Source organism: Aythya ferina (assembly GCF_964211825.1).
Source record: "Aythya ferina genome assembly, chromosome: 3".
NCBI lineage: Eukaryota > Metazoa > Chordata > Aves > Anseriformes > Anatidae > Aythya > Aythya ferina.
This window is the reverse complement of record NC_140298.1, coordinates 70,435,591-70,500,538: the sequence shown is the minus strand read 5'-3', so window position 1 is coordinate 70,500,538 and position 64,948 is coordinate 70,435,591. Positions and strand designations below refer to the sequence as shown.

At 40.4% G+C, this 64,948-nt stretch overlaps 1 protein-coding gene across 1 annotated transcript; it reads right to left on the bottom strand.

Annotated features, from left to right (window-relative positions):
• Positions 1-51,278: 51,278 nt before the first annotated feature.
• On the bottom strand, positions 51,279-64,578 carry QRSL1 (glutaminyl-tRNA amidotransferase subunit QRSL1). Its single transcript, XM_084514556.1, has 11 exons — positions 64,112-64,578; positions 63,824-63,983; positions 62,483-62,581; positions 60,999-61,095; positions 59,347-59,523; positions 56,907-57,082; positions 56,691-56,803; positions 55,201-55,393; positions 54,687-54,804; positions 52,219-52,424; positions 51,279-51,804 (listed from the first exon to the last, which is right to left on the bottom strand). Exons 1-11 carry the CDS (start codon positions 64,436-64,438, stop codon positions 51,635-51,637), a joined length of 1,836 nt encoding a protein of 611 aa, XP_084370682.1. The 5' UTR covers positions 64,439-64,578; the 3' UTR covers positions 51,279-51,634.
• Between the last annotated feature and the right edge of the window lie 370 nt (positions 64,579-64,948).

Here is a 64,948-nt window from a genome sequence, read left to right as displayed (position 1 = left end):
CTGCTCGGCACCCTGTTTTGGCAGCCCCACAGTGGTGCCAGGAGATGGATTGCTGATATGGTCTGATGCTGAAGACGTCCTTGGGCTTTTTCATTTATGCCTTTCAAGTGTGGGGAGGCTTCTTAAGAGGAAATGTGAGGCCCATCATAAGCATCTCCCCTCTGAAGAAATCTTAACAGCTTATATACTTTCCCCCTTTACTGTTGGGATTCACTTTACCGGTAATGCTCCATTTCTGAAAGCTGAGCAGCTGTACAGCTACTTACAGTAAACAAAATCAGCTGGTTAGAAGCCTGCAGGTGATGCCTGTGGAGGGCATGATGCCCCGGGAAGGAGCACTCCCACCACCACGGCCAGGTTTCCTGCTACCACCACCAGCCACCATGGCCCCAGGGTCACTGCATGTCTCCTTCCCAAGCTCTCTGATGAGTTTCTCTCCTCCAAATGGCCTGCAGGTCGGGAATATAGCATAGAGGGATGAATTAGTGGTGAGGCAGAGAGACAGAGCATCTTCTATGTCTCTCTCTTGTCTGTATGGCATTTCCTCTGCTTCCTCACCTAGATCAGGCAATAAAGGAGAGAACTTACTAACAGCTTTGTTTTCCAGTACAGTTTTGTGTTTTCTACCTAGTCACACCACAGTAGTGTAACAGAACCTCTGTGGCCTAAGGTAAAGTTGCTTTTGTAATAAAAATAGTTTTAAAGAGACATTCAGAAATCAGGAAATTAGACTCCTGTCAATCAGCCCTTTCCTCCTCTTCCCGTTTCAGTAAAGCAGAACTTATTCTCGACTTCCTGGAAGTGTGTAGCTCAGTTTGTCAGTAAATGTTTTGACTTTTATCGGTGTTTATATTATAGGACTCTACCCTGAAATGCTCTTGGTGAAGTGGGGGCTTCAGCCCTAGTCGCATTGATGGCAGCACCTTCTCTCTTCTGCTCTATCAAGAACCATTTCGGGGAAGAAGTTGGGGGATTTGTTTCACTGGTCAAAAGCTAATCTATGATCTGCAAGAGTTCAGAATAAATATTGCTCTGCAGTTTTACAAATCTGGAATAGTGTCTCTTTAGGACCATTTGCATCCCCAAAAAGACAAAAAGAAGGTGTTCAAATCATGTGTGCCATAGTCCCAAACACCCTCATGAGAACAAGCTGATTCTTTTTTTTTTTTTTTCTTTTCAGGAAAAAAGTATTTATCTGTGTTTATTTTTACAATTAGATTGAAACCCTGATTTGTAAGACATCTCAATGGCGCAGTTATAAAATCCCTGCGAGCAAATACAAGCCACCCTTTGTCCAAGCACACTGTTAAAATGACAGCAGGGTAGCGTGAACACCTTTTTAAAGGCAGCAAGTTGGTGTGAATTTCCTATATTGTGTGAAGACCTTCTCTCTCCAGCTGTGGCAATGAAAGGAGAAAGCAGGGCAGAGGGGGCCCCATTAAAAAAATAAGCAAGAGTCCCATTAAAAGTATTTTCTCACTGTCTGTATAACTTATTTAAATGAAAACGACATTTCTTTTTATTTTGATGTAACAGATTCACTCAAACCCTCGGGTACATTGCTCCCAATTTACTAAAACTTGTGTGTGTGCCTAATGTAGTCTTTCAAGGATAACTTTTTCAAAATGTGGAAGACAGCTTAGTTGCCATCAAAGCAGTAAAATCCAGCTTTTCAATTTTCCTGTTAAGGTTTTATTAAGCCATTAAGTGTGCCGGTGCCAGCAGGGCATCCTTGCAAACTTAAAGAACAAAGGCAGTTATTTTGTAATATGCACATTCCAGGACATTTAAATTATTGACCAGGTATGTAAATAATTGATAGCTCACAAACGTATCAATGTAAGAGCCCTGGAAAGCGTCGCATACATTTGCCAGGGAGATGGTGAGGTCAGGCCTTCTGTAGAGAATAATGATTCATTCTTTCTTTCCTGACTTGAATGCCATTATCCTGCTCAGCTGCACGAACACATTTAGGCTCAAACCAAGGAACAAACTCTTGACATGTGTGCTAGGTACAAGGAACATTGTATAAAGGTGCAATTTAGCAAGAAACACGTGGGTCTGTTTTCATTTCTGCCCTGGCTCCGAGCTCAAATGGCCTTGGTGTTGGCACTTTTAAATTCAGTTGCAATCACCAAGCTTCGAGGCTGATGATTTGCCTCCCCTGGCTCTTGCCACAGGCTGTCTGACCATTTTTTCATATACCACGTTCAGCCCAATGCCCAAGACTTAAAAAGGGGGCATGGAAACATGAGAGGTGAGCATGGTGAGAGGTGACCTGAGCTTGGGGTGCCCCAGCAAAGAGGGTGAGAGGAGTGAAGAAAGGCCATTGGGAAGTCTAGAAGAAGGAACATCAAATGAGGCTAGAAACCCTTCTTTAGGAGGAAGATATTGTGTGTCTTTCATCACTAAATGAGAAAAAAAGAACATTTTAAGGGTAAGGAATGGTATGGGAAGGTGAAGTGTAAAGAAAGAGCCTGAGACCCTTCATGCTACTGATTCATCAGTAAGTTGGGGCCCAGTTTGACATCCTCCAACCCCTCTACCCCCTGGGCTTTTTGCCAGTCAGATAGTTCTCATTCTGTACTTGATTTTTTTTCTTCTTCTGCAGTGTAGCATTGGCATTTGCCTTTATTGAATTTCTTCATAATGATTTCATACCTTCCTTTCAAGCTACCATAGATCACTTTTAATTTTAACCCTGTCCTCCAAAACATTTACAGCTTACAGTTTGGTGTCATCCAGTCTGTGTACTTTCCCCCCATCATTTAGTTGTTAATGGAAATATTGAGCGAAGGAGAGCAGATACCACCAGGACTCCTCTTGACAGTCTCTCTCCCCATCTGACAGTGACTCATCAATAAACCTCTGTGCTAAAAGCAGTTTTTCAACTCCTTGTGCCGATACCTAAGGCTGGTTACAGATAGACTGTATTTCTAAAGCTTGTTTATGAGAATGTAATGTGAAATGATTGTAAGCTAGGTATATAGCTTCCCTCTTAGTCCACAAGGCTAATTACTGTGCCAGAAAAAGACATTATTTTCACATAAATTATTGACAAAAGCAAACTGTTTTGGCTCTTTGTTATCTTTTAGGTACATTCAAACTGGCTGTTCGCATTTTTCTGGGACATCAATTAATCTGTTCTGTAATTCCCACGTCTTTCTTCATAATGAATTCGTCTTCTACAAACCTCTCCCACCGTCCACGCAATATTGAAAATAACTGGTAGCAGTTTGAAGGTTACCTTGGCATGGCATTACTATAATGACATACAGCCATGCACACCCGCCTGACCTGAAGAACATCATGTGCCATGTCTCGGTCAGAATATTGTGAGAGACTCAACGAATGCCAAGTATTTCCCAACTTGGGGAAGGTCAGTGATTGCTCAGAGCAAGTAACCCAGTTATAGGTGAGGAATAACATCAGGCAGATAGATGTGAGAAATGGGGAGGAGAGAAGGGAGGCTTCTTAATGACAGCACTTTTTAATTAGCTGATTATAGCATGGTATATAGGTAAACAGTTAAACTGTTTTTGTGTGAAGGTTTTTGTTTGTTTGTTTGTTTGTTTTTCCTGACAACTATTTGCAGGCACAAAAAGAGATGTATGATTTTAACCTTCCTTTCCAGAGGTTCTTTGTTCTGGAGGCTGCTGCTCTCCAGTGGGTTGTTCTTCAGTGGGTCATTTTTTTTTCTCAGTCCTGGTTGTAGATGATGTCCAGAAACTCCTCAAAGTCAGGGAAAATGATGGCTTTTGTGTTCCCCCTGGAGCATCTGATTCAGCTGGGTGCAGACATCACTACAAGTGTACCAGGAGGGAAGATAATCATTTATTTAACGTATTTAAAGAGACAGAATAATAAACAAATTTGAAGCCAGCTACCTGTCTTATGCCTCTGAAGACATTTTCTTAACCTGAAGTGCTATAATATGTATATAATACATATTTTCAGAAGAAAAAAAGACAAACAGTTGTCACCAAATATATGTCTGAACTTTAGCACACTAAGTCTAAGCTAGTCACCTTGAGCTTTATTTACATCACGGGAGAGAAATAGCCCCAGTTAGAAGGTAATTCATCAGGCCTACTCTAGTTACATCTCTTTATATTTATCTCTTTCATTCTGTCAAGGTACCTGTTGCTCCCTATTCAGTATAAGCGAAGCCCAAGAGGACTTGGATATCTTCAAGATGTCTATGTTAGATCAGACAACTGTTCATCAAGCATGTCTGAACTTGTTTTCAGAAATAGAGTTTTGGGGCTACTTCAGTCCTTGCTTTTAAAGAAATACAGTACCAGCACTTATGGAAGAGCCATAGAAAGCGAGTTAATAGGCTTAAGCTGGAGGCCGTTGAGCCCAGGAGGATTCAGAAATATTCAAATTTCATTCTTCTGAAAGGCAAACTAATTACCATCATCAATTTTAGTGTTACAAAGCTTCAAGCAAATGCAAAAGCATTCAAAGACCAGTCATTTGTGCTTTGCTTTCAGTACAGAAGTAGCTGAACATTTGTTTTCCTAATCTTTTATGCCTACTTTATTGTCATATGTTGTTTGACATTCAGGAAATAACACACTCTTTTAATCAACAGTGTAGGATTGCATTAAAACTTGATGGCCCATGGCTTAATGGCAAAACTGACTAATTAAAGCTGTGGCGTAATATTTGGAGTCAAGTTCTGGTAAGCTCTGGGCTGTGTGGAGAGCCTACCACTAACTAGGCCTCCTCAGGACAGATGCACTACCATGCTCTTCTAGGGGTGGATATTGTCATGGTTTGGGCTGGGATGGAGTTGATTTCTTTGCAGAGGCTCACACAGTGCTGTGCTTCGGATTTGTGATGACAACAGGGGTGATAACGTGGGGATGTTCCAGCTGGTGCAGAGCAGTGCTCACACAGAACTGAGGCCTCTCCTGCTCCTGGTGCTGCCCGGCCAGCGAGGAGGCTGGGGGTGCCCCAGGAGCTGGGAGGGGACATGGCCAGGACAGCTGGCCCAGGCTGCCCAAAGGGATGTCCCACACCATGTGGTGCTGTGCTCAGCGACAGCAGGTGGGGGAAAGGAGGAGGCAAGGGGGATGTTGGGGTGATGGTGTTTGTCTTCCCAAGGAGCTGTGCTATGGGGGTGAGCCCTGCGCTCCTGGAGGTGGCTGAGCCCCTGCCTGCTGATGGGAAGCAGCGAGTGGATTCCTTGTTCTGCTGTGCTTGTGCGTGGCTTTCGCTTTGCCTAACGAGCTGTCTTGGTCTGAACCCATGAGGTCTGGCACTCTTACCTCTCCAGTTCTCTCCCCCATCCAACCAGGGGCAGTGAGTGAGCAGCTGTGTGGGGCTGAGCTGCCTAATGGGGTTAAACCACAAGTCCTTTCTGACACTCAGCATGGGACCAGAAGGGTTTGCAATGATGACAGATTTAATTGCAGCATGGAGTGTGCTACTCCAAATTGGACTAGGTGATCTTGGAGGTCTCTTCCAACCTAGATGATTCTGTGATTCTGTGAAATTTATAGATGCTATAGCTGTTTAGTTGCTAATTGGCAGGCTCCTGTGCTTGCCATGGGGCTTGCTTGCCTTACTGTATGTTAGAGTCCAGTGCTCGTTCATAGCTGCTTTTTCTTCTGTTGTTTTATTTTTCTACTGCTTATCATTTTGCTTTGCTATGCCTGGGAACATTTTGATAACAGCTGTGGCCATCCATGTGGGCTGGCAGGCACCCAGGGCATCGCTGCTGTTCCTGTGCTGCTGTACTGGACAGTAACCACAACACCGAGGTATAGCCTGTGGTGATGATAACAGGAGACTGTTGACTAGTTTTCCAGGCACAATACCTCTTTGGCCAATAGTCCTGTAACTGGAATAAACAACACCGAGAATACCATTACCACTAAATATCGAAGCCGCTTTTGGTGCAAGCCAAGGAGGAAAGCTCTGCACTGACCAGACCCACAGTAGACTGATGGGTATCTTGTGTCTCTGACAATTTAATAGGAGGATTTTGATTACAGCTGTGAAGAAAACCCATGCTGAAACAGCATAGTGTGAGATAGGTTTCCTATTGTGTCCCAGAGCCCTCTTCCTTCTCTCTCACTATCACAGATCACCTAATCCATCAGGGGTGAAAGAAGTCTTAAACTTTGGTTTCGCTGTCATATCTGATATGATGAATGTTTTAAAACTTGTGCATAGGGTGTCTGTTTTTTAGCATCTTCCTTTATTCTGCCAACTTATAGAATAAAGTAAAAAACAGTTCAGGTACCTTACAAGAAGATTACCTTCCTGGAAATGTTTGCAATCCACACAGTACAGTATGTACACTGCTCTTGGGTTTGCCTATTGGCATGTAGTACTTAGAAAAGGGAGTGTTTTGGGAAGGAAAAGGGCCATGCTATTTCAATTTTTCAATATTTCTATTTGCCAGCTCTGCTTTTTCTAATTCTATCATCTAATAGGTTTGGAAATTAAATATATAAGTTTGAACAAATGACCATGTGGCAAACTCCTTTGAAGAATCAGAATGGAAAATGATGTACACATCACTCTCTGGGGAGAGCATATCACAGAGCCATGAAACCTGTCTGCATCTTAAGAACACATAGAAATGAGACATAGAATGACAGACTTCCTGACATAGACTGAATTGTTGTGTTTTTGTTTTGTTTTGTTTGTTTGTTTTTAAAGGAATAATGTGATTGCACTCAGTATTATGGTAGGCAAAAATGTACATACAATCCATACCTCCTTTGTTGTTCAGCGTAGAGCAATTAGGTGCAGAGGGGCAAGCACTTACCACTGTACCCAAACCTCACCCTGCAGTACCTGTTTTGGGAATTAGAAAAACTTCCTTTAAGTCTTCTCTAAAACAGTATTCTTGGTCTAGGGATATATTAAGTAAATGTATGTCTTTCATGATACTTCTCCGCTGTCTTGTAAAAACACTATTTTTCTATGTTAAAGCATAATAACTATTCTAAGTAGTAATAATAATATAGGCCCCCTTCTTCCTACTTCTTTCTTTGCGGGATGTAGTTTTGTCCTCTGCCTATCTGTTTTTTTCTTCTGGTTAATAAATAGGGAAGGAAGAATCTCATCTCTGATCTTTCTGACCTTTCTCTGAGAGATTCAGCCCTTTTCAGAGGTCCTAGTATCCGTCAGAACAGGAAGCTTAATATGCACTAGGGATACTCTGCAGTCTGTCTTCAATGTCGGTATTTCAAGTCAGAGAGACAGAAGAGACCAGGTGGTGTGATAAAGTAATTATGCACAGGAATCTAAAGCACACTTCACCTCATCACTCTGTAGCAGCAGAGATGAAAAGAAGCCATGATAATGCCAACACTTACCTGAATGAAAAGATTGCTCTGGCTGTAATAGCATTCATTTGTTCATTCATATTGCTCCTTGTACAGGGAGTTCATCCAGGAAAGAGAAAAACTGATTTAGAATACAAAAAATATGTGCATTTACCTAGCAACTAACTGGATATATTCCAGTACTTGCTGAACCCCCTGTGGAGTAATTCTTATTGATTTGTCATGGAACCTATCAAGAGACCTATTCCTACTGTAGATGTGCTGTTTGTGAGACTGAAACTGGTGAACCGTATCGTGCTCTGTTCCTGGAAACCTTTCTGCCTCTGAGATCAAAAGAAAAATTAAAGTGTCTTATTCTTTTCCTGTCCTTTTTGTATGCTGGTATCTCTTAGCTCAAACAATTTAGATGCTTCTCAAATGAAGTTGGCAAAGGCTTCAGAGTGGGAGAAGTTTACTTGTGTATGCAGGTTTGTTACCAGGCAGTATTCCAAAAAAATAACCATGCTAACTATGGTCTGAGATAAGGTCTGCATAGTCTGGCCTAAGTTAATCATAAACTGGCTTCTTCTGGCTTGATTTCTGCCTTTCACCATACCATTTAATAAAAGCCAAATAGAAAATTTTGTAGCTGAGAACGAAGTTTCAACAGGAAAGGATTACAGGTCCTTGTCCTGAGAGTGGCTGCACAACTGACCACCTCTGTGAAAATGGAACTATGGCCAGACTTTACCTAATGATCTCAGGAACCTACCTTGTAATGGCCCGATAGCATCAGATTTTTCTCTGAGACCATTTAGACGCCCATGCTGATAAGTAAGCAGATTCCAGGAAAGGCAGCTTCCTCCCCTCCCCCATGGTAGTATTTGGAGAGTTATTCAACCAAGAATGGAAAAAACACACAGAGAGCACTGCTAGAAGAATATTGAATGATCTAATTGAGAGAGAGGGAATGAGCGGTAAAGCTGATGTAACAAAAATGATGGGAATAGACATGTCTGAAAATACTTGAAATTTATGGTGTTATCACATTTTTTTATACTCTAGAGCATCACAATTTACATTCAAACAGTCTGGTAGGTTTAAATTTTAAATGAAGCTGGCTTAGAATTATGAATAAGGCCATTAAGTATTGCCTTAATAACCTTTTATTGCATAGAACAACTTTTATAATTGCAGAGGGGAAAAGAACTTCAAGCATTTGCATTTGAGTAATTGATGGGCAATTTACAATGTTTGTTTTCTATTTTCCAGGGAGAAATGAAAGGGTTCTAATTCTGTTGTTGACATTTGCTTTTCTCTAATGGGATTTTCAGAATCCAGTCCTATTGATCTGGAGCAGTGTGCAGAGCTTATAGAAGCAGCTAGCCAGTTTGAACCTTGGAAGGGGGAGATCACATAAATTCAGGGGATGAGAAGTGTGGGTCTAGTTGGGGCCAACTAGTCTGTGCATGCTTTCTGCTGCTCTGTAGGGATGCCAGCTTCACTGGTCTTACTATAATTGCACATTGCACTTCAGTCCAAGGCTGCAACAACATCCATAAACCCAGAATACAAAGTATTCTCAGGGATTAGGAAATGAGAAATAGGTCTGAGAGAGAGTTCTTTAGAAAAAAGTGCTGCAAGCCTTTTACATGGGAAAATACATGGTCCCACTGATATGAGTGACTGCTGAATCAGAGCAAGTACTTACACAGAACGGGAGGTTCAGATTGATTGGCATGATCTTGGCATTGCAAAGCAGGATTCAAATACAGCAATGAAGATTAAAAGATTGCAGTGAAACAGAAACGCTGTTGGCTTGACTTATGTGAGAAGTTCGACTTGATCCTTACAGCGTTCCCTGCTGGCTTTAAAAATCTGTTGATGGATTTCACTTTACGCTCCAGGTTCCTTCAGGTCAAGGCTAAATTGTGCTTTACCGGTGCTGCCCATGCAGTTTTTGTTTTTGGATAAATATTATGAGTGTTCTTAGCCTGGCAGTTTTCACTAGCACTAAATGGTTCTTAATGTTTTAATTGACTTTGGCCAACAAATGAGAAAAGCAGAAAAGGAACTAGGGGCACGTGGCAGCACAAGACAGAAGTATCAGTGCTCAGGTATGTCTAATGTAGATGGATTTCTTAGAAAAAATACTTGAGTAGAATAAAAGCTTGCAAGGGTCCAACGTGGAAGTGGCAGAAGGTGAAGAACACCTAATTAATGGTAACTGCATTGACAGAAATGATATTTTATAAGGCACAAAGCAAAAACTTCAAATTCTTCTGAAATGTCCAAGTGTCAGGGGCTTGGAAACTTACTTTTATCATTAACTCATCGTGTTTTCTAAAGAAACTCAGAAATTAATGGCTTCCTATTTATAAACTCACTGGTATGTAAATAATGGAAGGTTATTATTATGACACCAGTTTTCAAATGCATTTCAGAGGAGATCTGGTAATCTATGGATAAATATATCTGCTATGTCTGTACCAAACAAATCACTAGGAACTGCACTAAGGAAAAGTCGGTATCTGCATGGGTAAATATGATATATAGGAGAGGAGCAAACACTGCAAATGTTTAATGCTTATTAATGCATCATAGTTTTATTTATTTTATTTTATTTTATTTTATTTTATTTTATTTTATTTTATTTTATTTTATTTTATTTTATTTTATTTTATTTTATTTTATTTTATTTTATTCTGAAGAGGTCAGCAGGGACATTGATACAGGAGATCCAGCTGACAAAGCCTGCTTCAGCTATCAAAAGGCATGCAACAAGGATCTTAAAGAAACTAGGCTGCTATGGATATTCATCCTCATAAATATGAAACTAGATAAATGAGGAGTGAAAAGTATTTAAGAGTCATGGAGAGCTCTCCCAGTGGAAGAATATTAGGCCTGCGGGGCCTAATATGACTTCATGTTGGGGAGGACTGGGGTTCAATGCCACCAAAGGGGTTGAACAGGCAGACAGTGGACAAACTGGTGGTAAGATATTCAGGATAATAAAGGCAGAGTGCAAAAAGTGAAGAATCTGCTAATACTGGGTGATAAAGCTGCAGGTGAAATTCAATATAGATAAATGTAAAATGAGGGCAAAATACAATTCTAATTTTACCATGTTGGATTGTAAACTGTAGAAATGAGATGTTGTTACATAGACATTGCTAGGAAACTTGGCAAAGGAGAACTAAACAGATTTTTGTTGTTGTTGTTATTATGATGTTGCATACTGCTCTGATGTTTCAGCATCATGAAACCTGTCCCAGCTCTCTGAAAAGGTATAACAGAACTGGAAAAGGCAGAGAAGAGGGAGTGAAAACCTGAACCAAATGAGAAATGACTAAATAGATGTGGCCCTCTCAGCCTGGAAATTACACATCTGAGGGAGGGTCTGAAAGCTGTCTATAATATTGCTAGAGGGTATGAGGAACAAGGTTAATGAAAAATTTCTTATTGTATCTCACAGCACAAAAGGTAGGAGTCCTCCAAAGAAACCAGTGTGCAACATATTCCAAACAAACAAAACAAATCATTCACATAAATGAGCTGTGAAACTTCTGACACAGGATATAATGAAAGTTAGAAATTTGTTCGAAATGCAGCTGTATAAACTCTAGAAGAAAAAAAGAATATGCAAAGATGAATTAAAAAAAAAAAAAGCAAGACTCCAGGGGCCCTTGAATGGGAGATCTAGGCATGCTGAAGGTAAGAATATACAGCATGTAAATTCAGGTGATAAATAGCTTCCTGAAAAGCATACAAGAAGGTAAGATGTGAAGTTGAATAATAAAAGAATTTAAGATGACAATAGTTTTTCCTCTTACAAGTCTGTGGTGAGTTGCTTTTTTGCATCTTCAAGTGTGGAAGAACAAAAGATTCAGTAATCTTCTAAAAAAAATAAACTCGTACCTGTGTTTTACACTGAAACAATTTGGAGCTCCAGTCACCAATACTTAAGCCTTCAAGATAGACTTATTATTTAATCATACCATCATATGACATGTCGGAATGCTTCCCATGGAGCAATCTGCTACTGCCAAGGTAAATTTTTTGAAGGTTCAGTCCTAAATATGATTTTCCTTTCACCAGATGCTAACTGAATGCAACAGCATGAAGTACTGCCTTCACTGACTTTGGCTTGTGCTTGCCACAATATACACTTGTCACTATACACACGTGCTACACACTACACAGAACTGTACACCTGGTTTAATACATAAAAAACACTCATTTAAAGCTTCCTTGGAAATTTCTGTTTCTTGGAAGCCTTAAACTTGGGTGTAAACTCAACTGAAAAAACAAAAAAAAGCAACTGGAAATGAAAGACATAATCTGGTGAAAACCACAGTTTTTCTCCATTGGTGTCTCTGTATAAAGGCAAAGTCTTCTCTAGGAATGTCTGCACAACTTTCAGCAATCCAGAAAGATTGCAGAAAACAACTGACAATGGGGATTTTGAAGCTTGATGCAGAGCTGTTATCTGCAAATAATAGTCAGAGCCTGTGCTGGAACATCAGCTTGTGTTACAGAGACCATTTGAGACATAATTTTGTCTATTTTCCTGTGCTTATTCAGTGGTTTATATTAGATCATTGCTGAAACTCTCTCCTAAGGTGCTTTCAAAGATCCTATGTAGATCTCTCATTTTTCTATAAAATCACATAAGAGGAGGTTTCTGGGTTGTTTGGTTGGGCAGGTGTTTGTTTGTTCATTTGTATGCAAAAAGATGCTGTGGCATAAAGGTTGAAGGTCTTGATCACACTAAGAAGTAGGAATGGGTCCAGGTCTGCTTGTTTCCCTGTACCTTGGCATCTTATCTGCTGACTTGCATTCTCTCTTACATAATAAACAGCATAGCCAATGCCAAATTTAGCTCTCCGCATCAGGGCTTATCATGGAGTGCTGCGCTCATCATAGCCACCAGCCACTTCATTCAGAGCTCCTACCCACCTGTCATTTCCTAGAGGTTAGTTCTTGTGTTTGCCACAGAAAGGCAGACATATTCCTCTTGATATTTAATTTCAGAGTTGCATATTTATGGCTTTGACAACTTATTCCAGTCACTTTCTGGATACCTGTTCAGGTAGTGTGAAGGAATCTTCTTCATTGTCATTGCCATCATCAGGACCACCAAAGACATCAGATGAGGATGTGGTGGGAGATACTGTAGGACAGTGCCTTTCTATTTTTCCTTTATGATAAGAGACACTGTGTTTTTTTTTTTTTTTTTTTCTCTATGTTGAAAAATTTCTATCAGCCCATCTCTTTGGAATAACAGTGAAAGCTCTCTCAGAGAGTGTGACCCATGTTGAGGTTGGTCAGGAGGATAGCTTTATGTGCACACGTGTACATGACTGTGAAAATCTCATCTGCCACCTCCCCTGCTCTTATCCCCCAGGTAATCTTAGTATAAATAAGTCACAAACCGAGCAGAGAAATATTCTGCTGTCATTTAACTCCCCTCTGTTCAAAAAAAATGCTACTCTATATACCTTACTCTATGCTCTCCCATGACTGCAGAAGGCTTTTTTCAATAAAATATTCTCAAACTTACAATAAAAGTCAATACATCATGTGTCTGAAAAAAATATATTTGTAACATTAATGGAAGCAAATTGCTTCCACCACTTACCATCACTTCCTACATTCTAAATCACATCTTATGAACACGCCATTGATGCTGCTCATTTTTCAGTTCAGCATTGGCATATGCCACTGGAATAAATGTCTTGACAAGCAGTTTTCATAACTTTTTTCCTTCTTCTTTATATAGTAACTCAATACAGAATTGTCAGTTTTCCCACACACTGTGTTATATGTTTAGAATGCATTATGTATTAAATTACGTTGAAATAGTTGGTGCAAACTAGCTGGCATCTCTCTGATTACTCCTGAGAAAGCTAAACATAATATGATTGCACTTTTAAATTATCTATAAGCAGTTCTGTTCCGTCTTCAAGGGTGAATGCTCAGCTGTATTTCACATCCAGTGCATTTTTGTTTAAAGCTTGCACTTAAATGGGAATATAGTAGTACATGAAAAACAAAAACAACAAAAAAACCCTAATGTATGTTGTTAAAATTTCCACAGATTTGAATAGTTTTAGTGTTTATACTTCAAGAGAATACAACATAGAGCATAATTAAAATAGCAACGACAAAATCATAAGGAATTGTAAATTGGAATCTAAAGTTTAAAGGCTATATTCTCTTGAAAGAGAATGTGATTTCCAATTTATAATGGCATTTTGCCACTTTGCCTCTCAGCATTGCTTTTTCTCTATCAACACCAAAAAGTCTTTTGTAAGAAAGGAGAAATGGAGAAACTGTCTCTGCAGTCAGATGTCTGCTTTCTAATCATGAATTGCCCCCAGGTCCATGAATTGTATTAATAAAAGTTGATAAGACCTTGAATTTGAAAATGACACTATGTACCAAATTGTTTTCTTATTAAAATGAAACTTTAAAAAGACCTAGCTGAATAGCTATGATAAAACTAATAGTAAAGTCGGGGAAATAATTTCACATGAAAGGAAGTTCATAACATGACTGCCAAGCCTGTTGAAAGTTGGTTGCATGGGGTTTTAGTGGAAAACATCTTTTTAGATGGCAGTATTAACTTGGAAATTTCTTTGCCGAGTGAGGAGACAAAGAAACCCTGCTAAAATCTAGGGAAATCTGTAGTCAGGACTTGCCTTGAAAATTATAATCATATGCTGTAAATAAACATTTGTGAAACTTTGTTTAGAGAAAGAAATAACCTGCTATGTCAGGACTTGATCTGAATCAAATTGTTTGGTAATATGAATAGACCTGAATATCACAATTCCATTTCCATCATACATAGAATAAAATAGGAAAATGATTGCTAATGGGTCTTGGGCACATGTGGTAAAATCCTGGTGCCTTTGAATAACTAGAGTAACACCATACTGTACTAAATCCTAACTCTAAAGACAGCTCACAGTCTATATAATATGGTAGATGATCTGGAGGATGATCCACAGCAACTCTGTCTGAGGACTACTTTCCATTCATTGCTCAGGTTACATTTGTAGAAGGAAAATGCGATTTTCCTCCACAGCCCAAACCTTTGACAACTGTTTGTATTCAAGGCTTTTTCCTCTCCTTGCTTCCAGTTTGCTATTTACTGGCCCATAGAAGTGCCCCAGCCTCCTTTCTCACCTATCACTGATTGCTGCCCAACAGCTCCAGGAGGGCTTGGTGTCCTTGAGTATAACCCAAACTCTAGGAGGAAATAGAAACACACACACACACCCTTTTCGTACTTGTTTATTTGCCCCTACAATGTGTGCACCTCTATTTTTAGTTTAAATTTTGTAGACAAGTACTTTTATTTGCTTTTAGTTTAACCTTGTTTACCTTGGAGTGATTTTAAAGTAATTACCTGAACTCTTATATTCCCTATGGCAATCCTAAAAAAAGAAAAAAAAAATCTGGCTGGTTTCCAGGTTGACAAGCTCTGTACTATATTTTACACGTTGTTTGAAGTCAAAGAGGCTGTGTCTCCACCTGTCTACAGAGGATAGTTTGAGGTTAGATTATAGAGGAGTTGGAAAAAGAAATGTCTCCTACTTATCATTATCAGCCAGGCAAGATCTCTTGCATGTAGCAAACAAGGAGAAGCACACCTCATCTCCAAGGGCACTTTAAACTTCTTATTAATAGATTGATTTTTCTTCTGCAGGGAACATCATGTGTGCTTTTAATATAGGACAACAGTTCCTCAATAAATATTGGCTGTGATTTAAAAGTGGACAGTTCCATTCTTTTAGTTCATCTTTTCTTCATTTAATCCATTTAAACCGGGAAAAAGAGATGAGAAGACTGTGATAGGAAGGCAGAAATTAGATAAATATAGCTTCAGGCTAGCTATTTGGGCCTAGCAGATAGTATAACTGTGGCAGCACAGTGTTGAATTAAGAGCATTTGTTCCTGGTCTAAGGAGGGTTTGCAGCCTGTGCTGTGCTCAGTACTACTTCAGGTACTTTGTATGTAGCACCTGAGCCAGCCAGCCTGATCACATCTAGTAAAGCTGCAACTCACACAGTCTTAGCACTCATTTAATGGGCAGTGTTTTGAAATATTCATGTGGAGCTAATTCTGCTTCCTGGAAAATAAATGGAGTGTGACTCTCAGGTCCAACGATGGACAACTACTTCCCTGCCTTCCCCCCTTTCAATATTCAGTAATCAGTAAGCTCGTATGGCTTGGAGTATCATGTATGAAAATTTTAATATCATTGTTGATATGTATGGATTTTTAACTGACAGTTAAGGAAGAAAAAAGCTATGGCAGTGCACTAAAATTAAGTGAAAATACAGTTGGTTAGATTAATTTTCATTAAGAGAGAAACTAAATGTATTTGGTAATATGAATTGAAATATCACTACATGACATAAATATATCACTGTGAAGCAGCCTCCTGCTTGGCCCATAGCAGATGAATGGGCACCAAGTTTATACTTAGAAACTAGTCACTCTTACAGCTGCATATCCCTTAATCAGACACTGTGGAAGAAGGGGAGGTCAGTGCTCTTGCCATACACATTTTGAATCTCATTGTCTAACTAACCATGGCTGGGAAACAATGAGCATTAGAAAAATGTATCTCCCTTTCTAAGTATCAGCTAAGAAGCCCTGATCCTAGTGTTGCACATCATAGAATCACAGAATCACAGGATGGTTTGAGTTGGAAAGGGCCTTAAGACCATCTTTTTACAACCCCCCTGCCATGGTGAGGGACACCTCCCACCACACCAGGTTGCCCAAAGCCCCATCCAGCCTGGCCTTGAGCACCTCCAGGGATGGGGCATCCACAGCTTCTCTGAGCAGCCTGTGCCACTCCCTCACCACCCTCTGAGTGAAGAATGTCTTCCTTATATCTAATCTAAATCTACCCTCTTTTAGTTTTAAACCATTATCCCTTGTCCTATCACTGCACTTCCTGACAAAGAGTCCCTGCCCAGCTTTCCTGTAGGCCCCCTTTAGGTACCGGATGGCTGCACTGAGGTCTCCCCAGAGCCTTCTCTTCTTCAAGATGAACAACCCCAGCTGTCTTCATGTATTGAATACAGGATAGCTCTTTCCAGCATTAAGTATAATATGTAAGAAGTATGTATTACATATAGCAGGTGACTAAACCCTAGTAAAAGGTAGAGGAGCATTTTTACGATTCACGGAAGCTAGGCTATTTGCTTTGAAGCACTCCCCACTGGTGCCTTTATGATATGTAGCCACTCCAGGTGGTGGGATCTTCTAGTAACCTTCCTCTCGTTCTTGTAAGGTGGACGGAAAGAATCCGAGGCCAGATGCTCATATGCTCATATGCTACTAACTGTCACTGCTCTGCTGATTCTCAGCTTCTCTAGGCCAGTCTTTGCTACCTGATTAGCAGACCTAAACTGATTTTGTAATTATCACAAATATGTAATTAGAGTGGATTCTCTTGTATCATGGATAGATTTAATTCTGAAATGGAGGTAATAAAAATCTGTTCCTTGCAATTGATAAAAGAAATCCTATGTTATGTCATGCCCTTGAAAGTCCTTTTTTAATGAGGCTATAAATCATGATGCCATAAAAGCAGCATGTATGGAAATTTGCTGATTATTCAAGATCCTGATCTTGCAGGTTAGTAAGCAAGTTTAAAATATTTATCTACTAAATGTAGATGTCTACATCTGAGCTACTCACCTTCAGCTGTCTTTATAGCTGACAGAGATAGAGTTGTAAATGAACAAAATTCATGATGTGTAAGATTCATGTCATCTTAGAGTAGATTTCTAAATTTAACTTAGAGGAACTGTTCCTTCAAACCACCCATTTTCCTCCATCAGATGCAAAGGAATCCCAGAGTGTCTAGACATCTGCAGTATAATTATCTACATCAGAACCAAAGTGAAATGTCTCTCATTATCAGTGATTTCACACTGCCTAGATGTTACTACGACTGAAAGAACCTGTGATGCTGTCCTTATTTGCACTGCAAAACCAAGAGAAGCAAAACCAGTTTATGAAACCCTGCACCTCCCCTTTTCCCTCAAAGACTGCTCTATTAGGGAGCTGTGTTGAGTTTTGCTTGTTTGGATATGACTTCTGCTTCCATACCACCCCTCTGAGAAACCTAAGAAACCACTGACCTGTGGCTGGAGGTGATGCTGAGACAGAATCACAAATTTCTTCTTAGTTTTGGTGCAGGTGAGAATCTGCTGGCTCACATAATCTAGATCATAGTGTCTTCATGCTCCAGAGAATGTCATCATCCTATAACTCTGAGCATCTGAGACAGTATAGTCTGCTTCTACCATGAGACTCTGCAAGGCCTGCAAGTGAGGCACTTACGGCTCTTTCTAGGAGGCAACAAATATTAAAATATTCTTCTGAAGACTCTAGCGGTCACTGAACTTTATTTAGTACCAGGGTTGGAAACGAGAGCAACTTTCAGGTTTGGAAGATGAATGCTGAAGAATTAATTTTATGACTGGGTCTTGCCAGATACTCATGTTTAGACATGATGTATGGTACCTGAAGAGACAGGTTAATAACGTAGAGTGCTCCGTGGAGTAGGGTTGACTTGGGATTTAGTTAAGGCTACTCTTTGGCTTCATTTACTGTTCAAATCAGTCAGAGCAACAAATGCTAGATGTTTGCAGATGGACAAACTGGCTTTTGGAGGGAGGCTAGTGTGGGGCTCCAACGACAGTTGCAGGGGTTATAGCTAAGTTTGGGAACAAGGTTTGGCTTCTCCTTAAGGCAATGGACAGCTGCAACAGTTAGGCATTTAGCTGTAGCAGAGATATCACTGGGTTACAGGCTGGTTTCGTAAGGCAAGCTGGTTTTCTGCCTTTCTGTGGCCTACAGCTAAGGTGGGGGCAATGGTTAGCAGGGCCTGATGGGAAGTAAGTGTCTATACAGCAGTTTAGGGTTGGAACTGGCGGACAGAAGGGAAAAGCTCATTCCTTCTAGCTGTGATAGTATCTCGGGGCTCCTAACTGTGGCCAGACATCAGGTTAGTGCAACAGAAGGCAGGGCCAGAAGAGTGGCATTTAAAGGTACCGTACAGAAGGCACTGTGGACAAAGACACAGGCTTGTGCCAGAAGGCAAGAATACTCTGTGCTTCTCCACAGCCTGCAAAAGAGTTTCAAAGATATAATCAGCTTTGGGGTTGGGAACAGCAGAGTTTGAAATACTGGTTTTACTATTTGAGTCCTTAAAGTGCTATGGTCTAGGGGTCAGGCAGGTATAGCTTTTGCAGTTGCATAACACAGTCTACAACTATTGCAGGTGGAGTCTGGGGGTTTGAGTGCCAGGCCCTGGAGAGCTTGGCTTATTACAAGTTCGTGCAGACTCTAAGTCTAAGATGAAGAGCTGTGCAAAAAGTGGAGCATGGTCTTCATATTACTTCAGCCTCTTCCAGAAGACTGTACACACACACATAAATTATGCACATGCATGTATACATGTGTACTTCGTGTATTTTCTCTGTTTGGTTAAGGGGATAATAACCCTCTTTGTGCTAGGGCTGGTAGAGGTATTAACAGCAGGACCTGAAGAGGTATACTCATTTTCTATAGAATTCAAGGCTTGATCACCTATAATGAAGAGAATTTCTAGAAGGGAACAATAACTTACAGATTTCTTTTTTCCAGCTTGTTCTCTCTGTGTTAAGACTGGTTCCTAAATTCATGGCTGGGAATAAAGTTGAACTTTTAGTATGTAGGACTATATATATTTAGTATATAGGACTAGCCTAAGCCAAAGTCTTGTCAACTCATTTTCTAAAACACTACTCTAGAATGAATGGCAGAGGAATTGTTTCCCCACCCCTGTTGTCCAGCAGCCACATGCTACCCACACCCCTAATGCCAAACATACCAAGAAACATCTCCCAGACGCAGACGCATTCATAAGGAGTTTGCTTCCTTTTGGCACCAGACCTCGTCCTAATCCATTAGACTTGCCAAGACCAAGTATAAACTGAGTCCTTCAGTCTCTATAACCCAACCCTAACTGTAACCATAACCTCAACCCTAGCCACAGGCTTAATAATAATAAACAGCTTATCCAAACAAGAAGAAAGGATATGCTTTCCTATTGGTAGCATTCCAGTCCACAGGCATTTCAGGATCTGTAAATCAAACTAACTCTTCAGTTGAATCTTGACTTAGTTATTATAGTCCAGAACTGCCTCTTCCCTTTAGTTCTCCCTCAAATTTAGATTAACAAAGAAACCATTCTCTCCCATGGCCCTATATCTCGTCCTCTGTCATTGAATCCTACACCACTGAGTTAGATCTTCAGTCCCTTTTCCATAACCCTCGTCCTCTCTCCAGTCTTATTCTTAGATGTAAAAATTATCCAAGAAATGTAAAAATCAGTCTAGCTTCCAGGAATGGACTTGCCATTTTTAGACTTAAAACAGTTTATTTTTTCTCTGCAAATGACATATCCATGAAAAAGCTGTTCCTGCTTTCAGTAATTGTAACCCTAACCACTACCCTAAACTTTCTTCACTAGCATTCACTAGTATTCCAGAAACTAGGTCCAAGTAGGACCTAGCAAATATCCTAGGAATTTGTTCTTTCCAGTCCAGAGCCTCACATCTAAGACCATCCTGAAGCTAGGCTTACCTGCAGCTGGAAAGATCTCTATCACAGCAAGAACAATTTAATTTCAGCACTGACCCTTGTTCCAGTTCAGAGGGTGTTGCATTTTACTTTGACCTTCATCTGTCTGTTCTTTGCAACCCTATCTCCAGCACCAGTTCTAACCATGGAACTAAATATATCCCAGAAATATCTACCTGCACTAGCAAAAAAACATACACATTTTTCCTTCCTTCTTCTGACCACATTTGCTTTCCACATCAGTGAACCATGCAGAAATGAGCCTCGCCTCCACTGCTGCAAATGTTCATGTCATACCTCTGTTCTGGCTCATTTTCTTCCTGCCCTACAATTGACACCAAGGTTGCTGTTCCACCTTTGAGTCTGGTCTTTGGCCAAAGACATCGTGTGGGAGAGCAGTAGGCTTAATCCTATAAATATAGCATCTGATCCAGGAAAACACCCCTGATGAATGGTTTCCAGACCTTCCGGATGTTGCTTTTGCTTCAGGAAGAAGACATGGATAGTGTGTTCCCACGAGTCTTTGTGGCTTTTCTGCTGGCCATATGGACAATCTGGGCCTAGCAGAGGAGCTTAGACTAGTGGAATCCCATTGTCCCGGAGACATAGTATGATCTGCAAGGGGTGCAAAACTTCTTTCTGCAAAGGCCACAGGCAAGGCTTCTTGCTGGCGTTACAATTGCACATTTACTGGATGAAATGTTGATGTGTCTGTGCTGCAGAGTTGCTATTTCCCCATGAAATCTCATAGCCACTGACTCTTACCGCGAGTGTCTGTTGAACCAGCAGGGGTAGGCAAATCCACTCTTGACAAAGTTGTGGTAAAAGTTTCTGAAGCTATTCCCCAGATTCTCTACCTCTGGGTAGTGAGAGTGGGAAACATATAGGAACTCATCAAAGCATTTCTTTTCCTTGAGTTGTCAGGAAGTACTGGTGCTTTTCACAAGATCTAGTCCCACCCACTGTCTGGCCTGGGGTAGGTAGAGCAGCAAGCACCAGCCTTGGTGAGTGCTGCAGCCTCCATGGCTCACCATCTGGGCCAGCCAGCCAAGGGAAGAGTTGCCAGCTATGTGGGGAGGTGACAAGTGTCCCTGCAGTGGAGGAGTAATTGTCATGGTCTACCATCACACGACAAAGTGCAAATACAGTGACACACTGCCACTGGTCAGCTAACGTGTAATTTCCTTATTGAGAACTATGAGATGTATTAGATTAACTTTGTGTCTGTTACAAATAAGCAAAACTATAGTTAAATGAGACTTGGTAAGATTTTACACATCATCATAGAGCATCCCAGATTCTTGTGTGGTTTCTCAGGTCCTGGCAATGCTCCTTGACATTTTTGGTCCTGATCTTCTCTCTTTAGTTTTCTTCTCCACTCAGTTCTCCCTATCAATCACTCTTTACGTGCTTCTATGTGCTATACTAAACTGCTTTTTTTGCATCCTGTCACAGGTTTTATCACATCTACTCCAGATATTTGACTCTCACTTGGCATTTCTTTTTACTTGTTACAGTCTCCAAACCGCCTCCATCCAGTTTAAGTTCTTACAGAGCTAGGTTAAACACAAGCAAGACTTTTTCTGTTACAAGGTCAGGTTTTTCCCAGGTCCTTGCATAACAGTTTATCTGGCCAGGTTGTTTTGAGACCCATAATACTATCTGAATAACAATGCCTCCCTTTGCAGCTTGTTATGTACTGCAAAGTCTTCTTTAGGAACCTCTAGGTACAGACTGTCCTGCAGATTTTGGTGTATTGGCCAGACAGGATAACAGACCCACATGTCCCCATGAAGGGTGGAAGGACACCTGATGTACACTGGCAGGGGATTTTTCAGATTTGTTTTGTCTGAAAGGAGTCTATTTACATGCACCAAAGCTGTGTGCAGAGGATTAATTTTCAAAGCATGTAAGGGCTCTGATTTAAAAAGTAGACTCTCACAGTCATATCCTCAGACCTACCCCAGTAACCCCCATCTGGACCAACACAAATGTAAGCCATTCTCCACCCTGATAATGCTGCTGTATTAGGCCAGCAGGCAATACACCTAGCTCCTCCACCTTCCATGCTCTACATTTGAACCTTCCCGAATTTATTAGCACGAGGGGAGCAGCAGCATCCCTCCTGTGAACAGTAAGTTTTCTCCTCGTCCTAGCTGTCCATGTCCCTGCTGTCCAGCCCCTCTTACTTACTTACTGCTACCCTGACAGGCAAATGAGCCCTACTCACACCTGAGCTAAGCTGTAGCCCTCACACACTGGTTTTTGAGTTTTCCAGGATCTGGCTGTAAACTTTGGACTCTGCTGTTGGTAACTCTAACCCTTTTTCAGCCTAAAAGCTGAAGTTAAACCTCCCACTCCATAGACCATTCGAATCAATTTCTCCTTAACATAAACGAAACTCTTCACTCCCTGCTTTCCTAACTGCTAACTCTAAACTTAGCCCTAATCCCACTGCAATCAGTCATCCTATTACCCCAGCCTGATCCGGTGCTGGCTTTATGCCAAATGACAGTGAATGTTTTTGGAGCCTGGTGCCTAATTTATTTATTTTTATTTTTTTTAAGTACACTGTAGCTCATTGTATTCAGTGCCGTTTCTTTTCTCATTTGTTGCCAATTCTCTTGTTGATGCTAATGAGAAAGTAAAAATCACACATGATCTGGGCTAGCAGTCAAGTTATGGTTGTGAAGGAACTAAGGTTTGGGGTGCATTACACTTCAAAGACAACAGAACCAGAATTTAGAGGCATGGTTAGGTGTCAAAAGTAGGGCTTCCACTACCTTGTGTCCGGATCCCATCCCATTTTGGAAGACAGTCAAACCTGGCTGATGTCCTGGAAGACAGCCCTTCCTCCTTTCCCAACTCCCTATTTCCTCCTGAGGAGGATGTCTGCGTATTGAACCACTCACTGAGAAGTGCCAAGGTGTGACCAGAACCATGGACCAGATGGGTTGAGGGGGATGTCTCTTGTTCCTTGTCACAGCCACAGCATGGTCACCACTGCAGCCCGCTACAAATCCCACTGTGCAGTGTTTTTATTGTAGAATCTTGTCTAAGAGCAGATGAGGTGAACACTCCCTCAAGAGACACAGTAGCCATAATTTTAATTTGCAGAGTAATAATCTTTATTCCATGGTAGTGTCACAAGTGAAACATGGGCCTGAACAGTCTTCTTTCCATGAGGCTGCAGAGAGTTAGGGTACAAGGACCTCCTTCATACTCCCTGTTAATTCAGCTAAGCACCTGAATCATGCATACCATGGGGCAGACATGAGCCAGCATAATGGGTGCTATTTAGCATTGCTGTGGCATATTGTTTAACCTAAAAAACAACAGAACCTGAAATTTTATTGATGTGGCAAGAGGCTTATTTTGCTGAGCCCAAAGGCAAATAGGTAGGGGTCCTGTGACAAAGAGAAGCTGGCATCTACAGTAACGGAAGTCCTTAAAAACAGTCCCTGTCTCTGCTGGTAATTGTATACAAAAAAAATATACAAACATATTAACATGATACCTTTTAAAACTGAATGCAAGCCTGTTGAGACGTGTCATGTTGGCAAGGCTAGAGAATTAATTCACCAGTTATGTACAGCTAGCAGTAATTTATTTACCACAGCTTACAATGCAGGCCTGTGTGAAGGCTGAATTCATCGTGGTGGGCTTAAAGGCAGCCTGCACACACCTCAGGAGCAGTTTGGTTTTTCTGAGTGATGACGAAACCGAGTATTTAAAAGGCAACTTCCATTCACGTTTTTATTTTTTCATATTTGCCCTTCAGAATCCCTCCGCTGTTGATGGAGAGGGGGCAGAAGGCCGTGCTGTGAGGCTGGGTTTCAGCCATGCACGGGGTGTGTGGCTCTGTCTCAGCCCGAGACATTACATACAGTGTCTAATCCCGTAAACCATAAAAATCTCACGTGAATAGTGCCATTGATGAAGCTTGCAGGTAAGGGGCTGCTTGTGTGAATGGCTGCTTGAAGGGCAAAGTCCTCTAATTTTGGTCTATAGGAAACTTTCTTAGCTGTGTTTTGTGTAAAAACACCTAAAAATCAGATCCTAATAACATTCCTGGCAGACTTGCACTGTGGCAAGGAGGTCTTGCTGATATATAGCTTATCATGAAAAACGATGAAGTGATAAAGGTCCTGGCCAGGCTCCTGTCAGAGCCGATCGTTTGCTCCTGGAGCAGAAGAAGGCTCCTAAATTTCACTGGGGCTGGACCCTGGGACTAGAAGTAGGAGATAGAGACCATGCCTGAAAACACTGTGAAACACAGCAAAGCTCACCTTCCAGTCCTAGTATTGTGCCCAAGGGAAAAGGTGGGAGGGGGGAGAAGGGAAAGACTGTTGTTAATGAGGTTGTCTGTTAATGACGTGAGTCATTCCTCCGGTGTCTGCAAAGAAGCACTTAATTCATCTGCCAAGAATAAATTAACACTGTAACTGCTTTGCCACTCTAATTACCTTGCGAGCTGAAAGGAAATGAGGGTTTGTTGTTCCTTAATAACCTTTTCTTCAATGAACTCCTTCAAACATTTTGCACCAAAATTAGCAGGGCTGTGGAGGTGTGCGTGGAGCAAGATCGGTGTTTTGCTGTGAGTAGCAAGGTTCGTTCATTCTTACAGAACATGGAGGAAGGAAAGTTTAATTCTCTGAACTAAACAGGTACATTGGATATACATTGCAAACAAGTGTCTCAGGATAAGATGCTGGGAGAAAATAATTCTCCTTGCCAAGACTGCTTTGTTACATACAAGGAAGATTTTGTTTTGTTTTCCTAAATATTTTAAAAGAATATGATACTGATCATTCAAGACCAAATATATAGATGATCTTTTACTACTACTAGTAATAGTAGTAGTAGTAGTAATAGTAGCATTCATTAACTTCTTTTGTGCAAGGCACAAGTACAGAGGTAATTCACGTAATCATTTGGACTCATATTCTGATATAGCAATAAAGTTTTTGTCATTGAAAACTTTTCCTAGCGGCCTGAAGAAGGGAATATGAAAAACCATATATTCCTAGGAAAGTGAATTTGAAGGATCCAGATATCCAAATCTCAAATTCTGTGTCTATTTGCTCTTCTCAGGAAGTTTCAAATGATGCCACAAGTGTGGCTGTGAACATTAACTACGGAGTAAGTCCCATAGTCTTGTCTGTCTGGCCATAGCATATGCAACTTGTTTTGAGGAAAGCTGAGAAGCAGTTGTTTTCATACAATAACCTTATTCCTATAGGGTTCTCTGGGCAGAATCAAGCTCTTTATTATGGTTATAAAGATCTAAGAATTCTCTACAGGCAAGTATTTGTGGGATTTCTTTTTCTAGGCTGAAAATGTCACAGAACTAAAATGCTACAGTGTACATAAAGGAGAGATGAGCTTATTTGGAGACAATAGTTGAAGAAGAAAGAATCAAGAAATGCCCTTTGGGAATATTTGTACCTGCAACTCCCCACTCAAAACTAGTATTTACTGTGAACAGGCTTTCAGAGTCTGCCTAATGTGACAGTTGGTTGGATTAAGTACCAATTATTCATTACTTAGTCACTGAAATGTCTGACAGTACATCAGTTTCTTAGCAATTGTACAGCTGGTTAAGAAAAAAAAAATCAATATAACACCTACTCAACAGAATTTATTGACTTTTGTCAAAATTAAAATGTTACGTGGAGATGCTTCTGATTCAGTGGAAGCTGCAAACAGATATTCTCTCCCAGGACCACTGTGCTTGATGAAAAGGTCTGTTGCAGCTCCTCTGCCATGTGCTGCCTCCCAGCTGAGCTCCTGGCCAAGTGCTCCCTGATACTCTTCCTGCAAAATCTATCCTGGCAAATTAAAAGTGTGGATGGGGATAATGAGCTTGATTGCTTAAATATGCTTTAAGTGAATGAGAAAACACTTGGGCAAGAAAGTCCTGGGAAACAGTGGCCTCTTCTACATCTATGGCTGGGTTTGGTGAGGACTCCCAGAGTCACGAATATGCCTGTGGTGCTTGGGTCCCCACGAACCAGATTTCCTCTCAACCCTCTTCTGACTCCAAACAGCTTGTTTTCCTGGTTCCTCTGGCAGGTACCCAGGGCTTGGAAGTTTCCAGCTCCAGGGAACCTGGCCAAGCAGGGGTTCTTTGGTGCTATTTGGTAGATATAAAATATTTCATTAGTAACAGTGAGTTTTAAATTCTGCTGGGGATGAAACTGTTTTGAAAGGCTGATGTTTTCTTCACAGAGTTTCATATTTTAAGATGTCTTTATTTAAGAAGTTAAATGACACTTTTGGACTGAAAGTATAGGAGAAGACAGGCTAAAAATGCTGAAGACAGATACAAATTTGGTTCCCATGCAAAATGGGTAATTCTATTAGTTGACATGGGGTTTTAGGAAACTGGAAGGATGGAGATTGGAAACTCTCTTCAGGGAGATATCATTTCAGTGGGCTTTTGAAAAACCTATAGGCATTTAGAGTAGTCTCTATCACCAACCTTCTTTACTTGTTATGTCTCCAAAGTAGAAATAGTAAGATAGAAGAATGCAGCAGTCTTCATAAACCCTAGATGAAGAATGTACTTAGGGTGAAGAGTTGGGTGGAAGCAACATAACCTAGCTGGTATCAGAATGGCTGGAAGTATAGTTGTGGTACTTCTCTGAACAGCCCTTTCACTGAAAAGCCTGTTTGAAATATGAGGCTTTCCTGTGTTATGACAGTAAGGTAATGAGTCTCATGCCCCAGGGTGGAATAGGCTGGGGATGATGCTCAGGAAAACTGCTCAGTGTCTCCTCTGTCTGTCTTGTGTGTGGTTTCTGTATGAAGACATACACATATCACATACACGTATATCACATATAAGGTGTTTTACAGACCTTAACCTTCTGTCAGAAAAGCAATAAGGCCAAGCAAGTATTTTTTTATAATCCTAAAATCTTTTATTTTTGACACTAATTAAGAAGGTTTGATATGCAAACTTTGTAATTCAGATTAAACCAATTTGAAATTTTGAATTTCAGGGTAAAATTACTGGAATCTTATTAAAAAATATACACAAGGAGCTATGTAACTGAGTATTTATTTAAGACTGTGCTTTCAATATACATTTTAAAACATTAAATGTTGTCACCAAAGAAAACATGTTAGTTTAATAATCGTATATTTTGAGTAAAATAGTGGTCTTGTTTAATATTCTTTGCTTTCACTAATTCTCTCTCCATTTGTTGATTCATGTTCCTATTTAATAGGTTTTTACGTACTTTCTAAAAAACTGTTTCTTGATTTCAAGACAGTTGACTGGAAAAGAGTAAAGAATCACTGGAAAAGTTTTTTGTTTGTTTGTTTTTTGTTTGTTTTTTTTTGTTTGTTTGTTTGTTTGTTTTTTATTTTTTTGATGGAGAAGAAATATTTTTGCTGGATTTTCTATAAGAGAGCCCAAATTGCCCAAGTGATGAGGGGATGAAAACTTTTCTTTGTAGTTAGAATTTCAATGACAATGTTTGTATGCATTGGTTTTATTTCCTAGCAAATTATATATTGGTCAGATATGAACCAAATTATCTCCTGTTGATACTGAATATGCTGGAGACTTTTAGTCATCCTTTCATTTTGAGGTGGGGAGAAGAAGGTAAAGTGCAAGAGAATTAAATTATAGTTGAGTATGATTGATTATGTCTGTATTTTTTTCCTTATTTATAATGTATTTTTCTCTTAGAATAGTTTGTCTTACGTGCTAAGATGTCAGGAAGATATTTGTACAGTAGTTATAAATCTTATTTTAAGCCTAGAGAAGGAGATGAATAAGTAATACCAAATCTGTCTTAACTTTTTATATATCCTCTCAGTTACTGAGGACTTCCATAAAAGATTAGATCTTCATATGCCTCAGAGATACATTGGTGTGTTATACTTTTAACCTTGTTACATGTATTTAGTTCAGGGGTAGATGCTCAGTAGTGCAACCCATGAACGAGCATTTTGAAGATTGCTCTGCAAGTGTCAGACCATTCTACTCAGCTGTGGAGCTGCTGTGTGTGTATGTTCAGGGCCTCATTTCTCAGAAGACAGGAACAATCACCGACTCCAGAGCATAAGGGAAGAACCACTGAACTGAGTGCTTATTATCACTGAAATCCGGGTCTCTTGATCAAAAACTTTACCTTTGCAGAATAGGCAGGAATAAAGGTATGTGTGTACTTATTTATTTTTTAATGACCAGAATCTGAAAATCTCTGGATAGATAAACTGGATTTATAAAGTGGTACATTTATGAGCGGAATAGTTAAACTTTGGATGCGGGAACAAATTATTTCCTCAGCTGCAGATTCGCATAAAATGAATATATAAGCTCAAATGAGGGCAGAGACTGACATGTAGGTCTTTCACTAGCTATGATGTAGAAACAACCAAAAAAAACCAACACAAAACCAGGGTAAGTTTCTGTGACTCCTTTGCAATGAGTCCTAAAAGGCTGTCACTATTTCCCACAGGAAGAGCTGTCTCACCAACATTTGCAGCTAAACCAGGGCCAGGCAACTCCAGAAAACCTCAACTGCATTTTGTGCTGGATGACAATGCCTTGCCCTCTTGGAAGAGGAGGTTGTCTTTTAGTCCACAGCAAAGGCTGTCCATGGGTTCCCTTTTGTCATGAAACACCTTTGTATCCACTCTAACATAAGGGCAAAGTTGTGTATCAACTGATCAGTGCTCCTGGGAGAACAGGGGGAGTGAAACAAGAATTGAATGAACAGAAAGAAAACATTAGTGAAGTTAGTTAAAGCTTGGTAATTCATTACTATTCTTTACAATATTGGTGGTATCGCACCTGGCGCACTGGTTATAGCAAGTGTGTTGTCCAGAACACCTCATTACCTCATGGAGAGAAACCTTCTTATAATAGAGAGTCCTTCAGCTTAGAAGGTGGTCATAGGAAAGTCTAGTGCTGAAACTAGAAGAATTATACCAGAAATAAAATGTGTAGGGCCATTGAAAATGCTTACATAAGCATGAGTGGTTATTCAGTTATAAAAAGTCTTTAATTTAGTAAAATACCTGCTGTTTAGGAAGGGCTGGAATTCATATAAAGGTTGCTCTGGGACTTAAACTCTATTAAAAAGACTTGTGAATAATTACTTGCAGTAAATGTTACTGACCTCAACTCATAAGGCCTGATGTACATTGGCTAAATGTTCCTAATAACAGGTCTTATAAATCCAGATACTTCTACTTTCAAATGTCCATAAAATCCTGAGAAATTAAGTTTTAGATTAAAACTTTGCTGGATTAAGATAATCCAATACAGGCTTTAGAATCTGCGTGATTCTTCTAATAAAAGGCCAGGTATTTCTCTTTCTTTCTTTCTTTCTTTCTTTCTTTCTTTCTTTCTTTCTTTCTTTCTTTCTTTCTTTCTAGAAATCACTCTAGAAATCTCATTAAAAATTTTGAAATTAATGCTGTGCTTTGGAAGACAGAAATAACCTGTTGTCTTGCTTTTCCATGACCTCTAAAAAATGGATTGGTTTATCTTCTTTGGGCTTTTCCTTTCTTCTTGTAGCATCATCCCCTCTTTGCTCACAGATCCAATATTGTTGTGTAAAGATGAGTGTGGGGTATTTGTTTTAACTCCTGTGTCTTTAGTGCATCATATAGACAGCAGTTCTTGCAGGGCATAGAGACAGCAGAGCAGGACAACCTGTCTGGAAGGGCTTAGACAGGGACAGAGGACTGCCACTGCCAGATGAGTTTCATGAGTATGTGGTGCTTTCTCTGTCACAGAGAGATGGCATGAAAGACAAACCTTGTAGCAAAAGAGATTGAGGAACAGCACAGTAAACAGAAGTCCTCAGCACAGTGAGCGCCGGGCAGGCCCCTCACATGCAGATGACAGGTGACAGATAGATGGGCAAGTTGTATTTCACCTCCTAGGCAAGTGGGTTGATCGGCCCTCTTACACGCAGCTGAACAAGAGTCAGAGCTGAGTGAAGGGAGGGCTTGCAGAAACTGCTAGCTCTGATCTGTGCTAGTGCTTCCCTACTACATACTGGGAGTGCGTGACCAGCCCCTGCTTATTTTCAGAGACATTCCTTGCTCCATTTGTGTGTGATGTTAAGTGGTAGGGGGCCAATTCTCACTGTGAGACTCCAGGTAAGGCATGCTCTAGTTACTGGTTAAGGATCTATCTTCAGTGTGAACTGTCTTCTATGAAGACACTCCTCATCAGCATGAGGAGTCAGTTTTTGGATAAAAAACAAGAAGAATCTGTCTTCTACAGAATAAGCTACTAAATCATGACTGAGGATGCCAAACTTTACCCATTAAATATTATATTATGCTATGCATCAAGTGTTGTACCTGCGTCCCCGGTAAAGAAATCTACTTTGAGGAAAACTTCTGAAAAGTTGTATTAATTACTATGTAAATGGCAAACATAATATGCTTTATTGCAAAAGTCAATTCAGTATTTCATGAAGGGTGTTGCACTGGAGTGTGATAGCATGCCAATTCTCTCTGGCATGACATGGAAACTTCTGTGCAGAAGTCATAACACGGCTCTCTGGAAATGTTCATTTCGCAGCCTATAAATAGCAGAGGCCTCCAGCCCATAAAGAGTTACTGTGTTGCTGGCACTTTCTGAGCTCCGAGGGAAGTTGTAAAAGGAGAGTTTAACAATTTAGTCATGGAACTGGAAGGAGAAAAACATTACTCTCAGAGCTCAGGAGAAGAAAGGAGCAAGAGTTCAGAAAAGACACGAGGGACAGGACACCTTCAGAAGACCTGGAGTGGGGGCTCCCTGGATGCTGTCCGAAGGCTTGTGTTTGAGCATGGAAGACCTGGATGGGCAAAGGTGAAAGTCTGGAAAAGATAGATAAGGTTTTACTGCTCTGGAAAAGTTTTCTTTCTGTCAGACAGTGCCAGAAGGCCAGGTACCCCTCCTTGTTGTGACACGAAGTTCCTTGAGATAGACTTTATTGCTCTCTACAACTACCTCAAAAAAGGTTGTAGTGGGGTGGGTGTCAGACACTTCTCCCAAGCAACAAGCAATAGAACAAGAAGAAATGGCCTCAAGTTGCACCAGGAGAGGTTTAGGTTAGATATTAGCAAAGATTTTTTAGCTAGAATGGTTGTGAGGCATTCAAACAGGCTGCCCAGGGAAATGGCTGAGTCACCATCCCCGAAGGTCTTCAAAAGACATGTAAATGTGGTGCTTAGGGACATATTTTAGTGGTAGGCTTGGCAGTGGTTAATGGCTAGATTAGGTTAACAGCTGGATCTGATCTTAGAGGTCTTTTCCAACCTAAATGGTTCTTGATTCTGTGATTCTATGAAAAAGATCTCAAACTTCATTGATCCCACACCAAAGTATGTTTTAATTTGACTTTTGTCTCCAACATAGCTATAGCCTATGTAAAAAACTAGAACTTGTGATTATATTCAAATGCTTGAACTTCCAGGATCGATGGGTGACTTTAATCCTATCTCTCAAGTCTTGTATATTGATCAAGTAGAGTATTTCTGCAGAGTGCAGGCTGTTTATGAAACAACACCGTTTTGAAAAATTAGTGATATGTCATTGGTTTCATGAGTCTCTGTGGATCATGCCCATGACTACCACAGTAGCATTTCCACTAGTATGTCCATTCATGTCTGTGTGGGAAGAGATGCTCTGCATTGCATGAGAAATGCTATCCACTCTTCCTGAGCAGAGAAATTACTTTGCAGTTCATGGAGGTAAGGCTTATCAGCACACACACAAAAAACATATATATATATATATATATATATATATATATATATAATTATTTTTTTGTGGCTGTTGGGGTCTTGTCAGATGTAAAAACACAGGAAAATGGAATAGATCAGAAAAAAAATAATGATTTTAATAGCTTCTACAAACAAAACTCAATAGGTTTTTAGAGAGAACAACAAAAAGAAGCACTGTAAAAGCAACAAGCAACAATAGTACTCTGCAGCCATTTGTATAAATCTCTTGATTATGACAGCAAATGCAATAACATTTTCTACCCATTTCTGAAGGAGACTAGCTTTTCAGAGTGAAAGCTTCATTTACTGTGAATAACATGATCTTCTTTCAATTTAGAAAACAATTAAATATTGTGACTGCTGATGCCTCAAAACCCTGGAAATATTCAAATGTTTGAAATGTTTATTGTTAGGTAGGTAGAAAAGAATAATCTGCTCTGTAATTGAGTGTTTTTGAGACCTCCATGAAACAGCATTATGAATATCTAAAAATTTAAAAAAGTGATACAAAAAAATTATATGAATTTTACTGATGTACTATTGCTTGCAGTTGCTACAGCTAATGTCTTATTTTGAAAACACCCTTTTCTCTATAAATTAGTGGTCAATAAGAAGCAATACTTTCTTCCAGCTACTTTTCTAGATCATAGGCAGCATAAATCAGGGGGCAAACTTACTCCTGAAATTGATATAGCTTTGATTGCATTTTGATTGCTTTTCTGGAGATCCTCAGAACAAAGTTTTAGAATCATTCTGTCAGCCTTCAATGCATGGAATCATTGAGGCACACCCTACTAAGATGTTTATCTCTCTAACCTGTAATGAGCATGATCTTAAAATATTTTACAGCTCCTGTAAGTTATTTCTGCACATTAAGTGAGGCTACAATAATTAAAGTTTGTTTATTAAGGATGATGAAGAGCCTCTTTCACTGATTGCATAATGCTTCTCTTTAACAGCACACCAAATGTTTTACGATAGCCTTAAAATTAAAATAATTGCATCTTGACTGTGATATGTTAGAAGAACTTCTATAAATACATTAGATCATTAAAGAACTGATGACAAATATTTTGAATATAAGTGTACCCATACAAAAACACATCATTGCCCAGTAAGATACAAACACATTTTATGTGATAGTCTACGCTACCTCTGAAATTTCTGACTTCCTTTCCATTTTAAGAAAGCACTGTCTTAGTTTAATTCAACCACTTTCTCTGGAAAAAACATGTAGAGTTCAGGCAATTCTGCTGGTCAGTAACGCATACAGACTTGACAGAAGGTTGGATGCTGTGTTTGTGTGATGAGTACGACATGCTGAGAGACTGGGGAGTTTGTGTTTACATGCTGTGGGAGCATTGATGTAGGAAATACAATAATTTCTTATCTGTTAAGCCTCATTTTCTTGGTTACTTAATAAAGTCTATAAAGACTACATTTGTATCTACTCCTGACCTGGTAGTTAAAAGAATATTTCCCCTGGGTAAACTAATTTGGACATAACCTGATAAATAATGATTGTACTAAGGTTAACTTTGAACTAATTTCTATTTCATGTGTATGGAATAGATTTAAAAAAAATCTAAAATGGATAACTGTTACTTTAAGTAATACATACTTGTATTTGAGAGCATAAAACATACACTTGCCAGAAAACTACCTGATCCGTTGAGACATATTTTCCTAAAATCCCTCTTAAATAGAACTTTGTCAATGAGAAAGACTTTTGCAAAGGGAAATGAATGGTTTATTCTGTCTGGGGGAGATATGACAAGAAATACTTCTCAGATTACTGCAAGGTTAGTCAATGGGAAAAGCTTTTCAATGGTAAAACTAGTGAAGTAGTGGAGCAGATTACCTGAGAGGTCTGTCAAAGTTTCTAGACTTCCAACTGTATAGAACAGATTAGACAAGTAGCAGGAATTAAATACATAAACCGGGGTTAACTCTGAAGGAGAACTGTAAATTATTTCCTGGGATCCTCTTGGCTTTTTCTTTTTTTTTCTTCTCACCCCTCATGTGGTTGGTCTTTACTCCTTTTCAGAAAAGACTGTCATCCTATACCACTTGCTTTCACAGAAAACCCTGTGAAAACCCTATGCCACTTTGGTTATAGCCTTGAGGTTTCTGCATCACTAGCAATGAGTCAACTATTTACCCATGAGCTAAAGCACCTCACAGAGCTGTACTTGTGGCCATTATTCATAGACATGCTTTCCTCTTGCTCGAAGACTGAGTGTGGAAATCCCCAAATGGGGGGTTTCCTCCACAGTCTTACTGCAGAGTCAAAACAGCTCTAAATGGGGCTTTTACCCTTTGGAGTAAGTAAACTGGGCAACTACTAGTAGTTTATTCCCAGGCAGTGCAGGTTCATAAAACCAGCCTTTATGGGCTATCTGGACTACAGATGGGTCCGAATAACCAGGATGAATTTAGCTGCCTCTTAAATACCAACATGTAATATATGAAACATGTATGCCACAGAGCTAAATGGAGTCTCGTGTGTTCTTCTTAAAGCAACTTGTCTTCATGTGATTGTAATTTCAAGTGGAGAAGGGCTTATGGCTGAAAATGAACGTCTTGTGTAGAGAATTTCACTGGTTTTGGCAATATGTCATTTTTAGAGTCATGGCCTCCTATCTCAGGATCAGATTTTAATCCATTTGTTTTTCTCTTTCAAAGTCCACCCCATTTGGGGAAAATCAGACAAGCACAGTAGTTTTAAAACATGTTCTAAATAATTTTTTTATTCATCAGTAAGAAGCCCTGTTCTTTGCCTGTGCTTCACCAGGTGGCATCTAGCTTTAGTGATGTTAACTTCTAGTTAGTTTGTGATTCGCTTTGACACTTAAAATTTTGAAATTATGTGGAATGACCTATAACTTTCTCAGGTCATACCTGACAACCTTCTTTAGTAACCAGACAATTAACTTGCTTTCTGTGTGCTTTCTGAAGACGTTGGGATTGCTTTATGCTTATCTAAACAGTGATATCTTGACATTCCTCAGAGTATGTTTTAGTGCTTTGTGCTTGTTGCTGTTGTTGTTGCTGTTCTTGCTGTTGCTTCTATTTATGTGGCATTTAACTAGTAGTAAATGCAAGCTTGTCTTTGCTCCATTATACTGAAAAAGGACAATCTCTTTGAAAAGACCAGAATAAGTGAGAATGAATGGAAGTTTACCAATTGATTTATAAGTGAGGAATTTATAGTTATTTTGTAAGGGCTTACTTAATTTCTAACTGAATATAGTTAGTAACTTTCTAATAACATCAAATATGTATATTAATGTAAAAGTTAACAAATGTAGTACAGATGTTTAGGGATTTGTTGGTTAACCAGTGTGTTTTTTCACTTTAGGCTCAAAACAAATAACAAAATAAATGTTTTATACAACGGCACTGCTGTAGGACTATTGATGATGGCAGCAGAGTGCTTAAAGAGATGAAGGGAGAAGACGGTTTTGCCTTCAGACTGGCTGCAGTCTGTGGTGTGGGTAATGCAAGGACTTTGGCAACTACTGCCAATGCAGTCTTAATGGGAGACTATACTGGAGCAGAAATTCAATTCAGTTTGAATTTGTATTGTATTTTTTCTCCCTCGTGAATATCCATACTGGAATCTGGCACTGTGTCTGAGAGGACAGACTCTGAAGGACTCAAGATACATAGTAGGGATCAATCAGATAAAATATAGGATGCAGATATAATTCACCGAAAATTAGTTATTTGAACTACAGCCACATCAAGCCTTTCCCCTTCTTATAGGCAACCATAAATCTATAAAAATTAAACTATCCTTCCTTTCTCGAGTTTTGCCAAGAACTTTGCCAAGAAATTACACTAAACTTCCTGATCAGCATTTTTTCTCAATGCTTTTCACAAGTCTTGGTGTTATAAGTCATCTTTATATAAGCCTGGAACAGTGCCAGAAATGGGACTGAAGAAGTGTACCTCAGTCATTTCAGGAGCCAATGCCTGACTCTCGTCCAGCGCAAAAGAAGGATTCCAAAAAAATTTATTTGCAATGATTAGATAAGTTCTTGTGACTGCAGACCTAACACTGGAGGGTATGGAGGCTGCTTCCTTTTAGTGCCTCCAGGAATGCAAACCACCCCAGATGTGCAGGGAGGAGGTAGAGATGGGGTTGCACTCTCTCCGTCTGTTAATCCAGAGTGTTGGCTGGCTTTTAGAAGCAGACGGCAAAGCCTGTCTTCTCCTGCTCCTCTCCTCTACTACCTCCTGCAGGTGTACCTGGATCCTTTGGTATCCTTAAAGTCAAAGGGAGCTTCTGAAGATTTTGCATAGGGCTTTCCACAGTCTTCAACAATGATTCATACAGGTTAAGATAGTTGAGACTGATAACTGGGTATTCCCTGGTTTCACCTTTTTTGATCAATGCAGTTGCATCAGAAACTTCTGGTGCAGGAGGCACGTAGCTGGGTGCAGTACCATGCCAAGCTTCTAACACTGAGCTGTGTGAAAAGAATACAGCAGCACGGTGTGTTTGGGGTACACAAACCCTTAGAAACAAAGGCTAATAGTGTTTAAAAGGATCTAATTGTTGAGAAGTGCAAGCCAAACAGTTCCACTGCTTTTTGGAGTTATGTTTTCAAGCCCTTATATTTTATGAGTGATGCTTAGGCATGGTAGAAGTGGCCAGGATGTGAAAAGAACAAACAGTTCAATGTCAAAAGCAAATCATGTGGCTGCAAGTCAGCCTGCTCGCTTGCTGCAGTAAAAGCGCAGCCAGCTTACAGCTGGAAATTCCCACTTGGGACATTAAATTGGAAACTGTTTTGTGCTGAAAACAGTGAGGCAGCAGGGGTACAGCCATCCATTACAGCACGGGAACTCTCACGTTCTTGAGAGGGCTTTGAGAAGACAAAAAGCCGGGTTTGGGGATGAAGTTGAAGCAGCGCAGGCACCTTGAGGCTTCGCTACAGTCCACTGAAAACCCTGAGTCTAAGCCAGCCATCGACTGCATGGCTGCACCATGCGGCTTGTGCCAGGGCCCATGCTCCTCTCCCATCCAGGCACCTCCAGACAGCTGCTGGCACACCAGGGATGGTCACCATGGGGCCTGGGTGTGCAAATTTAGTCGGGACTGGCTGCAGAGGCCTGGTTTACATGGGCTCATGGAGGCAGAAGAAAGCCACAAAGGCCCCGAGGGGGGTGGGGTTGGGGTTGCTGTAGATGTGCCCTCACTCTTCGTGCTGTTTTTTGGCAAAGGCGTCCCCTACGCTCCCTTTAGCAAAGGATTGATGACGTGTAGCGATCCCCTTCTGACGTTACACCATTCTCAGGGCAGCAGGACTCGTTTCTGCTTTCTCTCCCTCTTTAACAGTTAATGATCTGGAAAGAGAAACGAGGGGTAAGGTGACATTGGCAGCACCGCAGCTCCTGGGGCAGACGGGCTCTCTGCAGGAGGTCACACCTGGTCTGGACATGGGGGGCTGTTGGGGAGCCCCATAGGGAGCATCATGTTGTGAGGAAGGGGACAGCACCCCAGGGCACCTGGGGGGCTTGCAGCAGGATGCTTAACAGGCTGGGAGCTGCGTGGGGCTTTATTAGGCACAGCAGATTAATAAAGGCCTGGGCTACAGATCAGATCTTGCTGTTATTGTAATGCCATGTACAGCATGATTTAATGTCGATACTCCTTTGGCGAAATCCCTAACGTAAACACAGCTGTTCTAGCACAGTGTTGTGTATCTGTAGGGCTTGGCCTGATGTGCCAAGGCATCCACGGTGGCACTTTCCAGAAGTAGTCTGCAGTGCAGCCCCACCAGAGGAAGCTTCAGCCCATAGAGGGCTCAGTCTCTGGATTTTTGCCATCAGAAGAAATGATGGTAGCAGCAGTGACGAGGCAAGGCAGCAGCTCCCACAGACACAACCTCTTTTTGCTGTCCATACAGTGGCAAGTGTGTTGGGGGAACTGGAAGCAAGCAACAAATGGCAACTGTTGAACTTGCTGTGGCAGCAAATAGCAATCAATGACAGGCTAATTCTCATGAAATTAAGACACACTGGACACAGGTGCTTGATAAAGTTGCTAGCCACTTTATGGAGACTCGGAGCTGCTTCAGCACTTGCAGGAAGAGCTGCGAAAAAACAGTGAAAGTGAAAGACAACTCAGGACAGGTCTTGGGGTGTGAGAGGAAAGTCTCATGGTGAAGCATGAAATCTCAACACAGCATCTCTCTTGTCCAAAACAAATGTCAAAACTTTCAAATCCCAGATGTCCTGAATACATGCTCTGTCACGTAAAATGGAATTTGAATTTTAAGATCATGTTGGGTAGTCAATAACTCCTAATGAGTATATTTAATTACTCCTGCCTCACTTTTATGCATCTATGCTATCACTTTAAAGCAGCTGCTGGTGTTTCCAAAAAACAGCCAGTTCCCATTGCATTTTTTATCCCTGAGACTGGGACAGGAAAGCAATACTAGGAATTGTAGAGTATCCACTTTGAAAGCCATTACGGGACCAGGCTTGATTTTTTTGGCCAACCTGGACTTTCAGATGATGCATTTTCAGAGAAAAAAAACTACATATGCTTATGAGATATAAACAGACAGCTGTTGTTTTAAAATTGTCAAAACATCACAGCTGCTCAGGTATCAAGAATGTCAGCAATACAGCAGGATGATAGGAGCAAGGCACTCTATCTCCTGCCTTGGACAGAAACACCACATGAATACTTGTAATATTCTGATCCTTCACTTTGTAGCTGAGAGCAGAATTGGAGGTGGCAAGGAAGCATGTTTCAGTTTTACACTCTCAAATATATTTCCAGTGTATTTCTATTTTTGAGTTGGCTGAATTGCTGGAAGATTAAAGGCTTTATTTCTTCCCTGAATCCAAGTAAATGTGCAGTGTTAAGTTAAGATTACTATGATTAATAAGGATTAATCCCTTTAGTCATTGTCACTTTAAAACTCACAGTGGCAGTGCTGCTTGGAGAAAGTGAACTAAGTATTTTTACTGGCTTTTAAGCTATGCAGCAGGGAAGACAAAGCTCCTCCTACTCATATTCTTGATGGTGCCCTGCAAAATGATATGATAATTACATCACACCAAATGCACATTCACAAAGTCAGCAGATCAGTTCTGCTTAGCTTGCAGCCTGCTGTGGGCATTTAGGGATGCTTTTCTATTTGCAGGTGGGACAGGATGTTCTGCTTTGGGACTTTCTTCTGGAGATAACCAGAAGATAACTGCATGGCATTTTCAGTTAGATCTCTCTCTACTCCTTCAGCCATATCATACGTTTATGCTCTCAATACTAATAATTTTGTTTTGGTGTCAGTTTTTTTTTTGTTCTCAGCTCATTTCTGTGAAAAACAGTCCTACTGCATTTTTTCAGAGGGATGATCAAAAAATGCATGTCCCCAGGTTCCAGAAGAGTAAAAAATGTTGTTGGTTCAGGCGCTTCACTTCAGAAAGGTGAAACCATAGCAATTCAGGCTTCTCATTTTTCCTGAGTCCCATCATGTGAGACACCTTGGGTCATGTTATTTGATCTGGAAGGGCAAAATGCTTGCACAACTGATCACGTGCAGGAGAACACAGTGAGGACTGCCTGGGCACAAGGACACACGGACGGGTATGCTGGCTCCCTGCAGCCCTGGGGACGAGCCTGGGGCTCAGCAGCTCTTTCAAAACCATCAAAAGCTTCAGGAAATAAATCACCCTGTCTATGGGCTGGCCACGGAAGAGGCTGGCAGTAACTTTTGATTAAAATGCAGCTCAGAAATGCAGGAACCTGCTGTAGTTTCACCTTTCGTGCTCCTTAGAACATGCCTACGGTGCACAGTTTATTCTGTTATGGCATGTCATGGCAGATAAAATGGTACAAGGTCAGTGTGGGTACAATAAAACTAAAGCAAGGTAGACAGAAAAGTCACAATTCTTATTATAGCAATTGGTGCACTGGAGAAAACAGACGAGATTTCAAAAACTTTGTTTGTTTGTTTTGTTTTGTTTTGCTTTTATGACAGACCAGTTTACACATGACAAGCACACCTGGGTCCTTGGTGGCAAGCAGGATCTGAATGGTGCTTCAAGGCTCCTGGCTGCCATGACACCAGGTTGGGGTGGGCTGGAAAGTCCAAGCAGCCTTGCTGAAAATCAATGAGTTTCTACACAGCTGTAAACAATTCATTCATACATTTGCTACCCTGATGGCTCTCCAGATGCTTCTTGTATATTATGTGTTGTGTCTAGGTTTTGTGCTTTCAAAAATGTTCACGTTACCAGCTCATTCATATGCCATAGGAGTTGTGAGGGATGAACCTGGAGGGTTTTGACCACTGACCAGAAAGCAACTGGCATATAGAGAGGATACATTATCTCAATGATTTTAGTGTCATGACCAGTGATGAGACAGCTGGAAACCTCCTTATTCAAATGGTTGCCGGCAGTTATGAGACCAAGCAGTCCATTGAAATGCGTGAGGCAGTTCACGCTTTCGGAACACCATCGATTCAGCCACTCTGCCAACTTTGGGAATTAGCACTGTAGCGGTTTGCACTTGTTTCAGGTTTCCATAGCCATAGATCTGGAGACTTAGATCCAAACGCATAAAGAAGCCCTTAAATATTGGAGGATTTGGGAATCCTGAGCTCCATGGAGTACTGATGAAAGAGTGTAAAGTCCTGGATCTCATTCAGACACGCTTGTTAGTGCAGCCTGTACCTTTGTTCTTTGTGGCTATTTTCTAGTGCTTTTTGTTTTGCCTTTCTTTTTTCCCCTTTTTTTCTTTCTTCCAGCAGACTCGCAAGGAGATCTTTGAGACCTGCAATACCCTTGTGACAGTACTGGCTTTGAATTAAATCAAGTTTCTTGAGGCATTTGAAATAATAAGGAGGTCATTAAATGTGAGTTTGTATCGGGCTAAGCAAGCTGAGTAAGAAGTGGTTACAGAGAATGCAATAAACATCTCCTAAGTAAGAAAATGCTTCAGATGTGGGAGGAAAAAGAAGTCTCAGCTTTTAAAGCGACTGTATAGACAATGGTTCCTTTAGGACACTCATCTGAAAAGTTGCTTTTTTGATCTCCCAAGATGATGTAAGATCTCTCAACACAAAATGCTGAGCCATTAGAAGATTTTGATTAGGAAGGAATCATTTCTCCTCCGAGAGTAAGAGAATACTGCAGCTGAGATTTTTTTTCTGCGAAGACATATAAAGGGCTAGAAGGAGAACATTGTGCTACTGTATTGGCAGGACGACAAGACTTCAAAGTGGCAAACACATTAAATAAATAGGTGGAAGTGCAATTACTTTGAATAAATTGCTTTTTCTCTCTTTTTCTTTCACCATTTTTCTCACTTTCTTTTATTATTGCCGTTAAGTACTAATTACACTACGATTTGTATTACAATCTGCAAGAATAATTGGTCCTGTTTTAAAGCACATCCTGTAAAAGAACCATTTTACAAGGCATTGACAGAAGATTGCAAAAGCTGTTCTCGTTCAATGTCCAATACATCTCAGACCAGATGAGGTACTGATTCCAAGAAGCATGGGCTTCTGCAGCTTTGACTATTTGTGCAGGACAACCATCCTGATCAAATTTTGTATAATACTAAAAATCAGGGGACAAAACCACACTTATTAAAGACTGAATTTATGCAGAATAAAACACTTTTATCCTTTAACTGGCCTCCAGTATTTCTAGTGACACTTTTCCTATACAACAATGAAAACTAAGAGAAGCAGCCAGGATATGGAAACATACAAATAATGATTTTGGCTTCAGAGGGGCTCATTCCTGTCTACTCTCCTCTGAGGTGCAAAACTACTCGTGTGGCAGTGTAATTTATTTACTTATTTATTTATTATTTTTTAAGGGGGGTGGAAGAGGCAAAGCATCACATTGTCAAATATTAATCAGAGTAACAACAGAAACCACTTGTGCATGCCTAAGCAAGCCTGCAGGCACAAATTCATACCAGGCAGAAAGGAGCAGCTATAAAATGGCTTCAAAGAGAGAATTTTTCAGGCAGTACCAGCATGAACCCTGGGTGTAGTATTAGAGTTGTGTTTAATGTCTCCTGGCTTTGTTTGAGGAAGGAGGCTGTTCTCTTCTCTGAGCTTTCTGAATGAGCAGGCAGAGCCTGATCCAAGGGCTGGGGGAAAATCTGCTGCTTCTTCCCTTTGTGGGGAAGGGACCCACAGCTGCCAACATGGGATCTCTGACAGCTCCAGCACTTGTAAAAAGTAAAAAGGAGAAACAAATGAGTACCCCCTAAGCCCCTAAACCACGCTGGGGTGAATAACACCAACCCAAATGGCCAAGGACATGATGAGGAGAAATCATTTAGCTGCTTGAACTAATGTGAGGAGCCTAGATAATAAACAGAGGAACTGGAATTGCTCATTTATGAGCATAAATTCAATAGAGATGGCATTGCTGAAACTTGATGGGAAATTTTTTGTGACTGAAATCTCTAAATCACTAGTTATAACCTCTTTAGAAAGGTTTAGTGGGCAGAAGAAGATGAGAAATGGCATCCTATAACAGAAAAGAGAAAAAGCATGATTTATTTACTAGTGACAAATGACAAAGAAATGATCTCATGGATTGATTTCCCACCATGAAACACACAAAATGGAGTATTAGTTGCTGTCTGTGAGAGAACAGCAGTTTTTATGGAGGAACAGATGACTGGCTCCTTGAACTACCATCTATAATGTATAGTAGGAAAAAGAAACATGCATCTTCGTGGGAGATGTTAATCCAAATGATATATGCTGGCAGTCTCATGTGGCCAGGACTGAAGCATCTTCAGAATCACTAAATAGCACTCTTAATTTTCTTGTTAAAAAAGTATTGCACCAGAGACCAGTGAAACTCTAGGCTAGACTTTTGACTTAGCAGAGGGAATGAATCACAGTAAGACATAATGGTATAAAAAGCAAAAATGTTCATAATTTGATTACATCTGTTGAAGGCAAACACAATGCAAATAAGTAGCTTCAGCTGATGTAATTTCACAGTGCTGAAAACAATTCTGGGCTAAGTCAGCTGGGAAGGAAGAAGAATGTAAATGATACTTAGAAAATGTCAAAGAATATTTTACAGGTTGCCTAATAAGCTGTAATTGAGGGGGAAAACAGGGTATGCTAGTTTCAACAAAAACAACATCCTGGCTGAGAGGGAGCTGTTAAAACAATACTCCTTCTCTCTGTGAATGCATGATAAATAGAAGGATAGGGAAGCTGATACTGAAAAATATAAAACAGAAACTTGTAACTGAAAAAGCTGATCCAGGTCTTTCCATAAGGTAAGTTACAAAACATTTGAGATACGGTACAGCATTAAATACTTGAACCCTAAGCTTTCTTAAGAACAGAAATCAACCTTCCCTTCTCAGCCTAACAGAGCTCCTGGTTGCCTACCAGTGCCATTGGAAAAGTGGGAGTCAGTAACAGCAGGGTAAGCACTTAAATATACTTACAAATACAAACCAAGGATGCTATAAACCTGCCACGTGACTGTGCAGTATCTTCTCTTCCTGTAATAATTTGGGAGAACACTAAATAAGAGATAAACATTTAAAAATGTGCAGCTTCCAGAAAACAGAGAGGCTTTTGTGAGCGTTAGTGTGGTCACTGGGGAAGTTGCTAGGAAGGAAGGAAGGAGGGAAGGAAGGAGGGAAGGAAGGAGGGAGGGAGGGAAGGAAGGAAGGAAGGAAGGAAGGCAGGAAGGCAGGAAGGAAGGAAGGAAGGAAGGAAGGAAGGAAGGTAACATGTTATTTAAATAGGCACAGTCAGTCATAACCCTGTTGGGTCTTAGTCCCAGGAAAAATAGTAGAAAGCATGATGTGGGAGTAGATGGATATAATGCTTTAAAAATACTTAAAATTAGAAAAATGCTTCCTGTCCAAGTAATCTGAGACTTTTGTGCTCTTGTTATAAAAGGTGGGTAATAAAAGTAATGCTGCCACAATATATTTAGATTTGTAGAGGGATTTTTTTTTTCTTGGATGGTATTTGACATGCACTAAAGTAAACATGGCTAGCTGGCCCACTTCAGCAGGATGGTAAGAAAAATTATTTGTCATGAAGTGGTGCTGGTGTGGCTTCTGAGTGTTGTCCTTGTCTTTGTAACATTTTCATCAGGCTCCTGGGAGGCAACCTGAAGTCTGACAGCTGATCAAGCTTTCAGAAGGGTGCAGAGAGGAGGAGAACTGCTGATTGAAAGCAATTTGGATGACTTGGGGAAGTTGCAATCAAGCAGATGCTTTTGTTTGCCTTCTGCTTTGATCTGAATAAACATGGGTAGAAATTCACTGGGAGGAAACTTGGTTTCCATAGGCAGAGGAGGAGGTGGCAATGGTGAAGGATCTGCTGGATACGCTGTGCTGTGAGTGTCACAGGCACCGTGTGTCCCCCAGCAGGTGAACAGGGGGAGATGGGGGTGGCCATGCAAGGCTGTCACTGATTCCCTCTGTGGTGGCTTGGCACAAGAAGGGCTTGGAAGATCCTCCGGAGCCAAGCTATGAGAGTGACTGCAAAAGAAGAACACACCTGCTGTGTTAAGGCAGATTTTGTCACAAGTCTAGGAGGTTATTGGGTATGACAGCAAATTGCTCTCTTCTCCCGGGAAAGGACTGAAAGAGTAATGAATAGAGATCAGCTCCCAATTTGGGACACCAGATTCAGTGCTTGGCTCTGCCACAAGCTGTGCAATTAATTGGAGTAAATCACATACCCATTCTTAAAACTCCTGCTGTAAGTACAGAGCTAAGTCACTTCTGAAAAAGATCACTTTGAAAATGGCATCTTTAGTTTCCCTGTGCAGCTGCTCTTCCTCTATAAAGCTGAGAAAAATTAGTGCCTCCCACCTATCCGTATATTGAATAGAGGTATCCAGGTGTTATAAAAGTGGTATATAGGTAGGGACCTGACAGCATTGGCCTTATTGAAATAGGTGGATATCTCCAAAGGCTATTCATGAATAATTAAACTCTTTTTCAGATTTCATTTTCATGTCCTGAGTTTATAATTTTTCAATATTATTTAATGCCAGTGCTCCTTAATGGTAATTACAGATAAAGGTTACAGCTTGCAGCAGGTTTTAGAAAAAGACTTAAAAATGGAATAGATAAAAAGAGTAGTCAAGCAGTATTTAGTTTTCCTGTTTCCCACCCGTCCACTGGCCTGATACTTAAGGCAATGGCAGCAATTTCTGATTGTGAGAAATGGAGTCTGAGATGGGTTAAATTCTTATATCTTAAATAATATGAAAATACTTTCTAAAATGGCTCCAAAGAGGTGTTAATTCATTAGCGCATTTACATTAGTAATACCAGGTAGTGTAGAAATATTATGTTCATTTAGTGAGTTCGGTCCTAAAAGCCAGAAGTGATGGTTTAGGGAATGTCTGTGCTTTCTGTGCTTTCAGGGAGAATGGCAGGAGGAGATTTTTGGACACCTGTGTTAGGCGAGCACATACATTACTATGGTTACTGACTGTGAGATGTTTTGTCTTGTCAACAGCACATCCAGTTTATTGACAGTAAGTAGAACAAGTTTTCTTCTCACTTTTCCTCCACCATCTTGTCTGTCAGTGAAATCCATGTTTATTGGCCAAATTCATTAGGAAATCTTATTTTTAAAAGGAATACATTTATTGGCAGTGAAGTGTCAGAGGGGAAGAGCAGTAATCAGAGATGGTCTACTTGTAAAGTGCAGCTGTCACCCGGAGCAAAGCAATAGCTCCATGAAGATCCTTGATGCTGTCATTTGTCAAAGGGTCTCAGTTTTAAAGAAGAAGAGCAAATTATTTAATCTGTAATATTGACTTCATTTTCAGTTAGGGTGCTAGTTCAGTGCAGGTTCAGCTCAGCTTGCATTTAGCAGTTCATCTTAGCAACAAGGCTTCATTTTGTCTATAGGAGGTTTGGTTTTAGTGCTTCAGCATTTCCATTGTTCACAGCTGAGCATACATCATTCAGGCTCTTACGTTTCCAGTGCTGTGGATACAAAGCAAACAGGCAGCTCTTGTTCAGAATAGTTTATTATCCTGGGTGTTTTACTGCTGTTGTTATGGGTGGGGTGGGAGAAAGAGGGGTTGGACAGATGCACAAAAGATGGAAGATCTTTCAAAAGGCAGGTTCTCAATATTCTTGAACAATGTTCATCACGGAGGGGCTCTGTTTGCTTGTAGCCTTCAAAGCAAGTCACAATGAAGTAGAGAGGGGACCAAAACTCAAGTTTTTGTTACGGGTGGTTGGAGCTCCTCAGCCTATAGCTAGCTGTTACCAATAGGCAGTGCGTTGTCCCAGTCCATCAGGGCACAGGTGACACTTACAGAGGAGAAGCTGAATTCCATTGTCCTCTGAGTCCATCGGCAACAACGGCTTGGAAAGTTATTGCAGTGAGGTTAAGTTTATGGTGATAAGTAAAAGTGATTTGAAGGACGTGTTCTTTGTTTCTGATGACATGAAGGTGGGAGTTGCTGTCAAAACAGTGAAGATTTGGACTCTACAGGAAAAACTGGACAACACTGATAATATGAACAGCATTAAGGAGAAGGAGTGTGGGGTTGCGAACCTGGAGGTTTAATAATGAGCTTTCAGCTCATACCAGAAATGCTTAGCCCCTGAAAGCTGTGGACACAGAGAAAGCCCTGAGTGCACTGGTTAATCATGAACTCGCTTTGGGCTACTGGTCCGGTGTAAAGCATCTGAGCAAAACATGAGTGCAATTCCAGTTTTCTGGGGAGGAACTTTTCAAGAGAGATGAAGAAATATTAAGGCCATTGTGCTTGTAAAACTGCACCTGGAATCGTCTTTACAGTACTAGTCACCCATGTCAGACACAGATGAATTCAGCTGGAGCAGGTGCAGTGAGCAGCTATGGGGATTAGCAGTGGGCAGTCAAACACGCAGGAGTAAACTGGAAGAGCTTGACTTATTCGTCCTCGCAGAATAAAGGCTAAGGAAGAACACCACTGCGTTCTATAAATACAATAGTGAATTAAACACAAGGAGTGAGAAGGCACATTTAAACAAAAGAACAATATTGCCTCGGGCAAACAGGTGTGTGTGGCTTGGCTGCAATCAAAGTTTTTAACAGAAGGTTCTGGATGGGAGAAATAAACCAGAATATCCTTTAGATTAGACAAATTTTGATGAATTTATGGAGATGACTGCAGAAAATAGTTACCTATAAATGGAAATTTGGTCCACAGGTCCTTTTTCAGTGTGTTCCTAGGCTCCCTGCTGTTAGCAATGTTTTCATTTTGATTTCTGTTAAGCAGATATTGTGTCTACCTTTCTCAGACAGTAGCACGCCCTTTTGGACCAAACACTTGCAATGCATGTCCTAAATGCTCTGATCTTGGAGCAAATCAAGCAGACTGTCTAGTTCAGAGAGGTACGATTCAAAAATGTACCCAACTTCAAAGGTTCCAACTTCAGAACATGAAGCCAGGGAACCTCCTTTACCAGAACAGTTCTGCTTCCTCATGCCCATGTCCTTCATCTCCTCAATCTTCTTGTCCTGGGTCTCCAGCTTTGTCTCCTCTTCCACGTGTTTTCTATCTCTTTGTTTCACAGCGTGCCTAGACAACTTTCTGTATTTCTCTGTCTCCTCCTGAGCTGAAACGTCACATTTTGGGTGGCACAATGAAGTGCCTAATGCTTTTTACTTAAGCTCATGTCCCTGTTGGGATTAGCATTGTCCAGCAGCAGTCACATCCCATCAGCTGTAGCAACCACAACACAGCACAGGAGGTGCCAGCAGGTACTCACCACCTTCCCACCACTGCTCCTGCTCCTCACTGCTGCACCTTCTGCACCTGCCTGCTGCAGAGCAGTGCGGCGAGGCAGGATACACCAATCCCACCACCAACCAACGTGCTGATGTACAAGGACAGCCCTCCTGGCTATACAGCCCCTGTTCCCACTGCTTTGAAGGCCATTTCAGCACATACTATGCCACATTCGACAGTCATACTGTAGACAGAGCTGTAAAACCACTCGCAGGATAAGTCAAAGCCCCTTGGCTGGGTTCCTGCTTGCTCCTCTGAGTGCCCTGCATGGCTGAGCTGAAAAATCTGTTTACCACTGTTCAACAGGAAGCATGGGAGGATGCCCATGCTGGGCGGGTGAAAAAAAAAAAAAATCCTGTTTCAAAAAAAAAATTAGCTTGGAATCCCTTAATTGCATCTGGACATAAATCAGCCAAAGGTGTGGTAAGCTAATTAAGATGATTATGAGTGTTTTTCATTTCCTGCTTCTTTCTAACATTCATGTAATTGGATACCTTCCTCTTTATTTGAGAGACTTAATGAAAAATAACAAATGTAGATAACCTTTTTTGCTCCTCTGACTTTTTCGCTTCTTTTGCATAGCCTCTCTGGTAGCATTCTGGTCACTAGTTTAAAAGGAAGTATGACTGTCATATAACCCTATCAGGGTCTCACATTTTTAGACATGCTGTGCACACCTCTTCATCCTTTTTCAGTGGCCCATATCCTGTGTGAACCCAGTGTTACTGCTCTCAAATGGAATAGTATTCTGGGGGGCCAGAGCAGAAGGGGGAGGCCCTGGGATGCCCCAGGCATTGGTGCTGGCAGGCTGCAAAGCCCATTTCTCACTGTAGTTTTCCAGACCATGTGAGTTCTTAGGTGAACAGTAAAAGTGGAAAAATGATTAACAGCATGTAAGGGGAAGCAACAATGAAGTTGCAGTAACTGTTAAGTGACCTGCATCTCAAAACTGAGAAACGTAGTAATAGCGAAATAGCTGCAATCATCAGCTTGTTTTGAATTTGCCCTTACTGCGAGCCTATTAAGCAGAGTGAGGAGAAAAACAGGTATATGGAAATGGCATGAACTGCAACACCACACTGCAGTTGTATTTAAAAACACCTTACAGGGAAAGGTCTTAATTTTCTTCTCAAAATAACTTCTCCACTATATAATGCCCTTATAATTTCCCATCGCCTGGAGGAAAAAAAAAAAAAATCACACTCCAAACATTTGAGTGCTTTGACAAAATTGAGCTTTAACAAAACTTGTTTGTTAAAGCTCCAGCTTTTGTTTCCTTCAGGAAGCACTGGAATTATCCTCTAGCTACAAATCCTTCACAGTGCTCCCTGTGTGATAGGGTTACACCTAGCCACCTGCTGTGGCTGTGCTACAATGTCATAAAAGTTTCAACTCTATTATTTCAGCAAATTGTTTTTCAAGACAGCTGTACAAAATGTTCATAGGCCTATTTTTTCCCCCCAGACCTTCCTGTGTTCTAAAATTCCTCTACTTCTGTAACAACGGTTTTTGAGCTTTTAATAACCCATCATAGAAACTTCACTGTTTGTAACTCTGAAGCCAGGACTTGGCACTGGTAGCAGCAGCAGGAAGATCTGCTCAGAGAGACTGCTTGCAACCGTTGTATCACCTAGAGGTAAGTCAGGGTGTTAGGCTACTTCAGGAAATGCTGAGGGGCACAGAACCAGCTACTTAGATACAGTTTTTTAACACAAAGACAGCAAAATCGTCTTAGATACCATATGAAAATTGAGGTCCTCTTGTTTACATCCTGAAGCTCCTCAACCATGCTGGTTCCTAAGCTCTCACCTCTGGCTTGGTGAAATCCCAGTATTCAAGAGGGGAGTGCAGGAAAAGCATCTGGTACATGGTCCCCAAAACCACAAAACAGCAGGGAGTGGGAGGAGTACAGGAGCCTCAGTGAGGCTGCCTTGAAATGAAAGGCCCAGAAATGCACCACTCTAACCAGGAGTTAAATTTCCAAGTCTTTGCAATGTATAATTCAAAGAGATGGGTCTCAACCACTAACAAAGTTCTGCATGCCACACTATTCAGGGTTGTAGGATGGATGTCTGCCTGGTTGTACCCGGCTGCATGCTTCTCTGCATAGCTATTCCCCACTTGGCATCTATTAACAGAAGAAACTGTGAAGGACTCGTGTCAGAAGAACCAACTGCCTTGATCATCTGAACACTTGGAGGATGCTGGAGGCTGGATTCAGAACGCCACTTTAAAAAGAAGTTACAAGGTAAGAAGGTGTAAGAAGATTTTCCCTTCACCTACCCCTCCTCTAGCTGCTTGGCACACATAGGGTGAGGCTCTTTGCCTTGATCCAGTTTTTCCATCAGATTTAACTTCAGGGGAAAGCTTAAAGAGAAAGATTGTCTAGTATAGAAAGGCACTTTCTGCTGGGCCAGAAACCAGTGCAGAATTAGTTCCTAGTGGAGATCACAAATTTCTTCTTTGCCTGTTTTTTTTCCCATGACACTCCAGAGCTCTTTGTGTCCCTCCAGGAATACCCTCCACAATCAGGATTTTATCTCAATCTCTCAGCAAAAGACACTGATCCTTGATTTAGGAAACAGTAAGTAGGTGGGAGATCTGGGTTTGGGGCCTGACTGCAAATTGAAGAGCAGGGACTCCAACTTGGTTAGTGAATAATCTCATTGAAAGATCTGGGTGTTAGGCCGCTAGAGGATAAGACATGTACAGTGACAGAACAATTAAAGTACACCAAAATTATTTAATAAGACAGTGGCTAAAGTAGTCTTTTGGGACTACCATTTATCATCACCCACTGTGGAAAAAGCAATTTCCCTGAAGACTGATCTATGGCAAGAAGAAAGAGAGCACTAGATTAAAAACAAAGCATACCTTTTTAAATAACGTTTAGTATATACATATACATTATTAATCATGTGGGAATTTTTTAATTGTGCAGTGCTTAATTGTGTGGGAAAGGTATTAGTATAGCTGATATTGGGGTTTAGAAGATACACCATCATTTGTGATTTTTAGCCCATTTCTAATGTGTGTTTTTTTTTTCCCAGCTGTAACAGTATGGTCTAAGACAAGAGTAATTGAGGTATTTTATGGTAATTGAGGAAGATTCTTTATGTTAGCACATTACAGTCATTTTCCCCCTCAGTCTACACTCCATGAAAACTGTAAACTATGACTGAAAACAAATCTGATGCAAAAACAGATCTATAAATGTAACCCTCCATACTTTTTCCAACTTTGGAAAAACAGAAACTACAACATTGACAACTTATTAGTTTAGTAGTTCTGCCAGTAACTAATACTATGGTTTGGAAATCTATTTCTAACAACTATTGTGTTGAATAAACATCCATGAAGGAATAGCTGGTATTACGCTTATGGAGAATTACACACCAGAAAATTAATATTAATTAAGAAATTAAGTGCTGATTACAGAGAATAGCGGTGAAGAAGAAAACAGTTAGTCAAGGACTAGTTGGCATCTTTCCTCCAAAGAAATCTGGAATTCATCCCTCTTATGATGGAAGTAACCAGAGTCATCTGCAAGATCCCTATACCTGGAGGTTACTTCATCTGCTAAGAGTTCGCTAGAAGAAAGGTGGGGTTGTTTTTTGTTTATTAAAAATAAATAAATGAACCATCTACATGAGATTCTCACAATTCTGTTGGCAAACAGACCCTTGGTAACTTTGTTCCATTACAGCTGTCTGGTTGTTTCCATTACAAAAGCCCACGTTCCAGAGGGAAGCCAAGCCCTTTGGCAACCATGCAATTTTCACACGAAAGTTCAGGTTAGTTCTTTAATGAGCCAGATACCTTACATGCCCTCTGGGGATGGAAAAAAAGGCAGCTCCACAGACATAAGATAAATAATTTCAATCTGATGTTTTTAATATCAGTTAGAAAATGGCTTTTACTAACACAGACGTGTACTTAATGATTCACTTTGCCTTAATTACACAGAAATAAGCTCTCATGATTCCATCCTGCTTGTGGTCTTCTCAAACTGAGTTATTATTTCTGCAGCAGATACCTGCAGAAATACATTTTTAGACCATCCCTACAGGTTTCTTGCTTTAGCTGACCAGCAAGTCTCATCTTATGAAAAAGAAGCAGATTTCTGATGCTGAAAGACACCGTGGTCATGCCCCTTTCACTTCTTCTAGCTGGATCATTGGGAATTTTACTTGTTTTTCAAACCACTTGGCTACAGTGAGAAGCTGCTTCTCCTGGAATGAACGCCCAATGAACTGGAGCCCAACTGGCAAGCCTCTCTCTGAAAGAGCTGTAGGAACACTTATGGCTGGCAATCCTGAAACAAAAGAAGTTATGCATACAAAGATTTACTATTAAAAAAAAATCCAGTTAAGAGTCATTTTTGTAGCAATTCTGAGAGAACTAGAACAAGTTACACAGAAGAAAAAGACTACTTAAGATCATTTGAGTAAATTAACTATGGAGTGTCACAAAAAATCAACTGAAGGAGTCAGCATCCTCTCAAAGGAGAACCAACTTTCCTCAAAACAAGATTTTGGTCTCTGGAACGTGCATGAATTCACCTTATCTGCACTTTATAAATAAATGATACCTACCTGGTTATCCTTGGAAGATAATACAAGAGAGGGGTGAGATATCTTAAATCTACAGATGAGGTTAAAAGCTGAAGGGAATAGACGTTAAAACTGACTAGACAGGAGAAAACAGTTGAATTCCTGTCCCTACTCACCAGCCATATTTGCAGCCTGTGTTAAGATATCATCTTGTGTGCTGCGGGTTCTGTTGTCTTCTTTGATGAATTCTATGTATGGGACTGCATCGCTCAGAGTGGTAGGAGTGAGTAAAATATCAACACCGCTTCTAAAAACTTTCACAAAGTCATTGGCAATGAGACGTCTGACTTTCTGTGCCTTGACAAAGTAATCCTCATAGTTCCTAGAAAAAAAACAGATGTGAGAGCAGGATGCTTTAATTCTGAAAATGATGAACATTTTCTCAGTTACCATACAAAAGAAAAGCCCACTATTCTGCCTAGTTAAGAGACTAACATTGATACTTGAATTTTTGATATACCACAGTCCTAGTCATTTGGTTAAGAAGTTTACTGTTTATGCTGTCATAGCAGGAAGAGACACGGGAATTCTGTTGAAAAAACATGAAGGGAAAACAAAATCCTAGTTAAAGACGTTCAACTAAAAATCAGAATACTTGCATGGCCTTTCTGAAACCAACCGCACATTGAATTTCATGGCAGAACAGCACAACAAAGCCTACAAATAATACAGAAATAAAGCAGGCTTTCAAAACAGGCATTAGTCATTTAGGATTCGATCCAGATAGATACTTAAAGTGTTTGAAAGAGTCCCATCATCTACTGAGATCTCTGAACGGACTGAAAACCAGGTATGTATTTCTAGCATACTTCCTCATAGACCATTACAAAGACCTTATCTTTCCCTGATTTTTTTTTTCCTTAAGTAAATATGTGATTTATGGCTTTCTAGACTGTCTTTATACAATTCTGAAACAGAAACAAACTAAAATAGTTAGCTTTTATGTTTTCTTGTCCTTTTAACTTCACATGCAAAACTGGTAAGAATTCCATTGAACACTTAAATTCAGAGAAGTTTGGTTTCAAAAGCAATCACCATCTACACCAGCAGCTACACTTCAGAAAAAAGGAGGGGGAGAAGGGATATTAAAAACTATCGTAAGGAAGTAGAAAAATCAATACATACTGAAATGCATGTAAGTAGAATAACTGAAAATGACCAAAAGCTTATTTGTCAGCATAATCTAAAGATTTAACTTTCTGAAATACTGTAATGAAAACGGTTGCAAAGAATAGGAGACTGCAGAATCTAGTTAAGAAGTTACAGTATTGAAATTAGCCATTCTAGAGTAATTTCTGAGGTCATCCTATCCATTAACTTCAGGAAACAGTAAAAGGAACAAAAAGGGCCTCAAATAATACTTTAATAACATTGGAAACGCTATTTTGGATGTTTGAACGAAGTGAAAAAACACCAATAAATCAAAACACATACTCTGTTAATTCTGATTCAATGTTTAGAAGCTTTAGAAGCAATGATTATTTCATGAACGACCACCTAGTTATTTTACAGATTTCAAAAGCAAGACAAAAATAATCTGTAAAATGCAACATTTGCAGGAGACACAGATGTTTGTACTTAAGTATTTATACCAAGAATGCTTTCTGAAGCCTGGATTACTTCAAATCTAATTTACTGTCAACAGGAACAGGACTCTCTTGTTCAATCCTGATAGAAGCCAATCTTACGTTCCTTCACAAAGAAAAGTGAGCTGCATGAATTTTAAAGCAGCCTTAGGAAAGTTGATCAGGACAGTTGTGTCCAGAAGGAACACACTTGGCAAGAATATCAGCATTCCATAAAAGCTGGTTGTTACATACTGACTGACAACATTCCTGTCTGAGAGCAAGCAGAAGTCACTTCTGATGAATACTGTTGCTGACAAGAGTTCTTTCAGTGGTGCATTTGTTTTGAGACCAATTACATGACCAGTTTTTCTGTTAGTAACAAAACAAATTAACTATGACTCCTATTTTCTCTCATAAATTAGGACTGCTAAATGAGGGGTGAAAACTGAGAAGGAAAAAAATCAAATTGATCAGATTCTCTACATGAGCTGGATAAAAACCTATCGTCTATAAAAACATTAATTCAGTACCTCTGCCAGTGCCTTCGCTTCCTTGTGTACTAAGGCAGAAAGCTATAGTTAATTTAATTGCCATATCACCCGACTTGCTCTAGAAGATCTCAGTAGAATGTATCAGCAGTTTTTCTGTGCAGCTTTAATGAGATTAACACCTATAGAACTTTTAATGCTACAACAGCGATAGCTGCACTATGATTTCAATGTCATGCTATGGGATAGATTTTTCCTTAGTTTAACTAACAGGTCACAATCTGTTGGGGAATAAAACTGTAAAGCTGTTGTACTTAATTCAGAAGGGTCACACTGGTATAACTAAGGGAAAGCATTTTTGTTCACTATTAACAGTTCACTAGGTATTACATAGGTAAAGCAGTAATTATATTAGAAGTAGTCACTAGTGTGAGGACATTAATTTGTTAAGGAAATGGTGATGAATTGCTCATCAAGACATGAAAAAGTAACTTAATAGATTTGATTTTCAAGATGCGTTCCACTTACTGTTTCAAGAGGAAGTAGTTTCCTGATAGAATTCTTCCTCTTACAACATCATTAAAGCCTTCTCGTCGTGTTGCAGCATACATACTTTCTGTGGACTCGTTCACATCAGAACGATGTCCTGTAAAGAACAAGCAATTTAGAAATTAAGATTTGTGATCCTTAAGATTTAGCAACATAAAATAGTGATACACTTAATAATACAATAAGCCACTGTTTGCTGCAGTCTGACATGCTACTGTTCTGGAAAACCATCAAAGCATCTTCCTATTTTACTACGGAGATATTAAAAAGATTTTACCCCAAGATACTCACGTGTCTACAAATGAAATAAAACATTTATGCTTTTACTCCAGCTTCTATTTGCACGGGGTTTTTATTCTATTCCAACTCAAAGAAACAATCACCAAACGTTCAACCATGAAATGTGTATCTATCAAAGCTATACTTTTAAATGCCATTCAGCAAGGTTTTTATTGTCTGAGAACAACAACAACAAAAAATTCAAAGGCCTTACCATATTCCAGTCCATCAAACCTGGCCATATTTGATGCCACTTCTGCTGTGCACAGCACATGATAGCAGACAATTGAGTAAGGAGTGTGTGGTAAACTCACTTCAATTACTTTAGCACCTGCATTCTTAAAGAGGTCAGCAGCTTTTGTCCAAACAGCCAGAATTTCACTAGAAAGCCCTGGTGCGTTGTACTCCTTAGAGAAAAACAAGAATTAGGGTGAGTGATTTTATATACCAGTTTACTTTTACTGACAACCAACACAATATTATTTTTGCTAAAAATACTTTTAAACTATTTGCTCAGCACTATAAGTTTTTGAATGTTTGTAAGTTTTATTATAGACTTTTGTATAACTCATTCCATAATAAAATTGCAGTTCTTTTCTGGAGGAGATTGTTAATAGACGACTAAGGGGATAACTGGGCAGAGACCATTCTGTACTGCCTTGCAGTTCATGGGTAGAAACTCTTTGAGTCTAAACCCTAATACTGTGGCTACTAAGCAGGGACGATATAGCTTAACTACCTATGCTATGACTGCAGTACATCAGTTGCAATTAGCATGCCTCAGTCAAACAAAACAACCCACCAAAGAACTACAATCACAAGGTTAGGATAAGCCTTAGATAAGCTACACTCCTGTTTTAAGAGCTAAGTTAAAGGCATTATTAAAATTCTCTACTTTTGAAGATATCAGCATTAGTTCTAACTCTCAATATGTGGGTTAAAGTACTGTCTGATCTCTGAATGGCTACAACTCATGTTAAAATATGCACGTACCTGTTCAGGATTATCTGTAGCAACAGAAGACAACTGTCCAAGAGATATAAATAATTTATCCATGCCACTATTTTAGATTTGCTAAAATCAAAACAGTATGCAGCTAACTAGTTTTCTAAAGATACACTGTTTGCCTTTCAGAGATTCTCATTAATTAACTGGTCAGTAGGCATCTTTTTACCATATCAATCTTTCATTTTGATAAAAACATTAATGGCTACAATAAAGTTTTCCTTCAACACCTACTGGAGCGCTGTGAATCATGGCTCTTTGTGCCATTCAAATGTTCAAAAAAATATTATGTTTTAACACATCGCCACGTAGACAAGGATTCAAAAACACCACACAAATCAATGCTAACCTCACTGTATGGGAAGTCACCAAGAGCAACTTGTGGGAGGCTACAGAAGCGACTGAAGGAAGTGCCACAGAGAGAAGCAAGAAATTAAGTTCCCCGTTTTCCCTGGAACTTCCTGACAGTGTTTCCCACAACAATGACAGAATATTTTAGATGAAGCACTAGCACACGCTCACTGAATTACCTACACAGGCAACAGAGCACATGATGCTCTTTTTCTGGAATTTCTCATACTATCTTCACTATTTTATATCACGAGACACTGTGAGGTGATGGTCAAGACACAAAGATTATGTTTTAGAAGTGCTATTTGCTGTTCCAATCCACAACCGTTGACAGGATTTAAGTATTACCTTAGGAATCCCTATACACAGCTTGCTGACATCAGGCATGTTGGGCAGCTCAAATGGCTGGAAGACATCCTGAATTGTGGTAGAGTCTTTAGGATCGTGTCCAGCAAGTGTGCCTGAAATATGACATGAAAAACAAGAGAATGTACACTGTGTAGCTGGAATGCAGTTTGCTTTTGAACAAAGACATGTATACAAAGACATGGGTAACAGTAATACCTAATACAACTGCAGCATCATCCACACATCTGGTTAAGATTCCTGGCACATCCATGGAGTTCACTAGAGGAATGAGACCATGGCGAGATATCAGTCCATATGTTGGCTTTAAACCTACTACACCACAGTGAGCAGCAGGGTTTCTGGTAGATCCTCCTGTGTCTGACCCTAAAGCTCTATGGTTTCAAAAGGATTACCATTAGTAAAATGATTCGGAACATTTCCAAAAAAATAAATATTCATGTCTTTTATATGGATTTAAAAATGTGTGAGCTCTTCTCAGATTAAAAGTCATAACCACAAAAAACATGTTTTAGTCAGCTCCATTTGTCCACTACTTTTCATCAGTATTTTTCTTAGGTCCTCTGAATTGGCCATCAGGAAAGCTCAGTCCTCTCTACAAACAGGTAAATATGTGGAATTTAGGCGCTCTGAGTAAGGCCCTAAATACCTACTTCCTGCTTCTCTGTTGGTCTGTTCCAATTCTGTGGTCTCTGAATGATATGTCTCATGTTGTAGCCTACAATTTCCAGATATTTGTGTTCACACACTATGAAGTAGCACATTGCAGCATACGAGGATGCAGTGACACAGTATGCTTTTTACCCCCAATAACAAGGCATGCTTTCCAAGGTCTAGAATGCTTTTCCTGTTTCCAAGCCTACAAAAAATAGCATCGGAATGCCCAGTTTAGAGTTGCTGTGTTCTAAAATTGAACTTCAGCTCTTTTTTTAAGGTTGTCTTTTTATTGCTCTTTCACAGATGAAACCTTGTCCTAAACTGAAAATTTTTATTTCAAAAATTGTAATGGAATTGGGAAGTCATGTTGAAATGAAAATTATTTTTCTGTTTTTAATGACTTTAAACTCAAACACCATTTTAAAAATAAGCCTGCTTTTACCAAAAGCTTAGCCAAAATAAAAGTCAGGAAGGAGAGAGAATTTTTACTAAGGTTGGTATGAGACTTTTCCTACAGGTATCCATTTCTGAGATGGCTGAACCAAATCCATTGACTTTGATGAAGTGTTTTTTTTTTTTAAGCTTTTATACTGATACAAAAAGAAATCCTTCTTTCTGTAGCATTTCTGTATATCCAAATCTAAAACTGAAAAGAGAGACTGGCAGCATTTCTGCTGCTTGAAAGAAATCAATAGAGTGGATATACAATAGGTTTCAGGCAATAAAATAGCTGGACAAAGAATCGCCCTGATCTGACAAAATGCTGAGCAGTGCAAAATGGAAGTTTTGTTGCATGCCCAGCAAAATAAAGGAAGATGCTAGGCCACCTCAGGATCAGGCCATTCTGGCTCACAACAAGGACCAGCAGTCCTCAGGGATGGCTGCACTGAGTTCAGTTTAAACAACATTAAATCTTTGAGTAGACTGCATCCTAGTGAAGGGTAGTGAGATGTAGAGAGGTATAATCAAAAAGAAAGGCAAAAATCAGGTTTGTATATTAAAAAAATAATAATAAAAGATTTTTACTCATTGATTTTTTTTAACAAGATAGATACATATAATATGTATGGGTAAACAAAAACATAGCAACTATAGAGCATTTTAAATATCTTCCAGTTAAATTCACAGAAATTAAGTCATCCCTTATAAAATGTGCTCTGCTATGTAGCTCTCAAAACTGTATAAAATGAAAGGTGTGAAGTTTTAAGTAACAGATTTCCTTTAACAGCAGGATGGAGAAGATGGTATAAACAATTCATTTGTTAAATAGCGTTCTGCTATTCCACGCAGATAATTGCTGTAAAAAAATACAGCTTGTTTATTTGTTATTTTAAATAAACTAAAACTCCACTCACTTTTTTTTTTTTTTTTTTTTTAAAAAGCAGACAAGTTTCTTAGTATCCTTGTAGCTGGCTGCCTTTTGTTAAGTCAGAGATTCGAAAGCTTTTAGACGCCAAATCTCAGGTATCTGTATTATTACATACTTTGCTATAAAAACAAAGGTGGGGAGGAAAGACTACTATACTGTTACAAGTTGAGGGATCTCATCATTTGCTCAATTAAGTTTTCAGTGTGTGTTTGTGTAATGTGCTTAATGAGGCAGAGGATGTGTCTCAAGCCCCATGTTATTTTTAAGAAAGTATGTGGGAATAACAATGAAATCGTCACTCCTTTAGTGCCATTATCATTTCACTTCATGAAGTGCAAAGTGGTCATATCAGTATGCTGAATAACACTTAAAATGAGTAAGCCTCAATTTGCCTACAGGGAATTATGCTGGCTTCATGCTATGCCATGAATAAACCAGGGATGTTGAAATAAATTCCTGCCTGCCAGTACAAATAATGCTTGCATTTCAAACAAGATCAACATCTTTTTGAAAACCTGATCTATACACTACATGATTAGAAAATTACAAAATGAAAGCTTTGCAACATATTTCAAGACATTTAATTAAAAACAACTCTAAAAAACCTCTTACGCAAAACACGTGAAAGATGATACAGCAGCCGCGCTGCCTCCCGAGCTCCCTCCTGTTATTACCCATTTGAACTCTTCATGCTCAGGATCAGATTTTGGTGCAGATTTTTCCTTGTACTGTCTTGAATAACTCCATGGATTTCTGACTGGTCCAAATACCCCATCCGTACTCCCAGATCTGAAACAGTTAGATAGGACAAACACAGACAGGAGTGACAGATGGCACATTGCTTTCACCAAGCTTTTCTTTACACAGTTCTTCATCCTTCACCCTAATAAATCCAATCTCAATGCAAAAAGACTGGTGTATGTACATCCTCGTGCAGTCAACTTCCACAGTGCTGTAAACTGTAAAAAGGGATCTTCATCCTTTTCTGCCACAGAACCTCAGTTGTTCTTTGTAACCTCTGCTAATGCCACTGGAAAGAATGTAATCACTAAAAAAATAAAACTGAATTACAGTACATAATAGTAAATCTGTAGGTCTGCTACAAAACACAGGCCTTCTGGTTTCCCAGGCCTGCATTTGGAAACGGCAAAAGATGACCACAGTGATGTGGGAAACCACCCCGTTAGATGTGAGGGTCAAAGCTCTACAATGGCAGAAACAAGCACTCCTCTGTAAATAACACTATTACTTTATAGCCTTCTCCTGAGACCACAGTCCCTTGGTTGGGAGTGCTAGCCTGGCTCCTCAGAATCTGGTTTCAGCCAGCCTGAGGTAACCTAAGCGTGGGCTGCCACCAGGAGGGAGGGACTTTCCACCTTCCTCACAACTGCCACCTCACGTTCCCTGACTCCACAGCGTCAGTGTTATTAGCCAAATCACCAGAGCTGGCAGTTCACACAGTTGAAAATTAACCTAATTGAGACATTACTTCTAAGCTGGATCAGCTCCCTGATCAAGCTTCATGGCGCAGCCACTTTGGTGCTAGCATAACAGAACAAGCAAACACACAGTCCAGAGGTGAGGCCTGGGGTGAGAAAATCCGTTTTAGCAGAATCCGGGGCTTTAATGAGCTCAGACTACTTGTAACACTGCATGATGAGGTTTTTTCCTGTGCTTTTTCCCTGCCCTTCCTCTGAGGCATGTCTCTGACTTTACCCAGAATGATTCAAGCTACGTATTTTCACCCAATCAAATATATCTCTTTGGCTTTAGCATAGGCAAATTGAAGTGTTGCTCTAATTTATCCTGTTCACAGCAAATCAGGGAGTACTCATACAATGCTACTCCAGCACTGATACAGGCAGTAACTGCCATCATGGGCGTGATGATAATTAGCTAAGGACAGAAACCACCAATAAAGAAAGAGAAAAGGCAACAAATAACAGGTGTAGTAACCAATTCTAACAACACACTTTTGAATCTGAAGTCTACTTGTCTGTGGCCTTCTGCTAAGGCTGTGCCACTTACTCCCTCTCAAACATAGCCATAATTGAACATTACATTCATAAAAATTGACATTTGTATCATTTACCCAACAGTATAAAAGTTCATGCAACGTTTGAGAAATTCGTGGAACTCTAAACACTCTTTGCAGATAAGCACTCAGCATTTTCTAACCTGATACAAAGAGAAGTTTAAGGATTACAGATAGATCAGAACAGATGAGGTGAAACCACATGTTGAAAATAATAAACGTCACTCACCCCATTGCAAATTCATCTAGGTTTGTTTTTCCTAAAAGCACAGCTCCCTGATTCTGTAATTTCTGAACGACTGTAGCATTGTAAGGAGGAATATAACCTGAAAACAATCAGAACAGTTAAGGGAGTGATTACTGATATACGGTTGATTTTTAGAAATAGCTACTCCTCTGAACACTTCAACCTTGCCATTATTAGTGTATAAGAATTATCAAGGCAGTGCCCAAATTTTGCTTCAAGACAATATCAGTAATTCTCAAAATTTAAAATAATCTCAAAATAAACCAACTACTGCTTTGTCTCCAGTGTCTTTTTTTTTTCCCCTCCACAATTTATCATCCAGTAATTCTGGATTATACATTTTTACATTGTGGAGCTAAGACTTTACACAAATGAGTTACCACAAGGTTGGCTGAATTACTGCATTCAGGCAATTTGCAGGAGCTGTCTAAAAGGAGGAGAAATGAGAAATACCTCTTTACAGATGAGTGCTAATTTATCTTGAAATATTCCCATTATCATGAGATATAGGTGCATATGGTTAGCCACAAGCTGAAATACTAACTGACTATCCTGTGAACAAATGTGTACCCTTAAGCACTATGACCTTATATAAACTACTATGAGAACTGTGTCACTTACATGAAATCCCAGGTAGCAACCAATTCCTTTTGTTAATAGTGACAGGGATTTCTCCACCCCCACACTCAAATGGGACAAGGACATCACCACTCCTGATACTCTCAGCCACAATACTACAATCAGCCACGAAGGGCCTAAGAATATGCATAAGGAAAAGCACCTCAGGTAATAACACTTTATTTAAATGGCAATGTCATGTTTTGTTTCTTCTGCTTGAAAAAGTGTAATAGACTTCTGATTTCTTGAACTAATCCTATCTTCCTCAAAACTTGCCAGTTTTACTTCGTGCAGAATAAAGCTGATATAAGAAATGTTTTCTACTTTTCCTTTTACTATGGAAACATTAGAGTACCTTCAAAGTTTTGATGGAGTGCTAAAAGAAACAATAAGCTTAGGAAATTTCAAAAAATTTAAGTCTTAAAGAACATGTTTATAAGTCCGGAATGTAGAGAAAAAAACAACACGTTACTATCTACTGTTCCTTCAGCAATATGAAAACACTATGTAAGTCAATTATAAATAGAATAAATTGTCTGCATTTCGCTAGACACAATAGCAGCAAAAAGTACTGACTGCTCTTCTGTAAATCTAAAAGCAACATGAAAAAGCATGAGTTATGGAATAATTTCGTTTTAATATAAGACCTAGAATAAACATTGCTTTGTTAAAAGCAATGGAACAATATGAAAGGAGATAATACACAAGAAAAAAGGTACTAGATGATCTTGGCAGAAGAAATCAAACACATTTTCTGAAATCAATTTAGATCTCTGGAAGACTATTAAACCTGTAAGGAGAAGAGCTCTGAAATAAGATCCAATTTTACTTTAAAAGCTCTACCGTACCTTTTAGCATGTTTGATGCACATGTTGTCTCAATGCCAGCTGTATTAAAGTTGTCCTTTACTGCAATAGGAATTCCATCTAAAACACCAAGTGGCTGACCTGCATTAGGAATTAATGCAAAGAAAGCAGAGATTAAATCAATGTGCTACATACACAGCCTTCTCATCACTTACAATTTATTTTACGTGTCACTCCTGGTGCTTTTTGGAATAATGTTATCCACTTAACATCTGATGGTTGTCTATTACGTTTTCAAGACCCATCATCTAAAACTACTATTAAGAATTACGCCTGCCCAGACCAGACCCATACCTGCAGAACACGCAAATGTCTCTATGCCTGCAGGCAGCTGCTTTTGGATAGGATAGCTAGCTCAAAGGAATGTTTAAATGTTTACTTCTTCAAAAGTGACCACACAATGCTTATTTCAGCCTTACGTGCTGTCTAAATCTACTTCATCCCTAGGCAGGTGGCCAAAAGTTCTGCCTACCTGACATACACAGTAGATTTAAACAAAACTAATAATAATAATAATCCTGAAGCAGAGAAAGCTTTCCCTAAGTGATTAATTATCCACCGTGCAGGAAAAACAAAAAGATACTAGGAAGCTAAATTCCCTGGCTGGCAATTTTCTTAAGCTGTCAGGGGATAACAAGTTGTCAGTCAGGAAGGGAAAGAAACAAAAAAAAAAGAAAAAGAAAAAAAATTACCCTATTAGGTGAAAAGTTCCCTTTTCTATCTTTCAGGAAACACAAAGGAAAATGAGGATGGTCAGGGTGGCACCTCTGCCTCTAAACGCTGCAGATAACAGGATTTAATGCTGTTCTTTTTACTCAACAACTGAAATTAAAGCTGCTTTCCTTTCATTTGCTTTTTTAATTTAAAACCTGCCAGGCTTAGGTGGATGTTTGTCTACTTTGATGTCCTACAAAAGGACTGCACCTACAGCAGGCCTACAAGAAGAAGACCACTGCACGTGCCTGCTCATTGTAATCACTGGCTACCAATCTAAACCAAACTTCTGAAAATAAATGCAACCAGTGACAGTGCTGTCTGATAACTACAGAGCATATTTAACCTGCAACACCTGCCTTTGAAATAAGGTGCCTGTTTTGGAGCAAGTCTTGCTTTTGGTTTTTGAACTGAACACGCTGCTGGGTGCCAAAGCATGCACCCCCCACAAACACCCACAGAAACCCCAGCTGCAAATCCCATCCCCTAACAGTCAAACGAGCTGCACAAACACCTGTGTCGGAAAGAAAAATCACTTTATCTACCACGGTGAGCTCCTCCACAAGAGTTTTTTAAGGATTGCTATCAGCTGCAAGCAAGCCAACGTACCTCTTCGGTATCTTTCCTCTGATTCCTTAGCCTGCTTCAGGGCGGTTTCTTCAGCGACGGTAATGTAGGCGTTAAGCAGCTTGGTGCTTTTGATGAGAGCCAGGCACTTGTGGCACAGCTCCGTCGGAGTGACCTGCCCTTCCTTCAGCGCTGCCGAAACCTGGAAGGATATTCGCCCTTTTCAGCGGCACGCTGCGCGTGTGCTAAAACACCTCCCAACCACCACCACCATCATTATTATTAATAATAATATTACCACCACGACCTCCCTGGCCCTGGGCCGCTCACCTGGCGGAGGGAAGCTCGCAGCATTGCTTCCCTGTGACCACCACCACCACTCCTCCTCCTTCTTCTCCTCAGCGCCTGGGCGCCGCCATCTTGTGGCAGCCCCCAGCGGCGCCATTGGCGGCGGCAGCGAGGCGCCGGCCGCGCATTGGGCTGCGGGGCGAGGGAGGAGGGCGGCGGGGCCGGCACCGGGATCGGGATCAGGACCGGGATTGGGATCGGGATTGGGATCGGGACCCCGGGGAGGATGGGGCGGCTGCCGGCCCTGCTGGTGCTGGTGCGGGTGCCGGTGCGCTGCTTCGGCGGCTCTCCGCGGGCGCGCTCCGCCATGCCCTCCTGGGTGATCGACCGCTACGGCCGCAACGAGGTGCTGCGCTTCAGCAGGGAGATGGCCCTCCCCGCCATCCAGTTCCCCAACGAGGTGGTTGTCCGGGTGCACGCCGCCAGCCTCAACCCCATAGACCTTAGCATGAGAAGTAAGTGACGGGGACCGGGCCCCCCGGGGCGGCTTCGGCGGGGCCGTGAGGTGAAATCCTCGCGTGTCGCCCCGGGCAGCTCCCGCTCGGCTCCTGGCCCTCTGCCCTGCCACAGGGGTGTTAGCAAGGGGTGGCCTCCCCTGGGAGGCTCCCAAATTCCCCTCTCTTTGGGGTCAGGGAGGCTGAAGGTCAAAAGCACCTCAGTGTGGGTGAGCTGCCCCGAGCCATGCCGCACGTTGCCTTCTCCCGTCATCCCCAGCTGGCACCATGAGCTGACCCAGGAAGCCCATAGCTTTGGGTGACTCTGTACTTGACACGTTTCATCTGATTTTTCCTCAGTTTCAGGCTTCAAATTGCAGGAAGG

What these genes read in the sequence shown, in the direction of transcription:
- QRSL1 (XM_084514556.1), bottom strand. Translation starts at nt 64,438, where the DNA reads ATGGCGGAGCGCGCCCGCGGAGAGCCGCCGAAGCAGCGCACCGGCACC. An exon ending in TGCATCAAACATGCTAAAAG is followed by an intron (nt 61,096 to 62,482) that starts GTACGGTAGAGC and finishes GATTGTTTTCAG; the next exon opens with GTTATATTCCTCCTTACAAT. An exon ending in AACTACTTCCTCTTGAAACA is followed by an intron (nt 52,425 to 54,686) that starts GTAAGTGGAACG and finishes TTTTTTTTCTAG; the next exon opens with GAACTATGAGGATTACTTTG.